Genomic DNA, 72,089 nt, shown 5'->3' with positions numbered 1-72,089 from the left:
TTCAATAGGAGCTAGTCCAGTTTCAATGAATTTCAGATTTGTCCGAATAAGATTGTGTACATTAGGGTTTACATTTAAGGAGATATCAGGAGAGTGGATGCTCATGGGTTTGTGAAACTTGAGCATTTCAAAACTTTATAATGTTAGAGTCCAATTCCAGAATAAAAATATTTTCTGCCAAAATATTTCAGGACTATAAATAGATTTCTGAACTAAATTCATTCATTATTCACTTTTCCAACTAGAGAAAAGCCATATTCTCTCTTACGGATCTTCGGGTTTTCATCCCAAATCGTGAGTACACTTCTCTAGTTGTGTTATAATGTTTGTTTTATGCCTATTAACATAGATTACATGTCTAATATATGAGATCCGGGAGTTTACCGCCCAAGAACGTTCTTGGGGTGTAAACTCCAAAATGGAGCTTTAAGGCTATCTAGTCCCAATTACTTGTTAGACAACTAGTTTAGCATATTATGTAGCATCATTTGAGGCTAGAAATTATTCAAGAACACCAAGTTTTAGGAGTTTACGGCCCAAGAATTTCTTGGACCGTAAACACCATTTTCAAGGGCAAAATAAGCCCTGATAACCCCCTAAGGCTTTAGACTATTAACCTCAAATACCTATAGCTAAAATAGGGACTAAATCACATCAAAATCCTCCCTAAAAGGGAGTTTACGGCCAAGAAATGATCAATGGGCCGTAAACTCCAAGTAAAGGCACCAAAGTGTGCCTAAAGTCCCCCTTAGCCTAAATCAAAAGCCTAGAAATTATCCTACTTGTGCAAGGGACTTAAAAGAATTAAAACATCCACCCCATGAGAGTTTACGGCCGTAAACTCTAAGGGGTATGGTCTTTAGGCCGTAAACTCCTCAAAGGAGTGTTATCTACGCCCTAAACTACCCAAAGGATTAAACCACCAAGCTAGGCTTATTCTAGAATTCATTTAGCACCTTAAAACACCCAAATCCACCAAGAGTGGAGTTCACGGCCATAAACTCAAGGGTTTACAACCGTAAACTCCTTGTGTGGGGTTTTATGGGTAGTAAACTCCTATACAAGGCCCTTTAGTGCATTAAACCCCTTTTGCCTTGTCCCATAACAACTTAGATGCAACCATTAGGACCTATAACACTTATACAAAGTGTTTACATGTTCCTAAGTGTCCCAACTTATTTCATTAAGTTATTATTTGGCTAATTAGTTATATATATGCTTATTATATGATAACTAGGCTCGTGCGTGTGAACAAGTCTTCGTTTGCCACCTAGCACGGTATCCGACACTACAATCCAATCCACTCACCACAAGTGAATTCATACCCCTTTAATTAACCTTTGAAATGCTTTTAAATGTTTTAAATACTTTATGGGGGGATACAAGTTCAATGCTTATAGTTATTGAAATCAATCACATGTGATTGCATTAATCACATGTGATTAATAACTAGAAAACCAATGATTTTATCACTGTTCAAACTGTTTATCAAACTGCTTTACTTCGAAATGTTTTACAAACTCTTTTACTTATCAAATACTTTTATTTAAACTTTGTTATACTTCTTATAAATTGCATGCCCATATATGTATAGATATATAAGCAATGTTTAAAGGGCTTAGGAAGGCCATCCGCCCTATTTCCTTTTTCTCGATTTGGATGTGGTCTGGTGGGATTTCGGGTGACCATCCGAAGGTCGTTTTAGTATTAGTTATATATCAAATATACATATATAGACATAAAAGTACTTCCATATTCATGCGTACTATACACATCACTAGTAAGTTACCATCAGGGTAACACAGGATCATACTACTACAACTTCTAGATCAATGAGTCAGTTCATTCATGAGTCTATACATTACATTACTACGAGAACATATACAACTATACTAGAAAGAGAACATATACAACTATACTAGGAAGAGAACATATACAACTATACTAGGAGGAGAACATATACAACTATACTAGAAAGAGAACATATACAACTTTACTAGGAGGAGAACATATACAACTATACTAGAACGAGAAACATTACACTACATATAGAAGAATACGTTAACAATTGTGATCCACTAGATCGGAGCATGCCTTAAATGTCATGGCCCGAGTTGTAGCCAGAATTCTCTTGGAGGGAGAGCGTGAGTTTGCGTATAGAACTATATTGGATTAACTATCCTACACCTTGCTGCTAGCTACAGCCGGACCTGCAGGTCTGCGGCTGCCAAACGTCATTCTGTTATTACAACCATTCGTATGTCGTTGTTACCAGTCGATAGTATGGTGCAATTATCACATTATACCTTAATATAAATCCGGTTTAAGGTAGTTAGTACAGCAGTAGTTCCTATAATACAAAACTACAGTACTACAATGATTTACCCATTACATATTTTTAGTGATAACCTCACTTAAACATTAATGTACAAGCTATATTTGTTAAATGATAGTTACACTTGGGAAATTACACACTTTTACAACAAACGAGCATACAAAACAGTTAAGCCTTGGTAGAAGGCTACTTTAATAGAAAATATAGGTTTTTCTGAGAGATTCAAACTTTTACAAACACTTACATACATTTTACAAACTTATACTTGTGACACGTTTAAATGTTTTGATAACAAACACCGACACTAAAATACTTATGAACTCACCAGCTTAATGCTGATAAACTCTTTCAAAATAACTTGTATTCTCAGGTCATCAGTAGACAGGTACCGATGCCAGCTTTTGAGAAGATGGAGCGCGTTCAAGACTCATCATATTATTTTGATTTACATTATATTTTTGGTGTCTAAAACTGTACAGAACACGCTTGTATTAAAATTATATATTTAATGCAATGGATGATGTTGTTTGCTTATTTACATTACTGTGTTGTGATACTGTACATGACGTCCTCCGCCCCGAAACGTTTCCGCCGTTCTTGGTTTTGGGGTGTGACAAATGCCGTGGCCGCAAAGGCTGTCACAGGTTGCTATCTCTTGGCTGACCCTTGAGATGATTTGCACTTATTTTTATCCCAAAATATTCGCTTCTTACTCTTTGGTTGGTAGGTTAGGATACCCTCGTGGGTTAGTGTTCATTGGTTTCCTTTGTTGTTACTTCGGTCTGAAGTGTTGATACGGTTTCTACTATTGCTTAGGTTGTTAGAATGGATTTGCACCATGACATCGGTCACAACAGCCGTTACGGCAGCTTGGAATGTAGCCGAGTCTATACGAAGGATCGAGGCTTTGTCGGTTGACTGACTATTTCTGGATGATGACATGATTATGCTACATAATGTGAAACGAGTTTGTTAATAACTGCGATAGTTACAAGATGCATTCTAGTTATATACATGTAAATTTTATTGTTGATAAACAGCCCTCGAGGTTCTGACCTACATCCCTATGATGCAGTCCTGGTAAAGAGTAGAAGTAAGTTTCTAGAATGGTTACGAGACGAGTGTCATCCAACTAAATCATCTTTGATTGGAGGTATAATGCTTCCCACTTTCGAAAAGATTTGAAAGTGATACATGAACTCAATCACCATGGTTCAACAATTAAATGAGATTGTGATTTTGGTAGAGTTCTAACAATGGAAGGATGAAAGTATTTGGACAAAGATTTCCCTAGGAGATTAGGCGTTTGCTGATGTCATTGGTAGCAAACATGTGATAAGTTTGGGAAAATTGACCTTGGTGTAGGTCTTACATCGCACCAGCATTGAGAAAATTTTGACAGTACAAAGACCTAACCGACTGAAAGTTCAAGGTCTTAACATAAGCATGAAATTAATACTAGAGACTATACATAGACCTAATTTATATCCAAAAGAGAGAGTAGAGTAGACTCTACTTGCGACGAGAACCGCTCGAATGAGTCCTTGATTCTGCCAGACGATGCTCCATGTCCAGCATGCGCCTTTCAAACATTGCCTAACGACCTCAAAGTTCCATGACTTCAGCATGGGTTGTAGTTAGTTCTCTCTGCAGGGTCACATTCTGGTTAAGGGTTCTTCCATGAGCCGTTTCTAGATGGCGAATGTGAAATGTATTAACTCCCGCATCGGCATCAACCTCCATGACCCGGTTGATGGCTGCCCTTCACTTTTCCTCATTACGAGCAACCCTGCGAACCAGAACAAGCAGGATTCTCTCCACTGAGCCTCCCTCGCTCAGATTGTAGAAGATTCGGTCTCCGTTGTAGGGTAAGGTTTGACCCAGCTCATGACTCCATTTGTTCAACTTTTTTGCCCATAGAGGTGTGGGGCCTTGAAATCCTGGTTGAGGGTTAGGATTTGGGATAGGAGCCACCAGGGGTAGATTATTGACTTTTGGCTCGGAGTCAGAATCTTCTGGGAAATTTTCTGTGAAATCGTCATCTAATGGAATTGCATGATTCTCTTTTGGATCCGCATCGGTTCATCCACCATTACCTTGGTTGGGAAAGTACGGGTCGTCGGGGAGATGGGATCCAGCCATGTTATCTAAGTAAGAAAAGGAGTAAAAAAGATAGCTAATAGACGTACTACTTAAGATAATTATAGGATGATCTTTACTAGTTACTTTAATACTTGCGTAGTGAACACCAATCATATGCAACTAAAATAGAATAGACCTTCGAATAAGTGACCCTAACTCTAAGTCCACAACAAAACAAGGAACAGGAAGTAAAGAAAAGATCACAGATTCTAAGTCTATGGCACCCTAGTTACATATAACCTTAGCGTATCCACTCAGCAACTATTGACCTAGTAATAAAGACCTTTTAGTTCTCAAATATAGTAACATTAAATACTCCTATAGTATTTTAAGTTTGTGTTCTGTTCTAAAGTTTTCATTGTAGTAGTGTTAGTAAGTTTTTTTTAGACTTGTTGCAACACCATAACCATTCCTCGGCACATGCTAATCACTTCTCGGAAAGATATAGTTGATCAGGATATATCACTCCCAGATCTGATCATATGTGCCCAAGCCCACTTGTGTTATCCAACAATCACAATACTTTTGTTTTGCCCTAGTATGACACTTATTTTAGTATGAATGCATGTATGTATACTTTACTTAAATATTTTATTATTAAAAAGTATAAACTCGTGGTCAGAGTATTTTAATCTCGATGTGTTTATAGTTGTATATCTTTAATGGATTGATATACTCAATTCACTATAAACAAAGCTCTGATACCAATCTGTCACACCCCCAAACCAGAACGGCAAAAACATTCGGGGGTGGAGGGCATCATGTATAGTATCATATCAATGCATAATAGTAAACAAGCAACAACATCATCCATTGCATTAATAACATAATTTAGTACAAGTGTCTTCTGTATATAGTTATAAGACACCAAAAATGAATAATCAAAATAAAGACTAAGTCTTGAACACACTCCGTCTTCTCAAAAGCCTGGTTCAGATGTACCTGTCTACTGGTGACCTGAGAATACAAGTTGTTTTGAAAGAGTGTGTCAGCATTAAAGCTGGTGAGTTCAGAAGTATTTGGTGTCATTATTTGTATGAAAGAGTTTGTAATTATTTGTTGTAAATGTTTGTAAGAGTTCGATGTATGTCACACCCCCAAACCAAGGATGGCGGAAACGTCCGGGGGTGGCGGACTTCATGTATAGTATCATAACAACGAATATAATAGTTCTCAAAGTATATAAAACCAACATAAATATAATTGAAAATTTTACATCATAGTATATGTTTACATGTTTCTGAATCAATTACATTATGTTAACAAAAATACAATGTTTGACGCCTTAGCGTTCCATCCTCAAAAGCGGCTGATTACCTGATTATTGTTCCCTGAGAATACAAGTAGTTTTGAAAAAGTGTCAACAATTAAGTTGGTGAGTTCATAAGCTTTTGAAGGTGATGCTAAAATCCTTTTCTTGTAAAAGTGATGTTTGTTAAAGAAAAATCCAATATTTTTCTTATGTAATGCATTGAAGTCTTAAAAGTCAAGACCGAAATGTACAAGTATTTTACCATACTTAAAGAAATTTATGCAAGTTTAAATTGACATAAACTCGTTAAATTTAGAAGTAAAACCCGTAAATCTTATGTTTTTTTAATACCCCATGTGAGTTATTATAACCATACTATGACTCGGACGGCCTCGTAATACGACGTTCTTCAGGCGTCGCAAGTTAAATGACACTTGTCACCCCAGACCTGCCGGTCAAGCTGTTGCATGCAGCTCAGGTGTGGGTTTGTCAGACCCAATATAGATCTATACATAACTATCACGTTCTCCCTACAAGAGACTCTGGTTACAATTTACAAGACTTTTGATTTCGTTACTTTGGAAGTAACGCAAAGCGAACGTCTCAAAAATTTATTCATTAACAGATTTACGTGAACTGAAAACCTTAGGTAATGAGTTTGAAATGTAAATGAAACATAAACTATACCTATTATAGTTTATCATAATCGTTTATAATGTAAAATAAACATAAACTATACTACCATAGTTTATCAAATGTTTGTATACAATGGATGTAAACTTTGTTTATAACAATTAATTAATTACCATACTTATGAATGTAAAAATCCATTTGTTTTCTGATGTATGTCTATACACCAAGACGAAATGACATATAATGTAATAACATATATTCACATAATGATACACACCTTGCTCAACAAGTTACAAGGTGTAAATGAAGTTGATAACATCTTTCTAGTGTTAACATTTCTATTCCCGTTCTTAGAAGATTTATAAAAAAATCATTAAAGATCCAAATACGAATCCGTAAATTTTGAGAGTTTGGAAAATGTGTCTAGTTTGTTCATAAATTTTATTATAATTTTTAGTGACTTCCAACTTGTGTGAAAAAGTCCATATTCACAGACTGGTCCGGATTTGTTCTTGAAATGATAGGTAATTTTGTAAAAATCACCAAAAATTGTAGACAAATCGTATTGAGATGTGCAAGTAGTCATTTTAAAGGTATGAACCTGAGATATTTTCACCTAATATAGTTCTGAAAACTAAAATGTTTATGTTGACCAAAACAGTTCGTGAATGGAGTTAAACTTTTCTGATGAAAGTTGTTGGATGAGTTTAGTTGTGTTCTTGGTGTTTTAACTTTTATTCCCCCCTTAAAACTTATGAAAAACATGAAAAGATAGGGGTATGAACTCACCTTGTGTGGTTTCAGTGAATGGATGATGAATAAAGGAAGTGTTCAGCTCATGAACACTTTAAATGATGCTTGAAGATTCGAAGATCTAACACAAATATGATGATATTTATGTAAGGAACTCATGATTTGAGTGAAGAGGTGTAAGGAAATCAAGTTTGGGAAGAGATTTACTTACGAAAGGTGTGTGAAGAGCTTAAGATCAGCCTTGAATCTCGAATTCTTGGTGAGAGGAAGTGAGAGAGAATGGGTTTTGCTTTTTGGTGAAAAGTGATTGAAATGGGAGGAGAGATAAGGATCCTTCTAGCCTTTGATCAAGATTATGGCTGGAAATAAGTATAAAACGGACAATCATTGACTAGGTATGGGTGAATAGTGACTGGGAATGGTCATGGAGTGGGTATGGGAGGTAGCTTGTGTCCTTGCCCAAAGGGTAAGTCAACACTCCACCTAAATAACTTACCCGCTATATTTTTAATCTTAGATAATGATTACCCTCAAAATGTGATTAGATTATGGAAATATGGGGTCTTATATGTCAAAATATAAGTTTGGGTGAAAATCCCACATTAAAATCATGGAAAACAGGCCTAAAACGAAGTCGTGGTCGAAAACCGGGTGAAAGAGCGAAATCTGCGAAGTTTCTCGAATAGGGGACGAAGGTTTGGTCATTAGGTGGTAGAACCGAGAGGATGGTTCGGTCCGAGCCTCGCAGGCAAAGTCATCAGAAGGACCCGAAGGCGAAAGCAGCGAGGCGAAGGCGAAAGCAGGGAAGAAGCGAAGGCGAAGGTCAGGTTCGATCCTCTGAGGTTCGGGTTCGGTTCAACAGTTTGGTTTCGGTCCTTCATACATTGGTCCGAGAGGCTTCGCCCCTTAAGGGAAGGTTTCAGTTCTTTAAGGCTATTTTTCAAGAAACCTTCTCGTTTCGAGAGGTTTTTTACCTGGTTTAGGGTCGGGGTGACCCGAATGATTATAAAAAGTTAAAGGAAGATTTGAGAGAGATTTAGGAGAGATTTTTAATAGAGAGAGAGAGATAGAGTGAAAGAGATTGGGAGAGATTTCTTTTGTGACCTTTTTGAGTGTTTGGCTTTGTAACGCAAGGTCCGTAAACCCTGTTAAGCCATGTTTAAGGATCTTACACACCCCCGAAGGGTATGCCCTAGTGTTTTATCGTTTTGCTACATCATTTACTCCGATTAGGGTTCAAGAATCCTAAACATACGAACTTTTCAAGTGATGACTTTTTATTAAAATAGTGAGTTGTACAGTAATTACATAACGTAAACCCTAGTATACAAGGGTTAGTTAAGTTGGCCGATTTGAATTGTTGACTTTATTTGACTTTGACTTGACTAGAATTTGACGGTTGTCACATCACCCCCCCCCCCCCCCCGTTAGAAGGAATTTCGTCCCAAAATTAGCATTTTGACTAGGACTTCAAGAGTTCGGGAAGAGATGTAGGTACTTTTGTTACATTTGATCTTCGCGTTCCCAGGTGAACTCGAGTCCTCGTTTAGCGTTCCATTAGACCTTCACAATGGGAATACGACTTTTCTTTGTTCTTTTGATCTCTCGGTCCATGATTTCTACCAGTTCTTCCACGAAGTGGAGACTCTTGTTAATTTCAATTTCGTCAAGTGGTATCACGAGGGTCTCGTCAGATAGACATTTCTTTAAGTTCGATACGTGGAAGGTAGGATGAACGTTATTAAGTTCCTATGGTAGGCGGAGCTTGTAAGCTACCGGGCCAATCCTAGAGAGGATCTCGAATGCCCCGATGTATCTAGGGTTAAGCTTTCCCCGTTTACCGAAACATATTAAACCCTTCCAGGGTGAGACCTTTAATATCACATGATCTCCAACCTGGAATTTCAAAGGATTTTGTCTGTTATCTACGTAACTTTTCTGTCTGTCTCTAGAAGCCTTTAATCGTTCTTGGATTTGGACAATCTTCTCTGTAGTTTCTTTTATTATCTCCAGACCAGTGAGGGTGCTATTAGGGACTTGTCCCTTAGCTATTTGTGTGTCGCCCACTTCAGCCCAGCACAGTGGTGACATGCACTTTCGGCCATAGAGGGCTTCAAATGGTGCAACCTTGATGCTAGTGTGATAACTGTTGTTGTACTAGAATTCGATCAGTGGCAAATGGGTATCCCAAGCTTTACCAAAGTCTATCACACACTCCCTAAGCATGTCTTCTAGCGTCTAAATGGTCATCTCAATTTGCTCGTCGGTTTGTGGGTGATAAGTTGTACTCATGTCCAACCTAGTTCCCAAGGATTTCTGAAGTGACTGCCAGAATCGAGAGGTATATCGACTATCCCGGTCTGAGATAATGGACCCTGGTACCCCATGCAATCTCGCGATTTCCTTGATGTACAGCTTGGTCAGCTTCTCCATCCTTTCAGTCTGTTTCATTGGTAGAAAGTGTGCTGACTTGGTCAATCTGTCGAGGATTACCCAAATGGTATCCAGTCCACTCGTGGTCTTAGGTACTTTGGTTATGAAGTCCATGGTTATCCGCTCCCAATTCCACTCAGGTATATCAGTTTATTGTAGTAGTCCTGAGGGTTTCTGATATTCTACCTTGACCTTGGCGCAAGTCAAACACTTGCCAATGTAAGTAGCAATCTACGCTTTCATGTTCGGCCACCAGTATATCTTCTTGAGATCCAGATACATTTTATTTGAACCTGGGTCGATGGAGTATCTGGTCTTGTGCGCTTCGTTCATGATGACGTCTCAGAAACCACCGAACTTCGGTGTCCAGATTCGGTTCATGAGGTAACGAACTCCATCGTCTTTGACTTCTAGGTTTTTATCCATTCCTCTTAATGCCTCACCCGTCACATTTTCCGGTTTCGAGGCCTCCATCTGAGCCTCCTTAATTTGTGTGGACAGGCGTGAATGGACTGTCATCGTTAATGACTTTACTCGACGACCCGAATATTCCTTTCTGCTCAGGGCATCGGCCACCACATTGGCCTTGCCCGGATGGTAGCGAATCTCGCACTCGGAGTCATTAGGCAACTCAACCCATCTTCTATGTCGCATGTTGAGCTCTTTTTGATTGAGAATGTGATGAAGGCTCTTGTGATCAGTAAAGACAGTACACTTCGTTCTGTAAAGGTAGTGCCTCCATATCTTTAGGGCGAATACTACTGCTCCTAATTCGAGATCGTGCGTGGCATAGTTGACTTCGTGCGTTTTTAATTGCCTCGATGCGTAGGCAATGAACTTTCCTCGCTACATTAACACACACCCAAGCCCCCGGTTTGATGCGTCACAGTAGACTATAAAATCTTCAGTCCCTTCTGGAAGAGACAAGATCGGTGTGTTGCACAGGGCTCGTTTCAACATTTGGAATGCAGTTCTTTTCATTTACTACATAAACTTTGCATGGTAGGGACCAAACCAAAACATGTCGGACAATGATGTCAGAAATTCTTGATGGATTACATATTATGTTGATCTGGAAGAAGAATTGATTACTAGGACGAATAACTAACCTTGGTATTATTACTACGAACCCTATTGTACCATAAATTACAAGTACAACTAAGCGAGGTTTCTGATAATTTTAAAAAGGTGAACTTTCATAAAATGATACCTACTAGGTCTTGTTGTTATCGTTCGGTGTGTGCTAGAAGGTATAACTATGATGTATCGTACAAAATTTCTGCAAAACTCAAGGGTCTAAATATTAAGGTTTGGAAGCACACCAAAATTTCCTAGTAGAGTTACTTGTTGCTTTTTCGTGTTGCGTTGTTACACTCCCCCTGCTCCCCCATGATTCCTCACTGTTGGGCAGTCTTTCTTGAAGTGTCCCATCAATCCGCATAAACGGCATATTCGACTAATTTCGACATTGGTAGTTGAAGTAATGTGTTGGATCCGAGTTCTGCAGAAATGGTTAGTGTGTCCGTTCTTGTTGTAGTCCTTGCAATGCAACTTTCGGTAGACACCCAGATTTCTGACATACTGCCTTGCTTGGATAGGGGTAACTGGGATGCTAGTAGAAAGGTGGTAGGAGCAACAGATGTCGTGGCCGCGGAGGCTGTCACAGGTTGTTGTCTCTTGGCTGACCCTTGAGATGATTTGCACTTCTTTTTATCCCAAAATATTCTCTTCTTACTCTTTGGTTGGTAGGTTAGGGTACCCTCGTCGGTTGGCGTTCGTTGGTTTCCTTTGTTGTTACTTCGGTCTGAAGTGTTGATACGGTTTCTACTATCGCTTGGGTTGTTAGAATGGATTTGCGCCATGACATCGGTCACAACAGCCGTTACGGAAACTTGGAATGTCGCCGAGTCTATATGAAGGATCGGGGCTTCGTCGGTTGACTGACTACTTTTGGATGATGACATGATTATGCTACATAATGCGAAATGAGTTTGTTAATAACTACGATAGTTACAAGCTGCATTGTAGTTATATACATGTAAATTTTATTGTTGATAAATGGCCCTCGAGGTTCCGACCTACATCCTTATGATGCAGCCCTGGTAAAGAGTAGAAGTAAGTTTCTAGAAGGGTTATGAGACGAGTGTCATCCAACTAAATCATCTTTGGTTGGAGGTATAATGCTTCCCACTTTCGAAAAGATTTGAAAGTGATACATGAACTCAATCACCATTGTTCAACAATTAAATGAGAGTGTGATTTTGGTAGAGTTCTAACAATGGAAGGATGAAAGTATTTGGACAAAAATTTCCCTAGGAGATTAGACGTTTGCCGATTTCATTGCTAGCAAACATGTGATAAGTTCGGGTAAATTGACCTTGGTGTAGGTCTTACATCACACCAGCATTGAGAAAATTTTGACAGTACAAAGACCTAATCGACTGAAAGTTCAAGGATACAAGGGTTAGTTAAGTTGGCCGATTTGACTTGTTAACTTTATTTGACTTTGACTTGACTAGAATTTGACAGTTGTCATTATGTAATTGTTGTATCTCCTAGAAAAAACTTTATTTTCTACTTTATTATGAAATGTAGCCTTATACCAAGACCCGACTGTTCTGTATGTTTGTTCTTTTGTAAAAGTAAGTGTTTTCCCAAGTATGACTATCTTTACCAAAATATATAGTTTTACATACCGTTTATGTGAGAAGATCACAATGTGAATGCAATGGGAAGATAAAGATATACTGTAGTATTGTATATAAGTAACTACCAATGTACTAACTACCTTAAACCAGTTTGTTTAATTAAGGTAAAATGTGATGAGGTTATAGCCATACTTGATTGACTAGTAACACACGACGATCAAAGACATCGAAATGGTATGACATTCGTAAGTTTATGTTTGTTTCCCGAAAATCCGATATTTTCTTATAAAAGGAGTTATGAATCATTGTTCGTATGAAATGAATGTATCGAACCATGAAAAACCTATATTTTCCTAAAAGTGAGAATTAGTACTAAATGAACCACGACCAAAAAAATGTAAGTAAATATGTCATTCTTGAACTGAAAATGTATAGTTTTATCAGTAAATAAAACTATAGGAAGCTTGAAATTGTACGTAAAAGTAACTATAATACTACTTTTCCCATAAAATTGAATACCATAATAGTTGTCTATCCTATGAGTTCTCATAACCATACTAAGATAAATTTGTCTGCCGCGACGTTCTTCAGGCGTCGAAGTGTTACGTTAATTGTCACCCCTTGGAATGTAGCTAATAGTCAGGGTGCGGGATCATCAGTCATGTATAGATCTATACACGCTTATCACATTCTCTGGGTGGAAATTATGGTTATAAATAAGGGCTTTCTTGTATACACTGATAGGTACGGGGAAGAAGAAATGCCTCACATATTCTCAACTAAGTCACGTATTCTAAAAATGTATATGAATGATTTCTAAAAAGATTACCCTTTCTACAGTGTTGATAAAGGCATAATAATGATATGTATTTTCTTTGTATAAACGTAATGTTATAGTTGAAATGGTTACCCTTGGTATGATGTAGAATCTAAACATATAAATAAACATATTTCTATTTATAAACATATTGTATCCCATGAGGGTAAAGTTGTGATGTGTGATGTTTGCATGTTAACAACTTCATATGATAGTTAATACGATGGTATGAAAGTATAGCAAAAGATTGATGTTTTTCACACGAGTCTAACCATGTGTTTACTTGTATTCCTCGCCTTAAAAGTGTTTAAAAGCATTTAAAAGCATTTCAAAGTGTGATGATATGGGTATGAACTCACTTGGTAGAAAGGACGATTTGATGAAAATGATACTTTGCTCGGGCAGCACTTCGACCGAAAATAAGTCAATTTCTCGGAAATCTCGGGGCTTCGTACTTCCGTCAGAGCTTGGATATGAAATCGGGGCATCGGGGTAGTCTCGAGGGGTTAAACACAGAGCAAATGTAGGAGAGAGGATAGAAATGAGCAGCCAAACTCAGAACCATCAACTTCTACTTATAGGTTATGATTTTAGAGCTCACGTCATGAGCATGGAGTGGCCCACGTCGTGAGGTCGATCCTATCCACCTGCTGACTCAACTCCTGACAGCCCCACGCTAGATTCCTATCCATCCCTGGCTCACGTCGTGAGCATGGAGTGGCTCTCGTCGTGAGTTCTGACAGGGTGGCAATTTGTGTCCTGAACTTCATAAATTTGTATCTCTCGCATACGAACTCCGATTTTGACGTTCTTTACATCCATACGTAGGTGAGATTATGCTCTATAACTTTCATTTAGACTTCGTCGGCTAATTTTGACTTTATTTTTAATATTATATTTTTAACAGGCCGAGACTGGAAAAGTTCGTTAAAAATCCATAACTTCTTCATCTGCGTCCATTTGCGTCTGAGTTTTTACCGTTGTACTGCTATTGTCGACATCTTCGATTCTTGTTTAGGTTGCGTTGGCTAAAAGTCACTCGATCTCTATTTCAAGTTTTTAGATGTCTACTGTTATATTCAAAACTTAGAAAAATCATAACTTCCTCACACAAAGTCAGATTTGGACGTTCTTTTCATATGTGATTATGGTTTAATGATATCTACGAATTTCATTTAGATACCTTAGGCTAAAAGTATTTTATTGAAATTTCGCGTTTTACGTTTAACAGTATTTGTTGCGTATCTTTGATTAGTCATAACTTCTTCGTTATAACTCATATTTTAGTGTTCTTTATATTTTCGAAAAACCTTGACACGATATCTATCATTTTATACATCCCAAACAGGGTTATTGAACAATCTATTTTTGACCTAAATTTGAATGGTATTATATTGTCTTGAAATATTGGGTTGTTACAATATACATATTGGAGTTTTGAAGGTTGTATCTTCTTGGTCTGAAGGTTCTATTTGGATTTGTTGAAATCTAGCTGAAGCATCCATAAAGGTAAGCATTTCGTGACCTGCGTTTGCATCTACCAAAGAATTTATGTGTGGGCGAGGAAATGGATCTTTAGGGCATGCTTTATTAAGATCCCTGAAGTCTACACACACTCTCCATTTTCCATTCTTCTTTTCAACAACCACCATATTAGCCAACCATCTTCGGAATTATACTTCTTTTATAATCCTGGCTTTAAGGAATCTTTCAACCTCTTGTTGAATGATTAAGTTTCTCTCAGGTGGAAATTTTATTCTTTTTTAATGAATTGGCCTAAAACTTGGATCAATGTTAATTTTATGATTTATACCATCCTTAGATATACTTGTCATATCTTTATGTTTCCTGGATAAAGTTGATTTTCTGCTTTTGAGAAATTTAATAAGACCATGTTCAAGATTTCGGTCGAGATCCACATCTAGTAGCACCTTGATCTTAGGATCCTCGGTGTCTATCAAAGCTTCTTTGATTTCGCTTTCCTTGGCATCCAGAACATCTGGCACCTTTTTCTTTAATTGTTATGCTTTCCTAGGAATAGTTGAATTTTTCATTGAAGTGGTATAGCAATCTTTGGCTTCGTGTTTGTCATTGTTAATCTTGAATACCCCCAAGGTGTAGGAATCTTTACACATTGATGGTAAGTTTATGGGATGACTTTTATGTCATGGATTTAAGGCTTTCCTTAGATAATATTATAGAAATTCAAAGAATTAACAACACAAAAACATAAGATAAAGTTAAATCTTCTCTCTCTCTATGTATATTGGCAGTTTGATCTCCCTAATGGTATTCTTGGTTTCTCCACTGAATCCCACTAGGACTGGGGATCTTTAGACTATCTCGGATTTTGGGATGTTCATCTTGTTGGGAGTTTCTACCAGGATGATGTTGACTAATTTTCACCATCTATCAAGATTCTTCGAAAGAAATTGTTAGCCACATAAAGTGTTATGACTAGTCCATCATGGTATAGATCAAGGACATTTCCCTATCAGCTTCATTGTAAGAGATCTCCTTCTTGTTGGTTAAGAATGCATTCTTTCTTGTCTTCTCCTCTATTTCCATCTTGGAACTTCTTGCATGTCTCTTGGTTATAGAGTAAGAGGTTCCGCAAATGTTAAATCCACCAGAAATAAAATTAATTACGTGGGTGTCCGAAGGAGGGGGGTACTATTTTTTGTGGTAGAATCTCAGTATCTTGGGTTCCTTGGTCATTCTAGTCCTTTTTTCTTCCTAAGAGTTCTTTCAAATTTCCCTTACATAATATATAGTCAATCTATTTCTTGAGAGCAAAGCAGTCTTCGGTAAGATGTCCAAAGTCTTCATGGTGAGCACACCACTTGTACTTGTCCTTCCATCCTATGGTTTTCTCATTTTTCTTGGGCCACCTTACCTTGTCCCCAAGATTTCGCATTGTATAAAGTATACATACAACATTAATAGAAAATTAGTAATTGTCCTTCCATCATGTGGTTTTCTCATTTTTGTTGGGCACCTTACCTTGTCCCTAAGATTTTGCATTGTATAAAATAGACCTAAAACATTAACAAAAAATTAGTAATATAATATCTCAAGATAAACTTCATCTTCCTCTTCATCCCTCTAGAGTATTGACCCTATGGTTCTCGGATCTTGAGTAAGGTTTAGCCCTATATGATTTTTTAGTATGAAGACTGATTATTCCTGTTAGGATAATCGTAGGACATGTTCATCATCTTCTAGATCTTACTGTCTTCTTCTAGCATGATGAATCTCAAAGCTCTTTTTCTAACTTTGTCAAATTTCTTGCATGGGGTCATGACAATATCCTCATAAAATGGAGAATATTTCTTCATTCCCATTTTGAGAGATTCCATATCTATTGCTACATCTAGATGTGGGATATCTAGGACTTCCTTTACAAACATGTTAACATAATCTCTCAAGCGTTCATCAATGCCTTGATATTCTATAAAGATCACTTGTCAGTTTTTCAAAAGATCTACTGCAAGAAAATTGATTATTAAATAATTTAACTTGAGAATGCGAAGGAAGTAATAGAGTATGGGGAAGACTTTAATGCAGATCCTATAAGGGTTGAACCAAAACCATTGCATAAACAAGCTTCTTTGATATGTTACGAAATTGGGACTGTCTCCATGTGTTCTCTATATTGGGTGATATGCTCCTCAGGATCCGTGGTCCCATCATAAATCTTCATATTTGGCGCCTGAAACCTCTTTGGGACTTCAAAGTCGCATATAGAGTGTGCGAATCTTGAAATCATGTGGCTAACTAGTGAAACTTATGGTATTTTGGGAATGAAACTTGGTACACTTGAGATCATATATCTTAGTTTCCCGAGTTCCTTTGTCATGATTAGACTTATCCCAAGATCTTGGGTACTATGTATGATGTTGAATATTCCTTCAAGATCTTGGCAGACAGGACCCCCGTACAAGGAGTCACTCCATTTGTGAAGATGGGAGCCTACCTAGATATAAAGTCCTCTGCTTGGTGTTCTGAAGATGGTCGAGTCTCAAAATTCAAGATCCTGGGTTATAATATTGAAGACGAAGTTGGTGTAGTTTCCGATGATCTTTCTAAACTTGATCCTAGTGCTTCCATTCAATCAAATATCAACTGGTTGGTTTCACTTTGCTTAGTGATATATCGATCCATTCTGGTCAGCACAACTATGATCTCATTGGTTGAGAACATAATTGGTATTTCCTGAGTTGCACTTCCTGAGTATTGGACTAGAAAGGATGTTGGAATTGATCTTCTAGGGATCTTAACACTCCTTCTTTGTGAGGTGGCTGCAAGAGGTGGGGGAAGACTCTGACCAACCAAAATGGATGGAATAGTGCTAGAAGTGGCTTTTGGTAAAGAAGACATTCTTGGTGCAAACTGTGTATGTGATTGAAATTTTGAAAAAAGCTTTTCGAATAACTTTTAAAGAGAAAAAATGTAATAATACCACTTTTCACACAAATGGCGCTAAATTGTTTTGGTAAAACATTAACAAACTAATTTCGTAACCAAATTCGTAAGTGTGTTGTGATGTTAAAAACGAAATAAGAAAAGCTAGAATTTTTAAGCTTCTTAAAATACGCTGAAGATCTTGGTCGTGCCCAATATTCTGGGAAAAAAGTTACTCTCTTTAGAAAATTGTTTATTAAAGTTAATTTGGTTTGAAGTGTAAATAAGTGTATTTGAAGTATTTGGGATAAAAATAGTGTTAAAAAGATTAATAAATGATTTTGAGTAAGAAAATAGCAAGATACTTGAAAAGGTATCAAGATATCACAAAATATCTTGGTAGATCGATGTGAAAACAAAGTAACACTCAAACCATTATGCAAGGAATCATAAAAACAATCACAAATGATAAAAATCAAAGCAAGAACACAGTGATGTACGAGGAAATCCCTTAATCCTTTTGGATCTCCGACATAAAACCTCAGGTGGTGATAAACTCACCTGTCTTAGAAGTTATATTAAATCATAATAAAATGTTACAAGTTCTATATGATCTTAGTAAGAATATGTTTGTGCTCAAGTTCCAAAAGAATCATAGAAGAAGAAAAGTGGATGTGTATGTGTATGTTGATCAGCTAGTCTTTTATACATAATAAGAATAACTATAACTCCGAGATTCTAGGGATTTCCCTTAATCTTTGCTTGACCCGGCTTTCTCGAGGTTCTTCAACATTCATGAGATATTGACCACGTCTAGTTGAATTGGTCTATTTCTTTTTTCTTAAGTTTCAAGTCCATGATCACGATTTCACAAGAAAAATGATGGCAGCCCAAGATACTGAATAAATCCAAGATCTTGGGCTTGCTTGGCAAGTTAGTTAAAGTTCAAGATATAAATGGTATGTCAAAATTTCTACCCACAACATTAGGGATCAACATTTCTAATTTTTTTTTTGGATAAATGGTTCCAACTAAAGTTGTTCGTTTATTTTCACATTTCTTTGCTCTTTTATGTATTGGTATAGCAGATCAAAATGACATATATGATGTTTGACTATCATTAAAGATGATGGCATTACCATACGACTCGATTGTTATACGTATCATTTCAACATCACAACATCTACATATTAAACATAATTTTTAACCATGTTCAGGGCTTATTACAAGTGGGGCTCAATATGACTTTTCTTGCTCCCAATAGCTTGAGCAAGTTTTTCAAAAGTTAATGTGTTGCTAATAATGTCCCATCAAAATATGTGATTAACAAGGTTCTCTTCTCTATCTCACCTTTCTCTACATACTAACTCATGTCTGTCTTTAATTTCAATGCATTATCAGTATTGAGTTGTTAAAGCTTTTGTAATTAAATGGAATCTTCTATCCAATCTTGAAATTAGATTGCATATGGATTTGATATAAAATCTTTTTCTAATTTTTTGAAAAGTCTTATGTAAGAATCATCATTTAGAGCTTTCCTCTTACTTACAATATTATCGACCTTTAACATTTCATCAATGCCCCAATTATGGATTCTTAAAGTGCCTTCTTTGTGGCTTATTTACACAGGAAGGTATACATGTTATCCATAGAGTATAAAATTATATGACTTTTGCTATATGTTGAAGTTAAACTGATGATTGATGATTTGGGGCTACAGAGTGTTTGGATATATAATTAATTTGGCTATTACCCCTCTAAATATAATTAATTTTCTGAAATTAAAGACTTGAGATGATTACATAGGTTGAATTAAGGAATATGCTACATTCAACCTGCTTTTTTTCCTTTTCATAGGTAGTCAAATTCATTTGGAAATATTTTAAAAGGATGAGTGACAATTCTACAACCTCAAAAGCCACAATAGAGATATTAGCTAATGTTGAGTCATATCTTCATAGTCATGCATATTTGGACTTGGTGGGTACTGTGGAACAATGTAACATCCCAAATTCCATAATAAATTTCTCATTTTTAAAATAGAATAAACGCCCATTTTTATAAATTTACATTTGAATCAAACCAATTTTTCAGAAACCTTAATTAAAAATCATAGTTATAAGGAAGATTATGTGGAATCTCGTATCATAAAACTGTTGATGTGTTTGTACAGTCCCGCATTTGCAATCCGATAAGTATCTAAAAAAATTTTAATCCACAACTCTAAGAAAAAAAATCTTAGTGAGTTCCGCAAAATATCACATACAAAACAACATAATAAACAGCTATAGGTTATCAACAACCTTGGGGACTATCAACAATCCTAATTATCAGCACATCTATATAAACAATTATGGGCTATCAAAAACCCTGGGACTATCAGCAGTCTTATGTGCTCACAACATCCCTATGGGTTATCAACAACCATGCGGAGTATCAACAGTTCTAGAGTTATCAACAACTCAATAAATACATATAACAATAAATAGCAAGTAAGACCCAGCTAGTCTAGCATGTACACCACTATGACATAGGAAATATAGTGAGAAGACTCACCTAAACGAAGAGCTAAAATCCACGACTCAAAGTCGCACAAAATCAGTTATACAAACCTCCTAAACCAATCATAAGCTAAACCTCAAATTATATTAACACTTCTCTAAGTTTGACCAAAAGTGAAAGTCATTAAAAAGTCAACAATCAAAGTCCGTGCTAGTTAACCTTCCACATCGTGGCCGCCCATAGGCCACGTCATGGTAGCTATACAACAACAATCGTGGTGACACCAGTCTCCATGTCATGGCAAGAAGACTGTCATGTCGTGGGAACTAAGCTCTTACACCTTAATGAATTGATCTCTTAACCCTTAACCCCATGAACCACAAATATCATATATGAACCTTCCCAAGGTCTAGATGGATAAAGTTTCCAACTTTATCGATTAAGACTTCCCAATAAGCCAAGATATCTAATCGTAAGTTATTAATGGTTGCACCAAATGCATGAACACCAAACTAAGTCATATAAGTCCTTTTTCAACAACCACCATGGTCCAGAAACCAAATAGAGCACTATAAGGTTCTATAGTTCACTCCAACTCCAAGAACAAGAAGATTTAGACCAAAAAGATCATAAAATAACTTATAACTAGATCTAGAGATCTAATAAGCAAGGTGAAGACTTTATACACCCAAAAGACCAGAAACATGATGAAGATGCAAGATCTAAGCTGGAACCAAGAACACAAACACCAAAATGGACTCTTTCTTCCTTCAACCTTCTCAAAAGTGGCTTCACACACTCAAAACACACAAATTGAGGCTAGGGTTTAGATAGGGTATGATCTCAGAGGGTGGAGGCTACCAAATGAGGCAACCCTAGTATTTAGAGCCTTTAAATAGGGTGGGTTTTTTCTTAAAGTAATTATTTTTGGTGACATCGATTGTTGAGAATGGGTCTGGGAGTCGGTCTCGGGCTCAGGTCGCCAACCTACAATTGATTGAAAAGGTTTCTTCTCCATTTTATGTGACGAATTTTCCTATTGATTTCGGAGTGAAGGAATTATGGGATGCATGTGCAAAGCTAGGGACTATGGCTGATTTTTACATTGCAAAAAAGCTATCCGAATTAGATAAAGGTTTTGCCTTTGTTCGTTTCATTAAAGTGTTAGATGAGAAACTGTTGGAAAGTAAGATTAGAGATATTTGGTTGGGTTCATACCATTTGTTTGCTTCAGTAGCATGTTTTCAGCGAGAACCTTATCGTAAGGGGCAGTCTAATTCACATGTGCATGGTGATCAGGTGGTGTCGAAACTTAATGTGCAGGGGCTTGGATCCTATGCAACTATGGTTAAGGGGGACAAGTGCATGCATGGGCTGAAAGGGCCTAAACCTAATGTTTGTACTTTGTCTGGGAAAGAGATATGCAACAATTTGTCCTTAAAGGATTCGGTGTTTGCAAAACTCAGGGATATTAGGTTGATTCAAAATTTGTTTGTGTTATTGAAAGAAGAAGGTTTTGATGATCTTCAAATCAAGCATGTTGCTAGTGATTAGGTATATTTGACATTTTTTTCTAAATAGGATTGCACCAGGTTCAAGAAATGTAATGGTATTAAGGCCTATTTCTCTTTGTTTAGGCCGGTTGTAAATGGGTTTTTTGTTAAGGAAAGAGTTGTGTTGATTGAGATGATTAGTTTGCCTTGTTGTGCATGGAATGAAGATGTTGTTTCTAAGATGGCTAGTATGTGGGGTGATGTATGTTTTCTAGATGATGATGGGGATGCTCCATTGTCAATCAAGAGGGTGTGTATTAGGACTTCTAATCCGGCTTTGATCCATGAGACAGTTAAAGTGGTTGCCCAAGGTATTGAGTACGATGTGGCAGTTCGTGAAGTTTCTAATTGGGAGCTGGATATATTGGAAGAGGGGGAGTTGCGCTTGGATATTCCAAACTTGTCGGATGAAGAGGAAGCCAATGATTTTTTTGGTGAAGTTGTGTGTGATCTACAAAAGGATTGTCAGGAGGGTAAGGGTGATGAGGTTGTGTGTGATCTCTTTGTTTAGGCCGATTGTAAATGGGTTTTTTGTTAAGGAAAGAGTTGTATGGATTGAGATGATTAGGTTGCCTTGTTGTGCATGGAATGAAGATGTTGTTTCTAAGGTGGGTAGTATGTGGGATGATGTATGTTTTCTAGATGATAATGGGGATGCTCCATAGTCAATCAAGAGGGTGTGTATTAGGACTTCTAAGTCGGCTTTGATCCATGAGACAGTTAAAGTGGTTGCCCAAGGTATTGAGTATGATGTGGCAGTTCGTGAAGTTTCTAATTGGGAACCGGATATATCATAAGAGGGGGAGGTGGGCTCGGATATTCCAAACTTGTCCGATGAAGAGGGAGCCAATGATTTTTTGGTGAAGTTGTGTGTGATCTACAAAAGTATTATCAGGAAGGTAAGGGTGATGAGGAGTTGGCAGATTCTTTTAATGTGGATAGCACTCCAAATTTAGTCGATCGAGGAGCCGAGTTTCTAGATAGAAAAGGTCGTTTTTTTCAAACTCCTGGAAGGAAGAAGAAGGTGGATAGATGTTTTGAAGATGATGAGCAGGTCAAATCGATCCCGGTTGATACATCGGTGAAGTCGACGACTAGGCCCGAGAGGGTTTCTTCACTGTCTGAGGTGGAAGTTCGACAGGGTGGAGTAGTGGGGGTGGGGCTTCGTGTAACTCCCGTAGATCCGGGCTAGTCAAGTTAGAGGCAATAAGTGTCGAAAATGACTTTTCGACAAAAGATTATTTAATATAAATAATTTGAACCAAGTTGTAGTATATGTCACAAGGTTTCCGTACATATAAAGAATGCCGAAATCCGAGTTATAACGAAGAAGTTATGACCCGTCGAAGTTTCACGACAGAACCGGCACGACATTGGGAAGCGTAAATAGTGAATTTATGATAGAACGAGTTTTAGCCTTAGCAATATAAACAGAAAATCGTAGAGTATGTTAAACTAAGAACATCGATAAAAAGAACGCCCAAATCTGACTTCGTATGAAGAAGTTATGATTTTTCGAAGTTTCGGATTAGCGGTGTACAGCCCGAAATTCGAATATTAGATCAAGTGATTTTTAGCTGACACGACCTAAACGAGAATCGAAGATCTCGTTAAGAGTAGCGTAACGATAAAAAGATGGACGAAAACGAACGTCGGATGAAGAAGTTATGAGGATTTAACAGACCAATCATGTCCCGGCTTGTTAATAATATAAAATTTAAAATCGATTCGAAATTAGGCAACGAAGTCTAAATGAAAGTTTTTGAGTACGTTCTCGCCTTCGCGTGGATATAAAGAACGTCGAAAACAGAGCTCATACTCGAAAGTTATGATTTTTAGAAGTCGGAGGGGGAAATTACGAAACTGATGCAGACTCGATGACGTGGCGCGATCTAGACGGTCCATCGCTGATCAGGGCATCGCTTCGGATTCGGACACGTCACTCCTCGCATTACGCCCAGCGTCCGAAATGCAGTATGCCCAACGTTCTTCGGCCTTGTGCGGTCCAACAAGAAGCCACGTCGCTCCACCGAGGTCTCGCCACCTGGCAGCTCTATCCGAATTACGCCCCGCATAAGGTCCTCGGTACACCCAGCATACTCCGAGGCTGTGGCCTATAAAAGGGAAGCGAAGCCTCTCGGATTTTTCACACCTTCCACCACAACTTTCTCTCTTTACTTTCTCTCACTACCCCCATAACCCTCTCCTAAGCCTAGCTAAAACCCCCTAACACCCAAAGGAAGCCCCGAGGCTCCCGGAGTCCCGAGAAAAAGGGTCTTTCGGTTTCGAAACGCTGCTCCGAGCAAAGCCCGATTTTCTTTAAAATCCGTTGTAAGTGAGCTATGCTTACGCAACTTTTAATATAGCTTTCAAATAATTATAGTAATGTTATTAGGTCCTTAAAATAATTATTTGGGCTATTATTATGAGTTATAATGAGTGTTATTTAACGCTTATATAATAATAATAATAATAATAATAATAATAATAATAATAATAATAATAGTCAGACTATTAATTTGTCGCGGTTATCGTTAAACTTAACCCTAGTGGTATTGGTACTAGGTTTTATCGAAGGAAAATTGTTTTGAGAGTATCGAAGCGTTGTCAGAGTGCTAAGTCACCACCTTTCAGGTGAGTGCATGGTCCCTTTCATCTTACACATAGATATGAAGTAATCTATATAAATTATGTGTTATATGTGCATATTATCTGAGTACTTGCTGTCTATGCTAGTTGAACGATTTTATACACGTTTTAAAGGATTTAAATTGTATATGTATTTTATATCTACAAAAATGTTGGGGTAAAACATGGGTAGATGTAATAGATCGAATATAAGTTGAACGATGAGTTGAGAGGTGTTATAGACCACGATGTGAGGGTGAGAGGTGAACGATGTGAGAAGCATTTTCCCAAACAATGGCCCTGTCATTCAGCAGAGTATGGATGACAACCACGGACTACTCTAGACAGTCCAGTGGAACACTAGCAGGCTCGCAACCTGTAAGTGTTGTGAACGATGTGTTCACTCGGTGTACTTTAAACCTTGGTGATCATGCAGACTTTATGCCTAAATCCTGGCGATCATGCAGACTTGATGCCTAAATCCTGGCGATCATGCAGACTTGATGCCTAAACCCTGGTGATCATGCAGACTTGGTGCCAAAACCCTGGCGACTATGCAGACTTAGTGCCTGTTGTATAAATTCTGGCGACTATGCAGACTTAGTGCCTAAACCCCGGTGACGATGGACTTCGTGCCGATTCCTCAGGATGATCCTAAGGAATGTATGAACGAGGAATGGTTGATTCTTAGGGTAGATCCTTAAGAGTAAATAAGATAATGGGGATGGGTAATTGGGTTGATTGTTTGATTGTTTGAACATAATAATTATACTTTTGTGGGTTGAAAACCCTATGTACTCACCAGGTTTCCCAACATGACCCACTCAGTTTATTTATATCACAGGTGTTGATATGAAGTCACATTACACTGAGAGATTAAAGAGATGTAGATCACTAGTGTAAATAAATGTAAGTTCCGTTTATGCTTATGTTTATGTATTGACGATGACATCCCAACCGTTTTAAAATGAATAAAATATGTTTCTTCGAAAATGTTTTGATAATGTATTTATCGTGTTTTTTTGGGAACAAATTCCGCAACATTTTTATGTAAAGAAGTACTCTGATTTTTACAAAGCATAAACAATATCGGTCTTTTCTGGCCGTGAAAAGTGGGGATGTCACAGTTGGTATCAGAGCATTAGTTTAAGCGAACTAGGAATATGGATTTATTTCTAGAGTTAAGCTTAGAATGCTAAGCGATGATTGTGAGGTGTGAGCACTAGCTTATTTTAGGAATGATTCCTAAATTGCTTTTATGTGCTAAATGATTTGTTATGCTATAGTTTGATTGGATCTATGGTATGTTGCCGACAGGATCTGGAAACCTTATGTGTTTAGGATTCTAAACGTACGAATACGATATTAGAACTAGCATGTAAAAGTTTCGGAGTGATAAGGATGATTTAAACGTCAATCCTAAATAAAGATCTAGATTCACCTTATTCGGTGTATAGATCAAGATGGCAAGGACCTGTAGCGGAAACGTGAATGCAAATGAGAATAAGAACCAACCCCTAGTGGTTTAGCAAATACCTGTTGTAGAAGAAGTTGCACCTGAGCCAATCACCATGGCTGGAGTTCAATCCATGATTCGGGCTATGCTAGCTGAACAAAGGGAAGAAATGAGATAGATGTTCCATGAAAATAGGGACGAACCTACCATACATGTTGAGCCGACTGAGCCAAATCCCGAACAATCTGAGGAAGGGAACTACAGCCGCACACGAGTCAAGTGGGGACTCAAGGCAAATGAAGGGAAGGCCCGGAGAGGAGAAATGACAAGGATGGGCGAATATACAAGAATTTCTTGGGTGCGAAACCACCGAGTCTCTCAGGAATCCCGAAGCCGGTTGAAATTATGGATTGGATCTCTGAGATGGAGATGGTGTTTGAGAGTTGCAGCTTTAGCGAGAAACAGAAGACTGTCTTCACAATAAGACAGCTGGAAACTGGAGTCTTGAGCTAGTGGGAGCTATTGGCAGATACGATGCCACGAGGAGAAGCCCTAAGGATGTCATGGGAAGAGTTCTTGGAACAGTTGAAAATGCAGTACTGCTCAGAGATAGATCTGATAAACCTGAAGAACGAGTTTAAGAACCTGAAGAAAGGGAAGATGAGTGTTGATGAGTATGCCACCGCATTCACCGAGAGGATGAAGCTATTTCCTTACTTGGTTCCTACTGAACTCTCAAAGATCAATAGGTTTGCTAACGGATTGCCCACAGACTTCGGCCCAATGGTCAAAATGGCAATTACCTTGAAAACATCTGTTAGAGCAACTAAGAATGTAGAGACCCAGATAAGAGAAATGGGTTTAGAAAAAAGAAAAGGTAGGAGAAAAAAGGAAGCATGAAGGATCTTCAAAATCCAACAAAGAAAGGAAATTCTCAAAAACTGAAGAAGGAGGAGGAGGTGAATCCAAGTGGTGCGAGAATTGTAAAAAGAAGCACTTCGGGAAATGTAGCGAGGAGGTAACTTGCTACAAATGTGGAAAGACAGGGCATTACGCCAACAAGTGTATGTCCAACAAGAAGGTGTGCTATGGATGTACCAAAGCAGGGCATATCTCTAGGGACTGCCCAAAGAAAAACAAGGCAGCAAGGCCAAACACGCCACCAAGGCCAAGGGCATTCCACATGATCCTCGACGAAGCAGAAAACCATGCGAGGAATCAAGGGTGAGGACTTCATATCCGAAGATCAAGTCATGCAGTAGCCATAGTATCGTATGATGTAGCCTATTAGAGGCATAGTCTAGGGTGAACTTGAATACCTATCTAATAGTTTCAAGAAATAATACAACCTTTGTTTTGTTATCTGATGTGTTAAACTGTTATGTGATTTTCTTGTATGGTGACTTGGAAAACTGCGAGACAATACTTGGGATGAGTATGAGTAGGTGTGAAAGGTAGTAGATGCATATACTACCGGAAGCACAGGACTCACGCTTGGATCAGGGAAAGTCACAAGGTTACCAAAAAGCCAATAATTGATTCCGTTTTATTCAAGCATGTCATTACCATCGTTTCAGTAATGACTAAGAAGATTGATGTTATTCCGACCTTAGTGTTCATATCGAATTGAGTTCGACTACAATAAGTATGTTACGTGGTTCAGAGAACCAAGTTCGATGTAGCACTCGACTTAAGCCGAAAGGATTAATCCAAGCGATCAGTAGACGTATCGCGACGGTTGCAAGAAATGCTGCCTTTTAAGATGTGATTAGAACATGAAGGAAGGTATATTCTGTTCCGAAATTTGACTCCAAATGACCTGAGTCCAAGCAATGCATCACACGATGATAGGTCATTAGAATATGACACATCGTTCCATTGTAGTAATAAAAGAACTTATCTTAAGTTCGTATCAACTGAGGATTGACATTGTAACTTGAAGGTCATAATTTGGAGTCTAACGTGAGATAGAGAGCGGATGCAAGATCGAGCACCGCCTGTAGTCAAGGAGTCTAAGAGTTAGATACTCGTTCGAAGAAGCATCGAAGTTATGACTTAGGATGAAAAGATAATGTATGGAGTCATCATGTGAGCCATTTGTCGTTGATGATTCTGGGACGTAATCATCCTAAGGGGGAGATAATTGTAACGCACGTAGATCCGGGCTAGTCAAGTTAGAGGCAATAAGTGTCGAAAACGACTTTTTGAAAAAAGATTATTTAGAATAAATAATTTGAACCAAGTTGTAGTATATGTCACAAGGTTTGCGTACATATAAAGAACACCAAAATCCGAGTTATAACAAAGAAGTTATGACCCGTCGAAGTTTCGCGACGGAACCGGCACGACACCGGGAAGCGTAAATAGTGAATTTACAATAGAGCGAGTTTTAGCCTTAGAAATATAAACGAAAATCGTGGAGTATGTTAAACTAAGAACATCGATAAAACGAACGCCCAAATCTGACTTCGCATGAAGTAGTTATGATTTTTCGAAGTTTCGGATTAACAGTGTACAACCCGAAATTCGAATATTAGATCGAGTGATTTTTAGCCGACACGACCTAAACGAGAATCGAATATCTCGTTAAGAGTAGCGTAACGAGAAAAAGATGGACGAAAACGGACGTCGGATGAAGAAGTTATGAGGATTTAATGGACCAATCCTGTCCCATCCTGTTAATAATATAAAATTTATAATCGAGTCAAAATTAGCCGACGAAGTCTAAACGAAAGTTGTAGAGTACGTTCACGCCTTTGCGTGGATATAAAGAACGTCGAAAACGGAGCTTGTACTTGAAAGTTACGATTTTTAGAACTCGTAGGGGGAAATTGCGAAACTGATACGGACTCGATGACGTGGCGCGATCTAGACCGTCCATCGTTGATCAGGGCATCGCTTCGGATTCGGACACGTCACTCCTCGCATTACGCCCAGCGTCCGAAATGGAGTACACCCAGCGTTCTTTGGCCTTGTGCGGTCCGAGAAGAACCCATGTCGCTCCACCGAGGTCTCGCCAGCTGGCAGCTCTATCCGAATTACGCCCCGCGTAAGGTCCTCGGTACGCCCAGCGTACTCCGAGGCTGCAGCCTATAAAAGGGAAGCAAAGACTCTCGGATTTTTCACACCTTCCACCACAACTTTCTCTCTCTACTTTCTCACACTACCCCCTAACCCTCTCCTAAGCCTAGGTAAACCCCTTAGCACCCAAAGGAAGCCCCGAAGCTCCCGGAGTCCCGAGAAAAAGGATCGGTTTCGAAACGCTGCTCCGAGCAAAGCCCGGTTTTCATTAAAATCCGATGTAAGTGAGCTACGCTTACGCAACTTTTAGTATAGCTTTTAAATAATTATAGTAATGTTATTGGGTCCTTAAAATAATTATTTGGGCTATTATTATGAGTTATATTGAGTGTTATTTAACGCTTATATAATAATAATAATAATAATAATAATAATAATAATAATAGTCAGACTATTAATTTGTCGCGGTTATCGTTAAACTAAACCCTAGTGGTATAGGTACTAGGTTTTATCGAAGGAAAATTGTTTTGAGAGTATCGAAGCGTTGTCCGAGTGCTAAGTCGCCAACTTTTAGGTGAATGCATGGTCCCTTTCATCTTACACATAGATATGAAGTAATCTATATAAATTATGTGTTATGTGTGCGTATTATCTGAGTACTTGCTGTCTATGCTAGTTGAACGATTTTATACACGTTTTAAAGGATTTAAACTGTATATGTATTTTATATCTACAAAAATGTTGGGGTAAAACATGGGTAGATGTAACAGATGGAATATAAGTTTGACGATGAGTTGAGAGGTGTTATAGACCACGAGGTGAGGGTGAGAGGTGAAGGATGTGAGAATCCTTTTCCCAAACGATGGCCCCGTCATTCAGCAGAGTATGGATGACAACCACGGAGTATTCTAGACAGTCCAGTGGAACACTAGCAGGCTCGCAACGTGTAAGTGTTGTGAACGATGTGTTCACTCGGTGTACTCTAAACCTTGGTGATCATGCAGACTTGATGCCTAAATCCTGGCGATCATGCAGACTTGATGCCTAAATCCTGGCGATCATGCAGACTTGATGCCTAAACCCTGGTGATCATGCAGACTTGGTGCCAAAACCCTGGCGACTATGCAGACTTAGTGCCTGTTGTACAAATTATGGCGACTATGCAGACTTAGTGCCTAAACCCCGGTGACGATGGACTTCGCGCCGATTCCTCAGGATGATCCTTAGGAATGTATAAACGAGGAATGGTTGATTCTTAGGGTAGATCCTTAAGAGTAAAGAAGATAATGGGGATGGGTAATTGGGTTGATTGTTTGATTGTTTGAACATAATAATTATATTATTGTGGGTTGAAAACCCTATGTACTCACCAGGTTTCCCAACATGACCCACTCAGTTTATTTATATCACAGGTGTTGATATGAAGTCACATTACACTGAGAGATTAAAGAGATGTAGATCACTAGTGTAAATAAATGTAAGTTTCGTTTATGCTTATGTTTATGTATTGACGATGACATCCCAACCGTTTTAAAATGAATAAAATATGTTTCTTCAAAAATGTGTTGATAACGTATTTATCGTGTTTTTTTGGGAACAAATTCCGCAACATTTTTATGAAAAGAAGTACTCTGATTTTTACAAAGAATAAACAAAATCGGTCTTTTCTGGCCGTGAAAAATGGGGATGTCACACTTCGGAATCTATATCTCAACCTCCAGGGTTCCAGCATGAGAAGCTACATGGGAGTTGTAATCTTAACGCCTCAGCGTCGAGATCCTCTGGTTCACATGTTTCTTCTAAGTTGTTAAGAAGAAAGTTCTGATGGGTGTAGAAGATATTGAGGATGTCTTGAAACAATACTTTAAAATGGGTGATCTTCTTGGGTATGACATGAAATCTCATAAGGATAAGGTTTTTAAGATCTTGTCTAGCATTGGTGTGGTACAAGTGGATAGATGAATTGTTTGACTTTGAATATTTATGGTACCCAAACTTCTCTAAAAATAAGTTGGGTTCATTCATTGTGTATCCAGAATGGGGTGTCATTTCTAGGGTTACAGGAGACTAGAATAACAAATGTTGATTTGTTCAAAGTTAGGAGTATGTCAGGTAATCCCTGTTTTGATTTTGCGTGTAGTTGTGCTCAGGGTCTCTCAAGGAGTATTCCTTCTATTTGGGACCCTAATGTGTTTGGGTAAAGTAGTGTTCGTTGTACAGAAAATATGGTTATTATTGAGGAGTTTGGATTCCTTTTAGTTTTCCTTGTTACTTTTGGATTAGGTGTCGAAGCCAATAACTATATTTGGTATGTACTTGACCCGGTTGTAGCATGGTCCTTTTGGGTTGTCTTCACCAGAGCAACTTAACTGGATGAATAATGGAGAAAGAGATTATTATGGTTTATTAATATATTATATGAATGATATATTAAAAGAGAAATCATATTGGTTAATTAATATTGGTCAATAATTAATTCAGAATTAGTTTTGTGATCAAAAGATATTAATTGAACCGATGGGACTGGAATTACAATTATAAGATAATTGGATTTTGGGATGTGGATACCTTAGAAAGGGATGGACGAAATCCAGGGGGAAGCCCACATTGATTTCGTCCAAGCCTTACTTCTGGAAGGATCTTGGAGACTGCTTAAGGCCTAAGCAATCTAATTAGGGTTTTGACTGACACCTTAGCAGCTCACCTATATAAAGAGCCCTAGGCTTTGCAATTTCGGCTACCACTTGAACCCTAGATATCATAGAGCCGATTTTGAGCCTCCTTCTCCTCTCTCCAAGATCATCCAACTTGCTTTGGTGTTTTTTGATTCATTAGAGGCATCGCATTTGAGGTGCTAGGTTCTCAAAGCTCAAGATCTTCAAGCTACAATTGAAAGGTAATTTCCTAACCTTGGTATAGTTATGATTTCCGATTTTTTATGCTAGAATTAGGGTTTGCATGTGCACCATAGGATTAACGTAATTCTCAAAACTCATCAGTGGTATTAGAGCCTAGGCTATTTTCTATTATATTTGATGTCTTGTTTGATCATTCATAGCTTGAAAAGTCAAAAATTTTGCCCTCTGACAGATGAACTCGTCGAGCCACCTGATGAACTCGGCGAGTCGGAGAGTCAGAGAGCAGATCTTTCGGGATTTTGGCCTATTTTGGATTTGGATAATTACCAAAAACGTTTTTGATTAATAAAATCTGACTTTTATTAAATTGATATGATTATCCTTATCAAAATAGAAGATAATTGTCAAGCAATTAGATAATTATTGCCTTATATGATAACTTTAATTATTTGAATTATTTGATTGTATTATCTTGCCATTAAATTGAATTAGGTCAAATTTAGAAAATCACCAATTAATTGTTTAATTAAATTATTTATAATTTGATCTAGAAAGTTTTGAAAAGTTTCAAGACTTGCCCTCAAGTTTTGGAATTTAAATATTTTGATTAAAAGTTTAATTTTGAAACATTTAAATTCTAAACCCTAGAATTTTACAAGTTTAAAACAATACCCTTATACTATTATGATATTATAAGAATAATGATTATATATATATATATATATATATATATATATATATATATATATATATATATATATATATATATATATATATAAAATAAAGCAAGTCTTACCGTTAGTAGGCTTCATTCAAGAAGTCGATCTATAAGGGGGTATAAGGTTGTTGCCTATAAAATGGCAGTTTAATGGGTGTCCACTCTCACCTACCGCTTCCTTGGTTGGTGGAGGGTTGTTAACCGAACGGGTAGGATAGGGAAACTAATTCTTCATTAATAAGTATAATGAATCTTTAAAGTAACTAAATGTTTTTATAAATTCCCAATCTTAGTTACTTTAGGCAAAATGTGAAATGATGCTATTCCATGAAATACACTTTGCACCTTGCCAAGTCGTTAGTGGAGCGTGTGTGGTTAACCGGCACACTAATTTGGGACTAGAAAAAGGTGGAAAAGGGTAGCTTGATGTTTATCATAGATCAATGGAGTGTGTGTGGCTAACAGGCACATTGATTAGTTGATTTGTAACATTGAGAGTACCAAGTACATTTGCATGGTTATTCACACCTTATTTGTGATCCTCGGTATCCCAGTCATAAACTTGAAGGGCATATCGAGATTTAAACATGCCATTGAAAAGTTCAATGAATCTCAAAAGAATCTAGGAGTTTCAATTCATCTAAAGCTTAAAACTCTTTTTTTTTGTTTTTCATGGTGGAAATTAGTGAATCGTCATTCACTTACCTTTAAATTATTTGCAATTTAGATTACGATGTCCCTCTTCTAAACTGTGAATAATTGTGTTGGGCCCTAGCCCTAATTTCTCATTTGGGTGTTTAATTCGGGATTCTTATCTAAACTAAACTTTGTTCCTTTTCTATTTGAGATCTCTACTTCAAACAACAACAACGCTTCTGGCTCGACCCCTTCCGGCTTATTCTCACTCATGAACTCGTGTGGGAGGATGATATTTGATGGGTCCAATTTCAACGATTCGATCCTCAACATCTGCATGGTCACCCGCTACGAGGACAAGGAGTATGTTCTCGATAAGGAGCTGAAAGAGGTTAATTTCAACACTGCTACTCCCGAAGAAATCGCTACTTACGAAGCTCACGAGTGAGATGCTACGAAAGTTCATTGCATCATGCTAACGACAATGACTGTTGAACACCAAAATTCCTACGATGACTATTACTCCTACGAGATGCATCAAGATTTGATGGATAGGTACCATCAAAGCGCAAGGCAGGAAAGGTACAAGATCATTGTTGCAATGATCACTACCAAGATGAAGGATGGAGAGTCCATCACGACCCACCTGCAGAAAATGCAGAGATATGTGAACCGCTTGTTGAAGTTAAATGTTAACTTCGTTGAGGAGCTGGACATAGATATCATTCTAGACTCCTTGCCTCCTTGTTACAACCAATTTCGTATGGCCTACCACATGAACAAGGAGGAGGTCACTCTAAGAAAGTTTCAAGGCTTGCTCAGGACTGCTAAAAGTAGTCTGAAAGACAAATCCGTTGCATCAACTCCTGCTACTAAGGGAAGGGTAAGAAGAGGAATGCTCCTTCTAAGAGCTACAATAGAAATTCCCACGATGGCACCTCTTCTAGTGGAACCAAGGCTGGTCCAGCTGCACCCTCCTCTAACCCGAAGGATGCAGTGTACTACTACTTCCACGAGAAAGGCCATTGGAAACAAAGCTACCCGAAGTACTTGCAAGATATCAAGGATGGGAAGATAAAGCCATCCTTCGCATGTATTTATACAATTCATTCTAACAACTCATCACATGCTATGTCTTGGGTCCTCGATACAGGATGTGGTTTTCACATTTTTTCTGATTTGCGGTGTCTAAGAAGAAGTAGGGATGTGGAGCATGGGAAGATAAACTTGATCATGGGGAATAGGAAAGTGTCACCTATCACCAAGATTGGAGTTTACTCTTTAGTTCTTAGTAGTGGGTTAGGTTTATATTTGAATAATTGTTGTTACTCATCAGAAATGACACGAAACATTATTTTTATTCATGGTTTGTATAAACAAGGTTTTAGATTTTCTTTTGATGATGGAAAAGGTTCTATTAATGCTTTCTTTAATGATACTTTCTATTTTGAAGCATTGCCTTGTAATGGTATATATGAAACTGTGATGGTTGTAGACAACTTAGGAAATGATGTGTTAAATATCGATTCTTCCAATAGTTTGGACAAAGCATGCTTGCGGCATTATCGTCTTGGACATGTCAACAAGAAGCGCATAGCCCAACTCCAAAAGGATGGAGTGTTGGAGTCACTCGACCTTAGGTACGATGATGCGTGCGAGTCTTGATTGCTTGGAAAGATGACCAAGTCACCCTTCACTGGTTCTTGTGAAAGGGGAGAGGGTTTATTGGATCTCATACACATCAATATGTGTGGGACCTTTAGATCCACCACAAAAGATGCAAACTGCTTATATGTTACTTTCACTGACGATTATAGCAGATATGGGTATATCTACTTAATGAAGCACAAGTCAGAAACCTTTGAAAAATTCAAAAAGTTTAAGCATGAAGTGGAGAATCAGCTGGGCAGGAAAATTAAGATGTTCCGATCTGATCGAGGTGGTGAGTACCTTAGTCTTGAATTCCATGATTACCTCAAGGAATGCAGAATTGTTTCGCAATTGACGCCACCTAGGACACCGCAGCTGAATGGTGTGGCTGAGAGGCGCAATCGAACTTTATTGGACATGGTTCGTTCCATTATGATTCGTGCTTTGTTACATATCTGATTTTGGGGGTATGCCTTAGAGACTGCCGACAATCTCCTTAATCTAGTCCCTACTAAGAAGGTTGCCAAAACACCTCATGAGATGTGGACAGGGAAAGCTCCCTCGTTGGCAAATATCAAGGTTTGGGGTTGTGAGGCTTTCGTATGAAGAGAGACTCACGACAAGCTCGAACTTCATAGTAAGTGGTGTATTATCATCGGCTATCTGCAGAAGTCCTTTAGATATCTCTTCTAAGACCGAGTGACAATGTTGTCTTCATTTCGAGGATAGGGTTTTCCGAGAGCGAGAAATCATAAGCCAAAAGGACAGTGGGAGGCAAATTAATCTTAAAGAGCTTCAAGAATCAAGCGATGAAGGAACCTCTAACGCTGGAGTTCAACCCGTGGAGGAAACTCCTGTTGAACTGATTGACGATTCCTTACCTCTAGACATTCCAGTAGAGTTAGTGTTCCACATGTGTTATATGGTTTTAATAAAACAAGTGAGGGTGATACGTTTATTATTGATAATACACTAGTAAATTTGGATGAACCTAATAGCTACAAGGAAGCCATGGCAGGACCGGAGTCTGCAAAGTGGAAAGAGGCTATGGGCAGCGAGATTCAGTCCATGTATGACAATCAAGTTTGGAACTTGGTTGACAATGTACCGGGTTGTAAGATGGTCGGGTGCAAATGGATCTTCAAGAAGAAGACCGACATGGATTGGAAAGTACACACTTATAAGGTGCGATTGGTTGTGAAGGTCAGATGGATGTCAAAATCGCTTTCCTTAATGGAAAGTTGGCTGAAGATGTTTACATGAGTCAGCCAGAGGGTTTTGTCGATGTAAAACACCATAATAGAGTGTGTAAGCTTGAGAAATCCATCTATTGATTGAAACAAGCGTCTCGCAAATGTAATCTTTGTTTCTATGAGAAAGTCAAAGATTTTGGTTTCTTGCGAAGCAAGGATGAGTCCTGTGTATATGTCAAAGCAAGTGGGAGTATAGTTAGCTTTATCATTTTGTATGTGGACGACATACTACTCATAGGAAACAATGTCCCAACCCTGCAGGAGGTTAAGTTCTGGATTAGGAAGTGCTTCGCTATGAAGGACCTCGGAGAAGCTGCTTATATTCTAGGGATAAGGATAGTGAGAAACAGAACTAAAAGACTAATAGGACATAGTCAAAGTACTTACTTGGATAAGGTACTAAAGCGTTTTAGTATGGAAAATTCCAAGAAAGGGGAGTTATCAATCCAAAGCAATACCAAGTTGAGTAAGACTCAAAGACCAAGTACCGAAGTTGAGATAGCAGAGATGAGTCGAGTACCTTACACTTCCGTAGTTGGTTCGATCATGTATGATATGACTTGTACTAGCCCTAATATGGCCTTCGCTTTGAGCAAGGTGAGTAGATATCAAGGGAACCCTGGTAGAGCACATTGCACCGCAGTCAAGAATATTCTTAAGTACCTACAAAGGAGCAAGGAATGGTTCCTAATCCTCGGTGGGAGTGATGACTTAAGGGTACGAGGGTATAGTGATGCTAGTTTTCAAACCGACCGAGACAACTTCCGCTCTCAGTCGGTCTGGGTTTTACCCTGAATGGAGGAGCAATGACTTGGAAAAGTTCCATGCAAGAGACCGTAGCTGATTCAATGTGTGAATCAGAGTACATAATAGCGAGCGAAGCGTAAAAAGAGGCAATATGGTTGAAGAACTACATCAGAGACCTTGGAGTTGTGCCATCCATAAAGGAGCCTATAGAGATTTTCTACGATAACAAAGGTGTGATTGCCTTAACAAGGAACCAAGGGATCATGGCAGATCGAGGCATATCAACAGGAAATATCATTTCATTGGACATCGGGTAGAAGAAGGACTCCTCGCAGTAAAGAGGGTATCGTCAGAGGAGAACCCAGCAGATCCCCTTACGAAGGGATTGAGCAGGGTTAAGCACTTGCAGCACTCTAGCTAAAGGATGATATTAGTTTTAATGATTAGATAGCTTTTAGAAACTTGTAATATATAAATTATAATTAACATTTGATGATTAAATAAAGGTGTTTTATTTATAAGTAAAGTTACTGTCTTGTGTTAATTATTTACTATTGTTTCATTTTGCATGTTTTGACTTCCTAAATAATAAGATTATTTAAACTATCCACAGTCGATCATACTTTGGAAGTAGGTATGAAAGAAGGTTGTCATGAATTGGATTATAGATTGTCTAAGTGTTTAGACAAAGCAAAGGTTTGCCGCAACGTTCATGAGTGCTCTTGAAATAAGATTTGAGTATTGGATTAAACCTGCGCTCACTTGAATCACTTCATGGAATTAATCACGAGTGATTGTGAGACGATAATATCGTATAATCTTTAAACCTAGATATATGGTTTATTGTTTGCAGGTTGGTTATGCATTGATGATGTGTAAACAAAATAGTAACTTGATGTTATAAAATGCATTGTTGTGTATGATTTGATGAGTAAATAGTAAAAGTATATAAGTCGAAGTTCATATGTTCCTTTTATGAGGGTAAAAGCGATATCTTGTGCCCCTCGATAATTTGGTTTGACTTATGTGTCGGGCCCGTTCAGGACTGAATTGATGAGTTCAATTAAGTTCTATGTCAGACGAATCAGAGATCGAGAAACAAACTACTGGACAATAAGTATGACTATGTTCCATGTGATTGTCCACATGATATCTTGAGAACGGAGGACTATAAGATCCCTTATCTAAAGGATGTGTCAGAGTTCGACAGCGGCTTATGAGAGCTATGATTGTTGATCGGATTTTGAAGTTGTACTTGCATCTACAGTTATTAGACTTATCCAAGTGGCAGACTGTTGGATTAGGTGTCTAAGCCCATAACTAAATTTGGTATGTACTTGACCCGGTTGTAGCATGGTCCTTTTGGGTTGCCTTCACCAGAGCAACTTGACTGGATGAATAATGGAGAAATAGGTTATTATGGTTTATTAATATATTATATGAATAATATATTAAAAGAGAAATCATATTGGTTAATTAATACTGGTCAAGAATTAATTTTGTGATCAAAAGATATTAATTGAACCTAGGGGTCTGGAATTGCAATTATAAGATAATTGGATTTTGGGTTATGGATCCCTTAGAAAGGGATGGATGAAATCAAGGGGGAAACCCACATTGAATTCGTCCAATCCTTGCTTCTGGAAGGATCCTGGAGACTGCTTAAGGCCTAAGCAATCTAATTAGGGTTTTGACTGAAACCTTTGCAGCTCACCTATATAAAGAACCCTAGACTTTACAATTTCGGCTACCACTTGAACCCTAGAGATCATAGAGCCGATTTTGAGCCTCCTTCCCTTTCTCCAAGATCATCCAACTAGCTTTGGTGTTTGTGATTCATTAGAGGCATCACATTTAAGGTGCTAGGTTCTCAAAGCTCAAGATCTTCAAGCTACAATTAAAAGGTAATTTCCTAAGCTTGGTATAGTTATGATTTTCAATTTTGTATGCTAGAATTAGGGTTTATAAGCTTTTGATGATTTGCATGTACAATTAGAGAAACCTAGATCCAAAGCTTTAGGGTTTCCATGTGCACCATAAGATTGATGTAATGCTCAAAACCCATCAGTTACATTGTTAATGCTTATGGTCCTCAAGGTGTTCGGGAGAAATTTGACCTGTGGCAATATCTTAAGGATTTTAAAAGGAGGAATGGGGGGAATTACGTGTTTTTGGATACTTTAATGTTGTTAAGGAGGTGACTGAAAGAATGGGGTCGGTTTTTTGTCCTATTATGGCTTCTGATTTTAATGATTTTATTAATGATATGGGTCTCATAGATGTGCCTATAATTGCGAAGCGGTTCACTAGAAATCGATGTTATTGGTTCCAAGTTAAGTAAGTTAGATAGGTTTCTGGTGGATGAAGCTTTTTATGATAGATTTGACCACCTTCAAGTTATGGTTCTTGATAGAAGGTGGTCTGATCATTACCTTATTTTCTTGCATGTGTCTTTGGTGGATTATGGTCCTTCATCATTTAAATTCTTCAACTCTTGGTTAGAGCTTGATGGATTTAATGATATGGTGAAAGATGTTGTCAAGGAGTTCGTGGTTGACAGGTCTTGGAGTAAGTTTGTTGTGTTCAAAAATAAACTTAAATTCTTGAAAGACCGGATAAAAAAATGGGTTGCGGGTTATAAGGAGGAATCTAGAGTTTCTAGTAACTGTCTCTTATCTAGATTGGTTGATATTGATAAGATCTTTGATGATGGTGTCACGTGTGATGATTTGGCTCAGGAGAGAAGGGCTATTCTTGGTGATTTGGCTTCCTTGGAAAAGTCTCAGTCTCTTGATTCAGCTAAAAAAGCTCGATTTAAATGGGCTATCGAGGGGGACGAGAACTCAGCTTTTTTTCATGCCATGTTGAAGCAGCAAAGACGTCAAAGACTTATTAGAGGCATCTCTATTGACAGGGAATGGGTTGCGGACCCCCCTTCTAGTTAAAAAAGCCTTTTATGATTTTTTATGTTTCTAAATTCCAACCTTTTAAGGGAGTTCTGATGGGTTGTAAGAGTGATAGATTCAGATCTCTTGATCCGGGTACGGCTAATTATCTAGATTCAGTGTTCTCTAGTGAAGAGATCAAGAGTACAGTCTGGGATTGTGGGATGGATCGGGTGTCGGGTCCAGATCGATTCTCTTTCCAATTTCTTAAGCATCTTTAGGAGATTTTGGGTGATGATGTGGTGGATTTTGTGCAGGAATTTTGTGTCAATCCTAGGTTTCCCATTGGGTGTAATTCTTCTTTTATTACATTTATTCCTAAGATTGACAATCCTATTTGTATCAATGATTATCAGTCTATTAGTCTCATGGGCATGCAGTTTAAGATTATTGCTAAACTGTTGGCTAATAGGTTAACAGCAGTCCTGCATGATGTTATTGGGTTGGAGCAATTTGCTTTTCTCAACTCCAGGAAAATTAGATGGTCCTCTTCTTGTGAATGATATGGTTCAATGGTTTAAGCACAAGAAGCAGAAATTGATGATTTTTAAAGTTGACTTTGAAAAGGCATATGATTCAGTTAGTTGGGATTATATTGACAGGATTATGATGCTTCTTGGTTTTGGGGAAATATGGAGGGCTTGGATTAGGGGGATGTTTTCTAATTCTCGTTCCTCAATACTTTTGAATGGTTGCCCTACGGATGAGTTTCAGTCGTTTAGAGGGTTGAGACAAGGTGACCCTTTGTCACCTTTTGTCTTCATTATTGCTATGGAGGGCCTTCATATTGCTATGGAGGATGTGGTGTCGGAAGGTGTGTTTAGGTGGGCCCAACTTGAGCCACATGATTTAGCTATCTCTCATTTGTTTTATGCAGATGATGCTATTTTTCTAGGAGAGTGGAATGAGAATAATGTCTGAAATTTGATTCGGGTGTTGAGATGTTTTTATTTAGTCTCGGGTCTAAATCTCAACCTTTCTAAATCTAGTTTATATGATGTGGGGGTTGGTAGGTCTGAAATCACCAATCTCGCTTCTTTTACAGGTTGTTCGGCTGGATCTTTTCTGTTTGTGTATGTTGGTGTTCCGGTTAGAAATTTTATGGTGCATGTTAAAGGATGGCAAATAATTATAGATCCCTTCAAAAAGAGATTGGCGTATTGGAAAGCTAGATTGTTATCTATTGGTGGTCATTTAACTCTTGTTAAGTCAGTCCTGGGTAGGCTTGGTATTTATTACTTATCTATTTTTAGGCCTCCTATTGCTGTCTTGCAGGCTTTGGAGAATATGAGGGCTTGTTTTTTTTTGGGGGGTATGGAAGAGGGTCAAAAACGTATTCATTGGGTTAAGTGGAATTTGGCGTTAAACTCTTTTGACCAGGGTGGTTTGGGTATTGGTAGTTTAGATGCTTGTAACCTGGGACTTTTATATAAATGGAAATGGAGATTCTTGAATGAGCCTTAAGCCTTATGGGTGAAAGTTTTAAAGTTTTTTATGGTGAAGGGGGAGGGTTTTTTGGGGTCTCGAGAATACAAAGTGGTGGTGGTGTTTGGCAGAAAATTGTTGGGTCTATTAATCATCTTCACGAGAGTGGTTTACTGCCTTCGAATTTCATGGCTAGAGTGACTGGGGATGGAGCTCCTATTCGGTTTTGGCACGATGTTTGGTGCTTGGATGTTCCTATTATGGTGTAATTCGGAAGATTGTTTGCATTAGCTTCTAATCAAAATTCTTTAGTTAGAAACTATTGGTCTCCGACGGGTTGGGTTTTTACTTGGCGTCGTGATATTAGAGGAGGGATTGAACAGGAGCAGCTTGCAAGTTTGATGTGATGGATTTCATCTTGGCACGGAGTCAGACAAATGGGTTTGGAATCTTGATAATTCGGGGTGCTTTTTGGTTAAATCGACTAGGAATTGGATCGATGATTCGAGACTTCCGTCGGGTTCCTTGTCCACTCGATGGAATCACTCAGTTCCTATTAAAATAAATGTTTTTATTTGGAATTTATAAATGGATAGGCTCTCTGTTAGGTCGAAGTTGGTGGAGAGAGGGTGGATCTTGACTCGGTTTTGTGTACATTGTGTCACGATGATACAGAAGATGTGTTGCACTTGTTTATTCAATGCACAACTGAATGTCAAATTTGGAGGCGGGTTAGTCTTTGGCTTGATTTGTATATCCCTATTTTTCTCACTATGAGAGACATGATGGACTCGATTGATGTGAAGGCCTAATGTTAGGCAACAACGGGTGATTGTTGACTCGGTATTTTCTGTGGTCATTTGGGTGCTTTGGACGTTCCGTAATGGTATTTTGTTTAGTAGTAATAAGCCTAGAAAAGATAGGATTTTTTATTCCATTTTTGATATTTCGTTTCGTTGGTTCTCGTCTCGTAACTCTAAGGCTAGGATTAACTGGAGTTTGTGACTTCAAAATCCTTCTCAGTCTTAATGGTTTGTTTTTCTAGCGTCTTGCTAGTTTTGTTTTAATATATGTTTGCTGTCGTTCAAAAAAAAGTGCCTTTAAATAGGGCATAAACCCAGAAATCTAGGGTTTTAGACCAAAATATCCACCACATTATGGGCAAGATCTTTCCATGACGTGGCGCTTCATAGAAGTGCGTTCCTCCAACAAATAATGTCATGTCGTGGTTCCTCCATCACCACATCGTGGCTAAGCCTAAATCTAAAAATACGAAAGTCTCGAACCTAAATGTTACAAAGAACTTAGTATTGTTGAACGACTCATCCTAGATAACGTCCTAAATGTTTCAGTGTTTCATGATGAACAGGGATACTGAAATCGACGAGATGGACATTCTTGGTTCTCTTATTCACATTATTTGTTTAATGATATTTTTTGTTATACGTATAATGATATGGTATTTTCTTTCTATACATTTTCCTTCATTTTCTATTGCTTCCCCTATAACCCATGGATATTGCAACATTTGACCATTTTTCATTTTTGGTGTGTGGATGATGATAATGGGATGAAATTAAAAATGAATATGTTATCAAATTATGTCTAAAACCATCTGATAATGTTATTAACAAATCCAAAGGTATTATATGATAATTAAGGGTTACTTTTAACCATGATGGTTATTTTCTTGGAGTTGGTGATGGTAGTGGTCAACTTGAAGTTAAAGCATATAGTATTTATCACATATTTATTATGTGTAGTTGTTGGTATATGCATTAACATTGTATCCCACATTGGTGATGAAGAAATTTTTTGTTGTTTTATTAGTTTAAATCTCATTCAAATATTTGAAAAGTAATTTGGAAGGAACTTTAAAAGGTGAATAGGACATTTACTTTTCATCTTAATCATTTAAAAAAATTCATCACTTTTTAGTCTAAATTTTAACTTTTCATTAATTATTAAAAAAAAAAAATCAACCATCACATATTTTCAACCATTGCACCTTTTCATGAAAGATTGTAACTTGGTGGGTATTGTTGAATCATATCTTCATAGTCATGTATAGCATTCATGAGCCTAAGAGAATCCCTAAGAGCATCCCTAAGTAAACAGTGATATTGGTTAACGTAAGTGGACAACTAATGAACATTAGCAAAAGAAAAATAATTACATATTTTCTCGGTAGATAAATGCATCACTCTAGTTCCAATACCTAAGTAAGTTTCATTAATGCTCATTTATTATTCTTTTACCATGAATTTATTAGCATCATTTCCAGGAGCTAACGAATTTTGTTTGTATATAGAACCAAACGAGAATCATGTTCGTGATACCAGCAATACGCTATTCTCCATTAAGCCTATCGTTTGTACCATGATGTGCACCCCTCATGTATTTGTACTTTGCACCAACACTAATGATATCTTCCTATCTACAATGTGTACCCTTAGGCAAAAAGGTATATTTCCTTTATTCTAAAATAAAGTAAAGTATGTTGCTATTTCATTCATTTTGCCAAAAAAAAAATTCTTAGCTTGTCTTGACAATGGAAATTTTAATAGGTTTTTAATGTACTTGAAATTATTTTGCTATCTTAAACACATGTGCAATAAGGATGAGAACTGGTTAGATTTATGCTTTCTTTGCTTTTCTCGATTTAGTTTCTTCAGTTTGAATTTTTTTTTAATCCAAACCTAAAACCAAAATGGTGATCGTAATTTGACATTTTTTGGATGGATAAACATCGTATTCCAGCAATAAGAATTTGTTCCAAATATTTATATAATTTAAATTATAAGGCTAGAGGTAGTGATATCACATTTAGTGCACTGCCATCACAGTTTTAATCATTCACATCACTACCACATAGGCCTTCTCACACACCATTTTCATCCTTTATTTAGGTTGGATGGGTTAACTTGTCAATTGTTTTTATCTAAGCAAATAAAATTTCATTAATTTAATGAAAAATTACAACACTTAAAACATAATATAAACCATAGGAAAAACATAATGAAATACTTAAAACACGACTGAACACATGAATTAAAGCCCACATATCTTAGACATTATATTTCTTCGTAATTTTCCTATTCACGTTCTTCGCAATTTGACGTTCATTCTCAGGCTAGTGAGAAATATCTTTCATTAAGAGTTTATAATCACAAGTCTTTTTTTAGCAATCTTCAACATTTTTTTATATTCGCATTTAACCCGTCGAGCCCCGATTTTCTATCATCACTTTGACTTGAACTACCTTTGACACCTTTTTGCTCGATCTTTTCTCATGGGACAACTAGGTCTTGGCACCTCAGTTGGTTCGTCTAGGTTGAGATCTAACCCAACATGGCCATTAGATGATTGGATATGGATGGCTTCGAGGTTTTTGTTCTTTTCAACCACCCTTAGTGAAATCTTTCAATGTGTTTACTTGAAGCCATTTTTTTTAATCCTTCACAACATTCCAAAACTCACCATGTTTGAAAACATCATTCTTCTCTTTCTGGTAAAGTTCTAGAGTTTTGGTAATGATGATTGCATTACTTGAATAGTTTGGCCATTGTCACTTCATGTTCAAAAAGTTACCATTGAAATACATTACACTTTTGTTGTTGTTGTTGTTGTTCCTCCACATCGAGTAGATTTGATGGTTTGCTCGATAGTTTCATTTCTTCAATTGGACAAAGGAAACGTTTCCATATTTCTTTTATAAAATTCGGCACACTTTGATCGTACCAACCGACGAGTCCTTTGAAACGTCAAACCATGCATGATTGTGCCAACATCCTTTCTTTTTCCGGGGTCAATTCTAATTCAGGTACTTCCCTTTTATGTTTGAATTTTTTGGGTAAAAACGATTACTCTTTTAAAATTTTGTAAAAAAATATCTCTCATGTCCCGGTACATGCCAAGAAGCTTCTAACACTAATAATTAAGAAATTTATAACAAATTATGAGGTACGTAGTTATTATTATTTTTTTCTCTTGAACACCAAATATAATATAATCTTAAATTACTCTTAAATTCAACTATGTTATTAAGTTAGCAAAAAGGAATCAATTCTAAATATTTGTATAATTTTATGGATGTGTAGGATAATTATTTTTTAAAACTTTCATAATACAATATATTTTTTGTTGTCTTTTTATTTTCGGGTACACACTATCCATAACTCCTAATCAAATACATCGAGGCTGAATGGCTTTCTGATTAAGGCAGGAACAGGCCACGACATTTAAAACCCTATTTGCGTTGGTCAATTTCTATCCACTACTCACAAAATTGAGATATCAGATATGCATGCTCCACTATAATTCTCCAAAAGTACCAACCCTAAAACTAATATTTCCTATATATCTTTAAGCACAGATGGAGGCCCACCCCCTCCTCCAATCTCTCATTGCCACCACCTCCACCTCCACCACATACGGTGTTCGTGCACTTTCCTCCCCGCCACCAAAAGTGGATTCTCACGTCATAAGCAATGTTTCCGGCATTCTTTTTCGTTTAACTTTGATAACATTCATAGGATTTATGGCTATTTGGGCAAACCACGAGGCGTCCAAAGGCTTCTCCATAACAATTGTCAATGATGCAGGTAAGTACTCATTGCCTGGAAAACACTTTTCGCTCTTCTACCAAGCAAACGATAAAGCGACAAGAATTGTCCTCAACACAAGCAGATTTGTAGAAAATCTCCTCTACCCTAATAAAGACTTCCTACATATGAGGAAACAAATCGATGGTGTCACTCTTAGACTTGCCCCCACAGTTTTTCCGGGTACTGTGGCAGTTGATTCACGAAAACCCTACGAATATATAATCAGTTTGAGTCCCTTGATAATGGAAACTTCGAACAACAATGAAGAAGCCATTGTATTGGCGGTGCTACAAGGCATGGCACGTGTATGGCTGTGGGATGGCAATGGGGCAACTCCACCGGTGCTTTTGAACGGCATGGTTGAATATATAAGCAGTTTAGCAGGCTTCACACTGGCAGAAGCATGGACGTCCGGTGGAGATGCTACAAGATTGCCGGAAAAGAATGTTGTTTGCTGGACAGATGAGCAGCCAAGAATGGTGGCATGGTTTTTGAGATATTGTGATCAAAGAAAACAACCAGGTGGTGGTGGTGGTGGTGGCGGCGAGGTCATCCGGAGGTTGAACCAAAAGATGAGAACCGGATGGCATGATTGGATGATGGATGAAGCCTTAGGCATGGCAGGTCAGCATGCATGTGCATCTTACGACATTCTGATAAGGCATCACAATCTATTAAGTTCAATGTGATTATGTCGGGTCTACACTATATAATTGGGTGTAGATGTAATTATGATGGATCCATGTCATTATTGTTGCTTTTTGCTCAAATATTTTTTAATTACGAGTTGCAACTTGCAACATTATTATTTGTACAATGAAACATATGTCTTACCAAATACGTGTCAATATTGTCTCGATGCTTAAATGAGTTCGATTATTTAATAATTTTATATTTCAATCTTGTTTTAGTTTGATCATGAAATGAATGATCGTGTTGAATTGGCTTGTGTCCTAAGTCTAGAATCCATTTGGTGCTTGAAAAGTTATATACAACATTACAACATGTTTTACACAATATCAAATGATAAAGTTCCTCGACAAGAATTGCATCCGATAATATGTTATATAACTTTGTGTCAATAAACTAAGTGTAGTGTCCCACAATGTAATTTACCCCGATATCATTTATCTACCTATGTCCAACAAGTTAATATATATCTAAAGTGTGTACCATCTTAGTGATTATCTCATCACTATGTTTTAATATTTAATGTAATCAATATCATAGGCAACTTTCTGTATAGACGGCACATTATTTTGTATATATAGAGGATCCATCTCTTTAATGAAAGGCATGGAGATTACAAACTCTGCATAGCAACAAACTAAATGACACGGTTTGTTATTAAGTAGTAAGGACCATGTCCGATAAGGTGTTATACATCTTTGTTTCTTGTTTGGCAATAGGGTCCGAAAATGTCCTCGGTCCAAGGGGACACTAGTAGAAAAAATGATTTTAATGACAGACAAATCATGACGTACATCGGTTTTATGACAAACAAAGATGTATGGTTGTCGTATTATTTTTGTCTAATAAAAAAACACACGCTGCAAATTTTATTTTTGTCCCTCGTCTCTTAAAAAAAGGAGGTCATTTTATATTTTTTGCCTTATGTCGTTTCCATCTCCCTATAGGGGCTCAAAACACAGGCGATCTAGGTTTTTCATCATTTTTGCTAGCTAATTTGCGGTTTCGATCTAGGGCTCGAATGAACCTTCACCGTATTACACTAAATATTCCCCCCCCCCCCCCCCCCCCCTCATACTAGAGCGAACTCGATGCTTCAAGCAATTCTTCATCAAGCTTGTATGCATGGTTTTGTTAGGCCTGTAAATTTTTCTCTCATATAATCTTTATTAATCATTCATAGTATTGGTCCTCGTAATTTTTGGAATAACTTCCTTTGATTTTGGCTACAAGTATGTTATTGGAGGTGCACTGTAAGAAAATCCATCTGGAAAAACTGTTAGCACAAACGGTGTTTTAGAATCAATTGTCGTTGTTGGCTATAACTCGCTTGAATGAAGCCACCACTGTGATTTTGCCCCTTCTACAGTTGACGACCAAAACCAGGTAGCCCTTCAATGTCTAAAATTGGTCCATTTTAGGGCTAAATTGCAGTTTTTCTGTTCTTGTAGTTATATGCTTTTCTCTTTGGATGTTATTTGTCTTGATTGAAAAAAACAAAAGAATATTGTTTTTCCTTTTTTGTATATAATTCTTGTATAAATCTTATTCTATAAAGATCAAATTAGTGGTATTGCATCATTGTTTGTAACTTTGTCAAGCTTCTGCCTTCTGGTTCAGTCTTAATTTGGGGATCTTGGATTTTTAGGGTTTTACATACTCAATGACATTGGCTATCGATTATTGTCATTACATCAATGGAGTTATGGATTCTTAGCAGTTAGCATTGAGCTATACCTCCCTGAAGCAGTTGTCTACATCATAAAGTATCGGGATGTGCATGATTGTTCTAAGATTGGCTATGACCATAATGGTGAATTCTTTTAGTTGCATGGATGAAGCATGGGGAATTGGAAAGTTAAGGCATAATCGGGTGGCTAATTTGATTAGATATTGTTGTGATGGAGATGAAAGGATACTTGTTGCAGAGTATATGCCTAATAATACTATAGCAAATCATGTATTTCATTGTATGTAATCATAACTATAATTCTATCTTATGGTTCCCATTTCTATTTTCAAAATAATGTTGGATTTTGAAATTTGAATTCATTATGTTATAGGCTTCCGAGTAATCATAATCAGGATGTAATCAAACATGTTGTAGGAGGTGGGATTGACATTGTAATATTTACTTTGATGGTGTTGAATGTTTGGCAAGTTATAATTTGTGTAAGGAGTAATAGATAGTAAGAGAGCATATAAGTAATTTTACATATATCCCATAGGATGCTATAATAAACAAACCAATCAAAGTACGTTGCTATATCCTGCATTTAAATATTCTCTTTAACAGGGGAGAATCAAACGATCAAATGGGCAATGTATTTATGGGTCGCTCTATGTATTGATGAGGCATTGGATTATTGTAGTAGTGAAGGTCGTCCATTGTATCATGAACTGAATGCCTATAGAGTAATCTTTCATGAGGTATTGTATTTTTATTTTTAGTTTTTATATCTTGTTTTCATTAGTGAAATATAAATATTGTCTTGACAATCATATGATTGAGAGATCATAAAAAAGGATCTCTATATTTTGTTTGAATTAAATTGATAATTTGATTGGAAAATATAGCAGAATGATGATCCGAGAATTATGTGTTTTGGGTTGATGAAACATAGCAGGCATAGAAAAAGTTACAGCACAAATCTTGCATTGTAACGCCCTAAATCAGGTATGGCTTGGAAACCCTCGAAGATTTCCAATTGTGTCATAAATGGTCCCTTGGAGTACACTGGGCGTACCTATGAGAACGCTTAGCGTACTCTGCATGAATGATCGCGGGGGCATTTCGCATACGCGGGGTGTACGTAAGGGTACGCCGGGCATACGCAAGAAAAGGCCAAAACCCTAAATCCATACTTGAACCCCTATTTAAACATCTTTTGGCCTCTTGGACCAAACCCTATCAGCCTCCTTAGCCCCATTTCGTCTGCTTTCAGTTGAGATAGAGTGTGAGTGAGAGTTTAAGCTTAATAAAAGGGTTTTGATGAGCATTTTGGAGTTCTTTCAAGAAGGGGAGTTGCTAGGTAAGCTTGGATCCGTTTGGTGCTTCAAGAATCTATATTGTGGTCATCTTGCAAGACTTCTAGAGGTAAAAAGCTACCTTTCCATCTAAATTCTTAGATCTAGATAGGGTTTTCTAGTTTACCCCTTTTTGGTTGGTTTTGGACCTCTTATGGTGAGTTCAGCAACTCCATGAAGTGGGAATGACAGATCTGAGGTCCCTTAGTCATTTAGAAGCATAAAAATGGGATCTTGATGGATGTATTGGTCTCATGCATGGATTAAGGACCTTGAAAAGGTCTTAATGGAAGTGTTGGGTGTTTATGAGACATGCAAGGGCATAAAGTTGGCAACTTTATGCCTTAGGTTGTTTGAACAAGTCTAGATCTTACTTTTGGACGTGATGGAATCAAGCATTAAACACTTAATGGAAAAAGTGCTTAAGTTGATTGTACGTTGGGCGTAACCAGCAGTACGTGGCGCATAGTGCCCAAACCTTCAGTACGATACGCGTACCAGGGTGGTACGCTGGGCGTACGCAACTCAGTCGGGCCTTAAGCTGTTTTGGGCCTTTGGGCCTCATTTGGTTGTTAGGCTTGATTGGATTCTGTAAGTTAGAGGCCTTTTCATCTGATTAGGTCGCGGACTTATCGGTTGGGTCTTATTGGGCCAATGGGCCCATTAAGGATATTGGACTTGGACTTTGGGGCCCATTTGCAAGAAAATGGTAATGGGGCCTTGGGGGTAGACTTCAGCATGGTATGTGTTTATTCTTCTCTATCTTGTGTTTAATAATTGCTTATATGTATGTATTATGTTTTGAATAGGGACATTTTTGGTCAATGGTATGTCGGCTCATGTTCTGTTTGATTCGGGTGCTTCCCGATTGTTCGTGTCTCTTGCGCTTAGCAAGAAGTTCCGAGGCGCGCCGGTGTGACAACTTGAAATTTATTTCGTCATTTTTAACCTCTCCTTCCGTTAATAAGCCTCGCTTTATTAAACTATCCGTTAACCTTTTGGATTGGTTAATTAATTTGGGACTTTTATAATGACTTAGTAAGGGTTGAAACAAATTAGAAACACCCTCATAAATCCCTTGAAAAGTTGTAGTTTCAACCAAGTCAAAATATGACCATTTAATCGGGTGCGACCAAAAGCCCCGTTTAACGTCAGTATCGGGTAGATTTCCACTGAGCCCCAACTCAAACCCCTATATAAGGGTGAGTGGAGTCCATTTAAGACTTTCCACTCTCTCTCTCTCTACACTCTCTCTCTATAACTTGCTTTCTATCCAAAACGCCAGTTTCGAGCCCCAAACTAGTAAGTAATCTATCCTAACTTGTTGTGTAGCTTAGTTAACATGCAAATTCGTGTTTAAGACATCAAATAGGGGCCAAATTATGTGTTTACGGCCCAAGAACACTCTTGGACCGTAAACACCCTTAAGTCGGGTTTTGAAGCCCGAAAACCCTTCCAAATCACCCCTAGGGATTAGATATGACTTGTAGACTTACACCTTCGAGCCTGGAACACTAAAACCATGAATTTTGGAGAGTAAACATGAGTTTACGGCCCAATAACACTCTTGGACCGTAAAACCCTCTTCATAGGCCGTGAACACCCTTTAAGGTGTTAGAATTTCCCTCAAACACCTCCTATGGCTCGGGAAAATGTCTAGAAGCAACCCCCATTGAAGTAGGGGCTTTAAACATTAAGGAACTATGGACATAGGAGTTTACGGTCGTAAACCCCCCCCCCCAAGAATTGGTCCATGGGTCGTAAACTCCCCTAAATATGCCAAATGGTGCCCTAACTCCCCTATATGGCCTGGAAAAATGCATAGAACTTTATTCTCTACCATTTAAGACCTTAATACACCAAAGGAATGAGCATATAAGAGCTTACGGCCGTAAACTCCTTGTTTAGGGTTGTAAACTCCTCAAATGGTCCATTTAGAGCCTTAAACCGCTTTATATGCCATATAATTGGACCTAGCCTAATTCCACTAATGAGATAAGACCATTAAGCATCCTAGAACACCCCCCCCCCCCCCACCATGAGTTTACGGCCGTAAACTCATGGGTAGTTGGTCATTTGGGCCGAAAACTCTACAAAGAGTTTACTCTTGAAGAGTAAACTCCCTAACTAGGCCATACACACCCTTAGATACTACCCGGGACACCCCTAGCACTTAACCAGAGTGTTTTCCGCACTTTAGGATGCGTATACGTGTTTAATTAGTATTATATTTACTAATTGTATGTAAACATATGTCATCATATGTTAATAGGTCCCTAAGTGTGTTCAAGTCTTTACTTGACACCGAGCACCCAACCAGCACTTTCGTTCAATCCACTTACAACAGGTGAGTTCATACCCCTGGATTAACCTTTTAAATGTTTTTACATGCTTTTATGGGGGGATACTAGTTAAAACATGCTAGTTATCATATCAATCATATGTGATTGATAAACCGCATGCAAAAGGATTTATCACACTTTCAGCTGTTTTACCAAGTATAATACTATAGGTGGTTTTCCAAAACGTCTTCACTTGTTTAAATCTTATCTCAAATTGTCTCTCGCACTATATGTTTTACATGAAAACCAGTTACAGCAGTATTTTAAACAAAGGTTTTCTTTACTTATATTGTTTTATCCAAATTTATATTCAAAACTTGCTTATGAAAGGTTTTCAAAGGATTTCCAAAGGTCTTCAAGCATATTTTACAAAAAGGATATCAAGTCACAATTTTCTTAAGTGTAAAGGTTTTCCAAAGTTTTCGTCAAAGTTTTCTTCTATGCTTCTATGCTTCTATTTCGTTAAATACATGCTTGTACTTGTATAGTTATATAAATAATGTTTAAAGGACTTAGGAAGGCTAGTTCGCCCTATTTCCTTTTCCTCGTTGGGATGTGGTCTGTGTAACATCTGTGTTTCCGGGTTTGCCATTTTTAGCAATGTAATAGTCTAGGTTAAACTTTGTAACCCGTTTTGAAATAATAAGAATGTATTATTTGAGTATTATGTGTTTTGTGCTTAATTGCTTAATTATGTGGTCTGATTAATTAAGAATAAAAATAAGCGTCAAAATTTAAGTGTAAAATGAACTTAATATCTTTGGTTAATGTTGTAGTAGTTGAAACGAGGTTTCCGAATATATATATAGAACGCCCAAATCTGACTTCGTATGAGAAAGTTATGATTTATCGAAGTTTCGGCTTAGCGGTATGCAGCCTGAAATACTCGATTTGAAATCGAGCGGTTTTTAGCCAAAACAATCTAAATGAGGATCGAAGGTCTCGTTGTTGGTATCGAAGCGATAAAAAGTTAGGCGAGAACGGACGTCAAACAAAGAAGTTATGAATTTATAACAAAGTTTTTCTGTCGCGGCCTATTAAAAATAAATAATAAAAATAAAGTCAAAATTAGCCGACGGAGTCTAAACGAAAGTTGTAGAGCGTAGTCTCACCTTTCTGTGGATATAAAGAACGTCGAAAACGGAGTTCGTATGAAGAAGATATGAATTTCCGAAGTTTATTAGTTATTTTGTATTTAAATTAAATCATTAATTCGGAAGCATTATCCGAAGAGTAGTCACCGATCTGATCTGAGGTACGCCCCGCGTACTCCGAAGGTGTCGACATCGCAGCAAGTGGCTTCGGATGACGCATGCAGTGACGATTTCGGAAGCAGTACGCGCCGCGTACTGCAGTACGCCCCGCGTACTCCGAGGCTACAGCCTCCTATAAATAGGATGCGAGGGCAGCTGGCTCTTTTGCTAATTTCTTCTCTTCTCTCTCTCTTTTTGCATCGTTTTGCGTGCCAGAAATACCCCGAAGCCCCGGTATCATATTCTAGCCCCGAGGCAAGTCCCGAGATCCCGAAGATCCCGAGAAGTGCGGTTTCCGAGTCGAAGCTCTGCCCGCGAGAAGTTCGATTTTTGTAGAGATCTTCCAGATCTGCTGAGGATTACTACTTCTACAAGCCGTAGTGCTGTCTGATCATCTTCTGATCAAGTGAGTGTATACTACCTTTCATAAACACGATAATAATACAAGTACGGTTTGAGTGTATTAAGTAAATTGTGGTTTATATGTGTGAGGGTGTAGTTACTTTCTTCTAACACGTAACCATGAAGTATTTTATACGATATACTTGTTATGTGTATATTTTGTGATTGTATGCGTGAATGGATATTCACTTTATTCTATCTCATAGATTTGAATTGTTTTTTATGAAATACGTGTTATGTGGTATGCCTCATCTGTTATGTGGAATATATATCGAATGAAAATGATATACAGGTTTTAAACTATGTATGAAAATATATTTTTTTATCTACTAATATGTTGGGTAGAACATGGGTAGATAGTTGGTGTGTAATAAACAGATGAGAGGCCTCGATGTTGTTGTTGTTGTTGATCTAGTTATTCAGCGGAGTATGGATAACGACCACGAACTTTTTCTAGACAGTCCAGTGGAACGCTAGCAGGTTCATAACCTGTAGGTGTTGTGAACGATGTGTTCACCGGTGTACTCTATCCCCCTCATGGTTGCCTTTAGGATATCTATTGTTGAGGAAACCCCTTAGCAGTGATGTCCGTCCCGATGAAAATCCTAGATTAGGTCCCTTGAGATAGATGTTGTTTTAGGGACGTAAAGTGAGGATAACGGGAATGGGTAATCGGGATAGTGATTGGTTGGTGAAATTAAATATAACTTATTTATTGTGGGTTGAAAACCCTATATGCTCACCAGGCTCCCAAGCCTGACCCACTCAGTTTTATTTGTATTACAGGAAGTGGCACAAGGGCGTAAGATGGATGGATCATCTTGTTGTTTTGTTTACAAGTCTGTATATGTATATATTTGTTGAATGACTTGTAATGTTATCGCTTATGCTTTATGGTCTGTATCGGAACATGACATCCCGAGTTTTGATTATATAATGAAAATGCATCTCTTGATGAAATGCTTTGATAAATGTTATTTTATCATGTTTTGTTTTGGGAACAAATTCCGCAACTCTTTCAAATCAAAAGGATTTACTCTGAAATTATTAAAAAGCATAAATGAAAATCGGTCTTTTCTGGCCGAGATTTTGGGGATGTCACAGTCTGGTGGGTATCGGATATCCGTCCGAAGGTCGTTTAAACATTAATTATATATCATGTATACATGTATAGACATAAAGGTTTACATCGATCAGTTCAATTACCTTGGGTAGCAAGGGCATCCTTCCATTCATCATTCATAGATCAGAGACACTAGTAACTATTATAGGAATAGTTAGGAGCCTCTATATACTCTTTCTAGTACGAGAATTCCACAAGAGTCAGTTCATACGCAAGTCTATATCATTTCTCCAGCGCCTCTAATAGAATTCAGAATACGAGATGCATCTTCAAGACACGGATCTCCCCGTCGTCGAGTTGGTAACTAGAGTCTCCTGTAGGGAGAGCGGGCATTGTGTGTATAGATCTATACGGGACTGACACTCCCGCACCCTGACTACTAGCTACAGTCCACGGCCAACCAAGCCAAGGGGTAACAAATGTCATATTTATTCCGACGCTTGCAGGGCGTCAAGTACTCTAGTGTCAATCAGTATGGTTACGAGTATCTCCATGTTTACCTTATAATTCATGGCCTTAACGTAACGAGAATCTAACACTGTATTCTTGAAACCACCCACTTAGGATTTTCTCTTGTTTTTAGACCTTGCTAGTTGTATCTTTCAGTTGATACTGTCTGGGGTCTGTGTTTCTTTGTTTTAGACCTTGCTAGCTGTATCTTTCATTTGATACTGTCTGGGGTCTGTGTTTCTTTGTTTTAGACCTTGCTAGCTGTATCTTTCATTTGATACTGTCTGGGGTCTGTGTTTCTTTGTTTTAGACCTTGCTAGCTGTATCTTTCATTTGATACTGTCTGGGGTCTGTGTTTCTTTGTTTTAGACCTTGCTAGTCGTATCGTACATTTGATATCATCTGGGGTCTGTGTTTCCTTTTGTTAGACTAAGCCAGTCGTATCATTCATTCGATACTCTCCTGGAATCTATGATTTCTTTTGCCTTAGTCAGCAGTATTTTCTGCTGAGGCATATGTTATTTTCCCTAATGTTTTTACTAGTGATATTCTCCTACTTTCTTTAAAGTCAAATATCGTATTTTGGTAATGATAGTATTTCAGGTAAAACTTCTCTTTAAAACATAACACTATCAAGTCTTGGTAGAAGACTGTTTTTAATTAGAAAATATAGGATTTTCTGGAAAAGGCACTAATACACCGTAGATTCTAAACTACTACTTTTTATAAAGTTACTTTGAATAAAATGCTTACTTACACAAATGACACTCAATACTTATGAACTCACCAGCATTTATAAAAATGCTGATACTCGCTTTCAAAATAACTTGTATTCTCAGGTCAGCAATAGACAGGTACACCCGGGAGCTTTTGTGAAGCCATCCTAAAACCGAGCTGCATCTATACTAGTTTCTGTATTAATTTGATGTCTCTATAAAATGTAACTTATGTAAAAGTATTACTATTAATGCAATGGTTGTTGTACTTTGATTACTATACTGCATATGTTGTGATACTTGACATGACGTCATCCACCCTAGAACGTTTCTGCCATTCCGGTTTTGGGGTGTGACAGTCGGGGACTCTGGATACCCCACTCGAGGTGGAGATTGCAGATGATCGCACTGTGAGTGTTGCGAGGGTATATCAGGACTGCGTCCTAAATGTGCATGGCAAGAGGTTTCGCGTCGATTTAGTTCCCATACCGTTGCAAGGATTGAAGGTAATCATTGTGATGGACTGGCTGCGGGCCAATGGGGCCATGATCGATTGTGAGCGACATTTGATCCGGGTTTGAACCTCAAGGGGGGGAGAGCTGGTCATTCAGGGCAAGAGGGCCTCGCAGGGTCCGACCCTCTGTTCAGCCGCGAGGGCCAGGAGGTTTTTGCAGCAGGTCTGCATGGGATTCTTGGATTATGTTTCAGATACGCGAATAGAGGCGGTAGCAGATATTGTCAGTGTGCCGATAGTGCAGGACTTTCGGTAGGTTTTTCCCGAAGAGTTGCCTGGGGTGCCTCCAGAGAGGCAGGTGGATTTTCACATCGATTTGGTGTCGGGGGCCGCTCCGATAGCCAAGGCACTGTATCGGTTGGCACCACCTGAGATGCAGGAGTTATCTACGCAACTTCAAGAGCTGCTAGACCGAGGGTTCATCTGTCCGAGCAGTTCTCCATGGGGAGCACCGATCCTTTTCGTGAAAAAGAAGGACGGATCGCACAGGATGTGCATTGATTATAGGGAATTGAACAAGCTGACGGTGAAGAACCGCTATCCTTTGCCAAAGATCGACGATTGATTTGATCAGCTTCAGAGTGCATCTTGGTTATCCAAGATTGATCTTCGATCTGGGTATCATCAGATGAGGATTAGGGATGAGGATATATCGAAGACAGCTTTCAAGACCCGTTATGGGCGTTACGAGTTTGTGGTGATGCCATTTGGGCTCACCAATGCCCCGACAGCATCCATGGATCTCATGAAACGGGTCTGCAGACCGATGTTGGATCAGTCAGTGATCGTTTTTATTGATGATATCCTGGTTTACTCCAAAAGCAGGGAGCAGCACGAGCAGCATTTAAGAGAGGTGTTGGAGACTTTGAGGGCAGAGAAGCTTTATGCAAAGTTCTCCAAATGTGATTTCAGGCTGCGGGAAGTGCAGTTTTTGGGGCATGTCATCAATCAAGAGGGTATTTTGGTGAACCCAGCCAAGGTGGAGGCTGTCATGCGATGGGAGGTACCGAGGAATGCCTCGGAGATTCGTAGCTTCTTGGGTTTAGCAGGTTACTATCGTAGGTTTATCCAGGATTTCTCCAAGACTGTCGTGCCATTGACCCGTTTGACCAAGAAGAATGTGACTTTCCGGTGGGGTGAGGATCAGCAAAGGGCTTTTGAGACCCTGAGGCGGAGGTTATGTGAGGCTCCAGTCCTGGTACTACCTGAGGGGTTGGATGATTTAGTGGTATAATGTGATGCATCGATATTAGGGTTGGGTGCAGTGTTGATGCAGAGGGGGCATGTGATTGCTTATGCCTCGAGGCAGTTGAAGCCTCACGAGGAAAATTACCCTACGCATGACTTGGAGCTGGGGCGGTGGTGTTTTCCCTCAAGATTTGGAGGCACTATTTGTATGGAGTGCGGTTCATTATTTTTACCGATCACAAGAGTCTAAAGTATTTGATGGATCAACAGAACCTTAACATGCGACAGAGGAGATGGTTGGATGTACTGAAGGATTATGATTGTGAGATCTTATACCATCCAGGGAAGGCCAACGTGGTAGCCGATGCTTTGAGTCGCAAGACGAAGGGTCCCCGATTATGGACATTTGTATGAGGATGACAGTAATTTCGCCTTTGTTGGAAATGATCAAGGAGGCTCAGGTTGAGGGGATGAAGAAGGAGAACTAGAAAATAGAGAAAATTTGGGGTCAGTATCCTTTGTTTGTCAAGGATAGCCGCAGCCTTTTGACTCAGTGTGGTCGAGTGTGGGTACCATTGGCAGGGAGAGTGAGGCAAAGACTGTTAGAGGAGGCGCATAAGTCCAAGTTTTCTATACATCCAGGTGCAAAAAAATGTATAGGGACTTGAGACTGAGTTATTGGTGGCCCTACATGAAGCGGGAGATCGCCTGGTTTGTGGAGCGGTGCTTGACCTGCAGGAAGGTCAAGGCCGAGCACCAGCGACCTCATGGCAAGGTTCAGCCGTTGCCCATTCCCATGTGGAAGTGGGAAGAGATCACTATGGACTTCATTACGAAGCTACCAAGGACGGCAAGGGGTGTGGATGCCATATGGGTTATTGTGGATAGACTGACGAAGAGTGCCCACTTCATTCCGATCTCCGAGAGTATATCCGCAGAAAAGTTGGCAGACATTTATGTTCGAGAAGTGGTGGCTAGGCACGGGGTGCTGGTGTCAGTGGTTTTGGATAGGGATGTTCGGTTTACATCCAGGTTTTGGAAAAAGTTCCACGAGGAACTGGGTACTCAGCTACATTTCAGTACAGCATATCACCCTCAAACTGACGGTCAGAGTATGCGTTCTGGATTTTGGAGGAAGTTAGGATACGTATTCCACTGGCAGAGTTCTCATACAAAAACAGTTATCATGCCAGTATCGAGCGAGCTCCATTCGAGATGTTATATGGTTGGAGGTGCAGGACCCCAGTGTGCTAGGACGAGGTTGGACATCGGGTGATGGGAAGCATGAACGTTGTACTCAAGACCACCGAGTTGATACAGCAGGTGCGAGAGCCGTCAAAAGAGTTATGCTGATCGACGGCGAGCGGATCTTAAGTTTCAGGTGGGGGACTTTGTTTTGTTGAAGGTGTCACCCTGGAAGGGGATAATTAGGTTTCATAAGGGAGGCAAGTTGGGGCCTCGATTTATAGGCCCGTTCAGGATCATAGCCCGAGTGGGCAAGGTAGCCTATCGTTTAGAGCTTCCAGATGAGCTTAGTCAGATTCACAACACCTTCCATGTGTCTCAGCTTTGGAAGTGTGTTGCTGACGAGACTGCAGTTGTTTCCTTGGATGACATTCAGGTGGATGAGAGCCTGAATTATGTCAAGAAATCGGTCGCCATCTTGGATAGAAAGACGAAGGGTCTTCGCAACAAATAAGTGAAGTTAGTAAAGGTGTAGTGGCAGCACCGGAAGGGCTCCGAGTGGACATGGGAGCCGGAGGAGGAAATGCGGGAGCATTATCCTGATTTATTCGCAGCTACAGACTTCGGGGATGAAGTCTAGTTCAAGTGGGGGAGAGTTGTAACGCCCTAAATAAGGTATGGCTTAAAAACCCTTGAATAATTCCAATTGTGTCATAAATGGTCTCTTGGAGTACGCTGGGTGTACCTATGAGTACGCTTAGCGTACTCTGCATGAATGATCGAGGGGGCTTACACCAGGCGTACGTAAGGGTACGCCGAGCGTACGCAAGAGAAGGCCGAAACCCTAAATCTGGACTTGAACCCTTATTTAAACTTCTTTTGGCCTCTTGAACCAAACCCTATCAGCCTTCTTATCCCCCCATTTCGTCTGCTTTCAGCTAAGATAGAGTGTGAGTGAGAGTTTGAGCTTAAGAAGAGGGTTTTGGTGAGCATTTTGGAGTTCTTTCAAGAAGGGGAGTTGCTAGGCAAGCTTGGATCGGTTTGGTGCTTCAAGAATCTATATTGTGGTCATCTTGCAAGACTTCTAGAGGTAAAAAAGATTGCACCTTTCCATCTAAATTCTTAGATCTAGCTAGGGTTTTCTAGTTTACCCCATTTTGGTTGGTTTTGGACCTCTTATGGTGAGTTAAGCACCTCCATGAAGTGGGAATGACAGATCTGAGGTCCCTTAGTCATTTAGAAGCATAAAAATGGGATCTTGATGGATGTATGGCTCTCATGCATGGATTAAGGACCTTGAAAAGGTCTTAATGGAAGTGTTGGGTGTTTATGAGACATGCAAGGGCATAAAGTTGGCAACTTTATGCCTTAGGATGTTTAAACAAGTCTAGATCTGACTTTTGGACGTGATGGAATCGAGCATTAAGCACTTAATGAAAAAAGTGCTTAAGTTGATTGTACTTTGGGCGTAACCAGCTTTACGCGGCGCGTAGTGCCCAAACATTTAGTACGTTGGGCGTACGTAGCTCAGTTGGGCCCTAAGCTGTTTTGGGCCTTTGGGCCTCATTTTGTTGTTGGGCTTGATTGGATTCTGTGAGTTAGAGGCCTTTTCATCTTATTGGGCCATGGACTTATCGGTTGGGCCTTATTGGGCCACGGGGCCCATTAAGGATATTGGACTTGGACTTTGGGGCCCATTTGCAAGAAAAGGGTAATTGGGCCTTGGAGGTAGACTTTGGAGGTTGGGCCTTTACTTGGGTAATTTAAGGCCCTATCATTGATTGTAGTATTATTGTTATTCAGCTCAGGAGGTTGCGAATTATTAGGAGGGTAGTATTCGTATTCATCGGACGGGGTTGAGTCTTTTCACCATACCTATGGGTTTACGGCACTAAGGCCGACCCATTATGTGTACATGTTATGTATGTGATATTCATTTATGAATTTATATGTTATGTGATATTATGTTGGTATGGAAGACCTCAGGGGGAGCTCGTGGCATTAGATATAAGACCATGTGGGGTAGCCCATGGCATTCCTAGGTAAAGACCATGTAGGGTAGCCCATGGCATTCTTGCTACATCGTATTGCATGGTTTCTGTGGCATGTTTATAGCTTTAATTAACTAACATGATTTGTGTGTGTGAATGTGTGTGGTATGCTCTGGGAAACTCACTAAGCATTTCGCTTACAGGTTGTTGATTTGTTTCAGGTACTTCTGAGCCCAAGGGCAAGGGTCCGGCGTGATTGGTTTTAATGTATTTGGGACCCTCTGATGTTTTGAAATGGAAAACAAAGATGTAATGAATGTTAATTTGAAAACATATGTTTAAGAATCTATGGTTTATGAGATTGGTTTTGATTAACTCAAAAGTGAAAATTTTCTTTGTAAAAAAAAAAAAATTTTGGGTCGTGACATGCATACACTCCTTCCAAGTTTGATTAATATTTGGTACGAATATAGAAAAATATTATATATTTATTAAAAAAAAGTTACATATAAATGCATGTCATAAAATTGTCAAAAGTTATAACAAACAAAATATGTCATAAATATCAGTCGTGTAAAGTCCCGAAAAACAGATCTACCAATGATCAAAGATAATAACAGATGCAAACACGAATTAATAAACGAATATAGAGCAAAAGACCAAGCTTGCATACGCTTCAATGCTATAAAACGTCTGATACAACTTGGGAGTATACGAAAGCATCAACAACCAACAATGACTGACACAACTCGCTATTTATAGACTTGACTAAGGACCGTAAGGTGTTTACGGCCGTAAAGAGTTTACGGCCGTAAACCCATTCTGACCGTAAACACATGAAAAAACACTAATAATTACATATCTACTGCTATCAACGACTACGCCTAGACCAAACCACTATACAGGGTCTTTCAATCTCCCCCTTGGTTTGGACTAGCTCGGCCCCATTCCTTTCTTTACTAGCATGACATCCATTTGGCCCATAGCGCCATTCCACATCTGCTTGCTCAAGATCTCAGCAACCATCCTGGTATACGCCTTGGCTCCCTGCTCATAGACATCTTCAACCACTTTGATCTGAAAATTGCTCAGATAATGAATATCCCACTTCCTGAACTGCAGTAGGTCTCTTCGATCATACAACCGTATGCACCCATTCTTGAGCTTAATGACTGCACCACAAGTACTCTCATCGTAAACCCAGCACTCCATAGAACCAAGCGATCCATCTTGATAACCTTGAACAATAGGAAATTGTTTAACTTGAGTCGTGGGTGGCCACATAACCAATTGCAGAGGTTCATCAGAAGAAGCTTCAAACACATCTGGATGTTCTAGAATGACTGACTCAGCAGTTGGCATTGTAGGAAAGCCCTTCTTTACTTGCTCATCTAGAAAGAATTTGAACTGCGAAACCTGAGGATTGTTTAATAGATTGATAAAAGGAGCTTGTGATAACTCCGCAAGATCAACCCTTGTCAATGAACTAAAAGCACGAACATCTTTATACAACTCTGAATTACCACTCTTGCGAATAATAATCCAAAGTCGAAGAGGATCGTGAAATCCCCAAGCAGCCACACCCGACCGATCTCCAAAAGTATCTCTGAATCGAACAATTTCAAGATCAGTGACAGTGATCAAGGGTCCTCCTTTAGAAGTGCTCTGAGTAATATTTCTCTTGAATAACAACTGGCCCTTTTTAGTATCATCTTCTTGATTTTTCCGAATGATCTCTTGAATATGAGAAGCCATAGGAGGAACAGCTGCAATACGTTCAGCAGAACCAGATGATTGACCAGCTGGCACATCTACTGGATATGCTTGCACATGTAGATTTATTCTTTGCTCTTCTATGATTGTTTTATACTTCTCACCAAAATCATCCTCCAGTTTCTTTTTCAATTTGAAGTAGCTTGAAGTTAGCAGATTGAAATGTTCTTGAAGGTCAGAAATTTGCTTATTTTTTACTTTCTTATCCCTTTTAACTTCTGCAAGCTGTCCGCCAAGATAAGTTCTATCTGACTGAAGTTTAGACACTTGAGTACGAAGCTCAATGTTCTGAGCACGAAGTTCAGCTACTTGAATGTCAAGCTCTATGTTCTTCTAACTTAGCACAGAGATCTCCTTTCGTAAACTATCAAGAGATGGATCATCATCTGGAGCACCCCCTTCGTTCATAGAAATGTTCTTTCCTTGAGGACTAGGCGAACGAAGCTGTTCTTCTGCCATGTGCAAAGCTAGCCTCTCAGAAGCGGCATCCCTATTGAATCTTGGAACAGGAAAACCGGGCGGAGCTGAAGGGCCGCCAACATCAAAAACTGAACTAGGTCCAGTTGCAAACATCTTTGTTGCGGAAAGTCGTGTAGTAGCAGTAGTAATTGGTGGTGTAGGAAGACCACTGACCAAACTAGTAATTAGCTCGGATTGTCTTTCATCAAGTCTTCTCCTCTTTGATTGAGGTTGGTCAACCTGTGGAGGTATTACACTAACAAATGGTTCAGTTGTAGGAGAAATAGACACGGGAGGGGAACATCCCACAACTACCTCCATTGGAATCGAAGTTGACACCATCTGCTTAGAAGTTGGAGTAAGAGTTTCGCTCGACTTCCTCATCTCAGTTGACGGCAAAACACCATCATCGACATTTTGAAAAATTGTGTCAAGAATCTCATTGGACACAACATTGGCGCTACTAGCTAAGGAAGCCGCAATATCGTCATTATCAAATCCCGTAAGATCAAGATCTTCAAATGAGTAACACACCATAATTTTAAATGCTAGAAAAATAAAAGTAAAATAAAATTAACATAAAATTTGAAGTTGTAAAAATTAAATAAAAAATAAAAATAAAAATAAAATAGAATAAAAATTAACGTCAAAGAAATTAAGAAACACTTTAACTACCACTTCTTTTGTGATGCTTGGATCAAAGTTATTGGACGGCCTTATTCTACTTATCGATACCCTTATCTTCATATCTTCGTCTGACCGATTGCCAGTATTGTGGTCCACTTAAGCGCGAAGGATTTGTGACATTTTTGGACCTTTTACCAATGACATGATTCGGGCATATACCTAATTGTAAATTTCTGGTAATTATGATAACTCCTAAATCTTACGTGAAATTACCTTATGACCATTTAATTGACTACAACCAGGGATATTGTTGTCCACCTAAATTGAGCAGCGAGATCTACAGACAATCTGTATGAGTTCAATTTTTTAGGTGTACTGGAACGTGTTTCCCGCTTCCTGATATGCCCCAGCCATCAAGAACTTCCAGAGTACTCCTTACACCGAGTGAGCAAACAATCATTCAGAGAGAGAAGGGATACAGAATTCTATTGCTAACTACTTCAGAGGGGTTGAGAAGAAGAAGGTTGCATATGCTGTGTACCAGGTCAGATTAGAAGTCGCGCAAAGGAGACAGCATATGGCTAACAGATGAGAAGTTTTTCACACATATATTTCACACACATATATATTTCCTACAGAGAAATGGAGTTGCATATGTTGTGTACCAGGTCGGATTAGAAGTCGCGCAAAGGAGACAACATATGACTAACAGAAAGAAAGAAAGAAAACGATTTTCTACAGACCTAATTTATCGGAATTTACCAGTCGCCCCATCCAACCGGAATTAAGGACAGAATCCGCACATCGAGGAAAAGTTAAGCCACGGTTCCAAGTACGGGTTCAATTAATGTGACGAGTAGATTCTCATGTTTATCTCCCTGCTCAACCTATCCGAGCGTCGTGATGTCAGATTAAACGGATCTAACTAGGTCAAAATTTGTCGAGTCCTTAAATTCATTAGGTTCAACTTTCCTAGTCAAGTCCCTTTTTAAAATCTTTCGCGCCTACCAGCACATCGAGCACAGAGCGTAGACGATTCAACTTAGGTACGTTACGCCAATTCAGGTCGTCCTTTATCACTTATTAATATCATTTCCCATCAAAGTACTTACAACGAAGGCTGTTAACAAAAAATTTTAAAATGCTGAATTGAAATGACACTATTTTTGGATTTTTACTGAAATGACACTATTTTAGGATTTTTACTGAAATGACACTATTTTTGGATTTTTACTGAAATGACACTATTTTTGGATTTTTGTGTAATTTTTGTTGTTTTTGGATTTTCTTTCTCCCCCTAAATTTGTGCATGGTTGAGAATTTAAACAAAAGAAAAATGCGCAAATTTAAACAAGCCTAACAAAAATTGAAAACAAACTTAGTAAAATTTGAAAGTAGACTAACAAGACCAAAAAAAAAAAAAAATAAAAGCAAACAAAGAAAAAAAAAAAAAAAAAAACTTAATCCTCAAAACGTATCATTTTCAGAAATCCCACAAGCACATCAAAACGAGCTTTGTTAAAAGGCTTTGTGAACAAGTCAACCACATTGTTATCAGTGTGAACTTGTTCGATTCGAATTAAAGATCGTTCATAACAGTCTCTGATAAAGTAAATTTTAATATCGATGTGCTTGGTTTTAGAGTGTTGGACTGGGTTCTTAGCAATTTGTATGGCAGCCTCATTATCACAATAGATAGGGGTTTCTGAGTAATTCAAACCGTAGTCCAACAGTTGATGTTGGATCCAAATAACTTGAGAACAACAAGCTGATGCTGCAACATATTCCGCCTCTGCTGTCGAAGTCGAGACAGTGTGTTGCTTCTTGCATTGCCATGAAACTAGTATGTCACCTAGGTATTGACATCCTCCTGAAGTTGATTTCCTGTCAAGCTCACAACCTCCATAATTACTGTCAGTAAAAGCATAAAGATTAAATTCAGAATTCTTCGGATACCAAAGACCCAATTTAGGGCTTCCTTTGATATATCAAAAAATTCTTTTAACAGCAATAAGATGAGAGAGTTTAGGATTAGCCTGATAGCGTGCGCATTGACAAACTGCAAACATAATGTCTGGTCGACTTGCAGTAAGATACATTAGGGATCCGATCATCGATCGATAAAGAGTTTGATCTACGGGTTCGCCTTCTGGATCTGGAGTCAGGAGGGGTCGTTCAGCCATCGGTGTTGAAGCAGATTTAGCATCATGAAGTGCGAACTTCTCAAGAATATCATCCACATACTTGGCCTGATGAAGAAGGATGCCGGTTGAATTCTGTTTAACCTGAAGCCCCAAAAACATGGTCATTTCTCCCAAAGAGCTCATTTCAAATCTTTTCTTCATTACACTTTCGAACTCCTTGCAAAGTTGTTGGTTGGTTGATCCAAAAATTATGTCGTCAACGTATATTTGAACAAGTATCTGGTCCTTGTCGACATGCTTTATAAACAATGTTTGATCGATAGTACCACGTGTATAACCATGTTCGAGCAAATGCTTTGTTAGAGTTGCATACCATGCTCTAGGAGCTTGATGCAGCCCATACAACGCTTTGTCCAACTTATAAACATGATTAGGAAACTTCGGGTCGACAAACCCTGGAGGTTGATCAACGTAGATTTCTTCCTTCACCTTGCCATACAAGAAGGCAGTCTTGACATCCATTTGAAAAACAGTAAAGTTCATATACGAAGCATACGCTAAGAAGATACGAATAGCCTCCAAGCGAGCTACGGGAGCATAAACCTCAGTGTAGTCAAGACCCTCGACTTGTCGAAACCCGCGAACTACCAGTCTAGCTTTGTTTCGCACAATGACCCCTGAATCGTCCTGCTTGTTACGATAGACCCACCGTGTGTCAAGAGACTTTTTGCCCCTTGGTAACTTAACTAACTTCCAAACACCGAGTTTTTCAAATTGGTGCAATTCTTCATGCATTGCATCTACCCAGCTAGGTTCATTTAGAGCCATTTCTACATTTTTTGGGCTCAATTTGAGAGATAAAGCAAGAATACAGACATGTATTCACCTCTCCACTTTGACTTCTAGTTTTAACACCACTATCTAGCTGGCAGATAACGTTCTCGATCGGATGATCTCGTTGAATCCTAGAGGGAATTTCTTGGCTGATGTCATTGATAGAGACAGGTAGAGTGTGAATGTTAAGACCTCCTTCATTTGCTTGTTGAGTATAACCAGATGGTTCTGCAACATACTCATCTGCAATAAGGTCAGGAAAGAGTAATTCCATCAGGGTTGAAGAGACAGCGGAAGCATCATTTGGAATGAGCTCTTTCTCTAATGACGTGAGAGGTCTTGATTCGGCATCAGAAGAAGCAGTGTGATCTGATTGAGGATTGTCATGTTCCAAGAACGGCCTCCCCTGAGAGGTAGCAGAGGACTTTTCGGAAGATGTTGCAGAATACTCCCCCTCAATTTCAGCAGAAGGCTCCCCCTCAATTGCAGTAGAAGGCTCCCCCTCAGATGAAGCAGAAAGCTCCCCCTTAATTGCAGCAGAAGGCTCCCCTTCAGATGAAGCAGAAGGTTCTCCCTTGTGCGAGTCAGAGGACTTCCATTCGGTTGAAGCTTTAGACTTTCCTCTCAATGAGTTAGAAGGATTAGATACAGGTTTGTATACAACTTCTTCGTCTTCATCTTCAGAGAAATTCTTCCAATGCGAATCAGTTCTTGATACATCATTTGAATATACGTTTAAGGATTTGAAAAGTGACATGTAATCAAACAACCAGTCCGGACCCACTCTTGCGTCTGTCTCATTCTCTTCCAACCAACGCACGTCATAGGATTCCACAATCTGTTTGGTTTTCTTGTTATAGACTCTATAGGCGGTACGTGCAGCATACCCAACAAAATAGCAGTCATCAGCTTTGGCATTAAACTTCGGATTGGCATCTAGGTGAAGAAGGGTGCAAGGACAGCCAAATACTCGAAAATGACTAACTGACGGTTTGTAACCATAGTAAATTTCATATGGAGTTTTCATTTGAGCTTTGTTGATGAGTACTCGATTCTGAACATAACAGGAAGTGTTTATTGCCTCTGCCCAAAAGAAAACATGAAGCTTGGAGTCACACAACATCGTCCTTGCGGCATCCTTAAGTGTTCTGTTTCGCCTCTCAGCAACACCATTTTGTTGAGGTGTGTGAGCGGAACTAAATTGACGCAGGATCCCCTTCTCAGAGCAGAAGTGATTGAGAACAGAATTCTTGAATTCCGTTCCATTATCAGTGCGAAGTGCCTTCACCCTTTGATTGGTCTGATTCTCAACAAGTATGATGAACCTCTTGATCAATTCAGCGACGCCAACTTTGTTGGATAGAAAGAAAACCCATGTAAAACGAGAAAAATCATCAATCACAACTAGACAGTAGGAACTCCTATTGATGCTTAGCATGTTCACTGGACCAAATAAGTCCATGTGAAGAAGTTGTAGAACCTGACTTATTGAGTTAACTTGCTTCGGCAAATGTGGCTTTCGATGATGCTTTCCTTGAGCACAGGACACACATTTCTCAAACGTGATAAAGTCTTTGACAGGTAATCCACGGACCATCTCATTCTTTGCAAGACGATTGAGATTTTTGGCGTTGGCGTGACCTAATCTTCGGTGCCACAACATTGCAGTTTGCTCAGAGATCTTTGAGAACAAACAAGTAACTTTCTCTGGGAGATTGCTATTCATATCGATAATATAAGCATTTCCATCCCTTTTTGACTTTACGAGAATCCATTCTTCAGGGATGACAAAGCCTGGCTTTAAGATCATGCATTCCTTGTCAGTGAAATGTGTAGAATAGCCCTTGTCACAGATCTGCGAGACACTTAGCAGGCTGTGTTTTAGCTCTGGAGGGAAATTCACATTTTCAAAACTCAAAACTCCATTTGATACCGTGCCCTTTTGTGTAATTTTTCCTCCATCTCCACCCACAAAAGAGACGTATCCCCCATTAAATGATTGAATGTTGTTCAATTGGGTGATGTCTCCTGTCATGTGCCGGGAACAGCCGCTGTCGACGAACCATGGTCTGACGACATTTCCCCGCAACTGCCCCTGCAAAATGTGCGGGTTTAATTAGATTTGGGCACCCAAGTCATGATCTTCCTAGGTGATCCCGATACCTTTTCATATTTATTGCACATGAACTTCTCTGAGGATATAGATGATATATTGGGAGTAGATTTGGGCTTCCATTTATAATTAGGTTTTTTGAAAAATTCAGTCAACTTTGTCATTTTATGTTTAACAATCTGCTTAAAGCATGTGTTACTTCTACCAGAATTGGTTGAAGATCCACTATTGCTTTGAGATGAGCTTGACCTTGGCGTGGCTATGCTCCTTTTTGGCAGACTGTTCAGGACAAGGTGATTAAAAAACCTTTTATGACTGTGAAAAATACCCCTTTTTCTATTTCTTTTATCTACCCAATAATCATTTCGAGAACGACTTCTAGAGGAATTTCTATTTAAAGATCTTCCTTTGAACTCGTTCTCTCCTCTTGGAAGATTATAACTCACAAACATTCGATTAAGACAATTTCTAGCAATATGACCCTTAGTACCACAATTAAAACAGATCTGATTGTTATTGTTAGAACTTGTGCTGCATTTATCAGATTTGTTTTCCCTACAAACACCCTTGCTTGTCTCACAGAAACATGCAATATTATTAGGTTGTGAGGCAAGTGAGGGTGCTATATTTATTGAGGGTTGTGAGACTAGTGGTATCTCAACATTTTTATCACAAACGTTTAAATTGTCAACCAAACTGTTCAAGGATTTATCAGACATATTAGAAACACTCAAAACTGTATCAGAGGTAGCAGCTACTGTATCAGAATAATTAAAAACACCACAAGAAAAATTGTCACTTAAAACATTTAACAAAGAATTGTCTTTATTTAAAATGAAAGCTTCAGTTTTGGACTCGATTTTATTTTCAGAAACAAATCCTTCAACTTTGTGCTTTGACTGATTCAAGGATTGATCTGCAGGAGAAGTAGAAATGTTAGTACTTTCAACATTAATAAATCCTCCTGAAACAAAACCGGAGGGCTTGCCATAAATCATAAATGATTCATTGGCAATCTCTTCTTTGGACAAGGGCTTGGACACGTATGAATGATTGAAAGGAGGAGGTACATGATTATACCCTAGACCTTTTGATTGATTCCTTTTAAACTGCATACTTTGGTCTATCATATTTACAACCACCTCACTTGAGAAATCATATTTTCTAACATCAAGTTTAGCGGTCTCAAATTTTCCTTTCAAGGATTCAACTTCAACTACTAGCTCAGCATTTTGTTTGACTACATAATCATAGTTTTCACATTTGTTGCTGTAGTCTTCCTGGAGTCTCCTAAAGTCTTTAATTTTTTATTCTAGTTGAGTTTTAAGTGGTTTTTGTCCTTTTCGAAGTCGGTACCCTTCATATCTAAGGTCTTCTACGTCTCTTATTAATTTGTCATTGAGTTCACGAAGAATCCTAAAATTTTCTGCTTCATTTCCTAATGTCTCAATTTTATAATGTAAAGTTTTCACATAATCTACACAAGCTTTAGAGCATGATAGAAGACTTACCTTGGACGAATTAGGTGCATGAGAAGAAGATACCATCAAGCCAAATTGTAGCTTCATCATATTGTCTTCAGCTACTGCAGTCCCTGCTTGAGTGTCATCCCTCACTTGTGCTAGGTGAGCATTTTCTGGTCCAGACAAATTTAGAGCTTGTATTTGATCATCCCAGTCAAATGATTGTGCAACCATAGCCTTTTCATTGTTTTCTTGACCACTGCCTCGGTTGTTCCCAACTGCAACCATTGTTCTGTCATTATTAACCCTCTTATCAGGGCGTGGGCAATCACGAGCAAAATGCCCTGGCTCGTGGCAATTGAAACATCGAAGCTTTCCTTTGTTGAATCCAACCTTCTTGTCAGCACTCATTCCCCAATTGTTCTTTCCTGTCTTTTTGGCAAACTGTTTTGCCCTAAATACAGCCATGGCAATTTGCCATGTGATGTCCATTTCCTCAACGTCCTCCGGATGGATCTGATCAAGATCTGCAAATGACAATTGAGGAGGAAGTTCCCCAGCTACAAGAGCATTGTAGCAATTCACAAGCCCTGTTGCAAAGACAAGATTTTCATCACCCTCCTTTCCCTTTGAAGAAGAAGCCACATTTGAGGATGAAGCATTTTGGGTAGACATAAGAGGCTGGCTTTATGGGTAAGGAATGACCGGTGCAGAGGAAGATGAACCTGCAGGAGTATAAGAGAAAGAGGAGAGAGCATTATTAGTTGAAATGCCAAGATTGGCGGCTGAGTAGGAGTTCACATGATTGATCTCTCGCTGCTTGTCATCAATATCACATGCTTTGATGACAGCCATCACTTCAGCTAGGGAAAGGCGATTGAGATCCTTAGTCTTCTTAATTACTGCTACATTCATGTCCCAAGATTTTGGGAGTGCATTTAGTAGCTTCTTGTTAATTTCTGACTTTGTATAAAAAATCCCTGCTACAGTCATCTCTGTGTTGAGAGTTGTAAATCGCTGCAGTTGAGCTTCGAGAGTTTCTCCGGGAACATAATTAAACATATTGAAGCGTTGTCTCAGCATATCTTGGCGACTTTCTCGCATGTCTTCATTTCCCTCATATACTTCAATGAGAGCTTCCCACAGTGCTTTAGCAGAAGTATATTCTCTGAATCCTTGTGCAATGTCTGGAGATAAAGCCATAGTCAAAATGGCCAATGCCTTTTCTTGTTCTTCTACACTCTCAAAGTCTTCATCAGTGTAGTTTTCGATTTTCTTGTCGACTACCTGCCCCCAACTGTAGTGGTGATTCTGACTGGATCCTTTAAAACGCATTTCCAAATCTTGAAATCCTTCATCTTTATATACTTTTGAATTCTATATTTCCACTCGGGGAAACCATCAGCAGACATAAGTCTTGGAATACGCGTGGTTGTTCCCATCACAGCATCAAGTTCTTGGTATTGAGTTGAGTTTTGTGTTTCCATTTTTTTAAGAAAAAAAACTGTAGTAAATTTTAAGGCTGTAAATTTAATTTTAATTATTATATTTAATAATAAATTTTTAATTCAGAAATTAATTTCAACTAATGTATGGTAACTGACTTAGCCGTAAACTCAATAGGCCGTAAACTCGTAGGCCGTAAACTCGTAGGCCGTAAACCTTAGGCCGTAAACTCGAGTTTCGGTCCAAGTATACTTTTTGATTTAAACTCCGAAAAATAACGGTGTAATTATCGTTTAACAGAATATCGATTTTTCGTGAATGCTCGAGTTTACGGTCAATGAAAGTTAAATATAAAAGTTCGATTTTTATTTTAAAAGCAACTCAATTAAATGTCAGAACCAATATGTGATCACGAAGGCTTGAATGATGTGAAAAACAATCGTTTTCGAGGAATGCAATTGTGCCCGTGAAGAGGAGTTTACGGCCGTAAACTTCGAGAAACTTTGATTTTGACTGGAATAAATCCCTCTATACTGCTGTGAATATCGAATTAGTTGAAAACGCAGTTGTTGAACGCCTTTGACACTGGTATTGCTCTGATATCAATTGTAAAGTCCCGAAAAACAGATCTACCAATGATCAAAGATAATAACAGATGCAAACACGAATTAATAAACGAATATAGACCAAAAGACCAAGCTTGCATACGCTTCAATGGTATAAAACGTCTGATACAACTTGGGAGTATACGAAAGCATCAACAACCAACAATGACTGACACAACTCGCTATTTATAGACTTGACTAAGGACCGTAAGGTGTTTACGGCCGTAAACCCATTCTGACCGTAAACACATGACAAAACACTAATAATTACATATCTACTGCTATCAACGACTACGCCTAGACCAACCACTATACAGGGTCTTTCAAG

The 72,089-nt window shown here is 38.6% G+C and overlaps 3 protein-coding genes across 3 annotated transcripts; all 3 read left to right on the top strand.

The window, feature by feature from the left end:
* The first annotated feature begins 39,816 nt into the window (after positions 1–39,816).
* On the top strand, positions 39,817–40,305 carry LOC145050705 (secreted RxLR effector protein 78-like). The gene has a single exon (XM_078998913.1). The coding sequence runs from the start codon at positions 39,817–39,819 to the stop codon at positions 40,303–40,305; it is 489 nt and encodes a 162-aa protein (XP_078855039.1).
* Positions 40,306–45,039: 4,734 nt separating this feature from the next.
* Positions 45,040–46,316, top strand: LOC145054834 (Plant basic secretory protein (BSP) family protein). The gene has a single exon (XM_079003100.1). It carries the CDS (start codon positions 45,185–45,187, stop codon positions 46,103–46,105), a length of 921 nt encoding a protein of 306 aa, XP_078859226.1. The 5' UTR covers positions 45,040–45,184; the 3' UTR covers positions 46,106–46,316.
* A 1,600-nt stretch (positions 46,317–47,916) lies between these two features.
* Positions 47,917–48,770, top strand: LOC145050704 (serine/threonine-protein kinase BSK1-like). Its single transcript, XM_078998912.1, has 4 exons — positions 47,917–48,035; positions 48,170–48,285; positions 48,403–48,536; positions 48,684–48,770. The coding sequence occupies exons 1-4, from the start codon at positions 47,917–47,919 to the stop codon at positions 48,768–48,770; spliced, it is 456 nt and encodes a 151-aa protein (XP_078855038.1).
* Positions 48,771–72,089: the final 23,319 nt, after the last annotated feature.

This window comes from Lactuca serriola, chromosome 5, assembly GCF_051521515.1.
Source record: "Lactuca serriola cultivar US96UC23 chromosome 5, Lser_US96UC23_V15, whole genome shotgun sequence".
Taxonomy (NCBI): domain Eukaryota; kingdom Viridiplantae; phylum Streptophyta; class Magnoliopsida; order Asterales; family Asteraceae; genus Lactuca; species Lactuca serriola.
Note: the sequence above shows the minus strand (reverse complement) of the source record. Positions and strands in the feature narration are given on the sequence as shown.

Coding starts and splice junctions, on each gene's coding strand:
- LOC145050705 (XM_078998913.1), top strand. CDS start 39,817: ATGTTATTGGGTTGGAGCAATTTGCTTTTCTCAACTCCAGGAAAATTA.
- LOC145054834 (XM_079003100.1), top strand. CDS start 45,185: ATGGAGGCCCACCCCCTCCTCCAATCTCTCATTGCCACCACCTCCACC.
- LOC145050704 (XM_078998912.1), top strand. CDS start 47,917: ATGGTGAATTCTTTTAGTTGCATGGATGAAGCATGGGGAATTGGAAAG. Junction 48,036..48,169: donor GAAAGGATACTTGTTGCAGA/GTATATGCCTAA, acceptor ATTATGTTATAG/GCTTCCGAGTAATCATAATC. Junction 48,537..48,683: donor ATAGAGTAATCTTTCATGAG/GTATTGTATTTT, acceptor TGGAAAATATAG/CAGAATGATGATCCGAGAAT.